This window comes from Rhipicephalus sanguineus, chromosome 10, assembly GCF_013339695.2.
Source record: "Rhipicephalus sanguineus isolate Rsan-2018 chromosome 10, BIME_Rsan_1.4, whole genome shotgun sequence".
NCBI classification, from domain to species: Eukaryota; Metazoa; Arthropoda; class Arachnida; order Ixodida; family Ixodidae; genus Rhipicephalus; species Rhipicephalus sanguineus.
The window spans coordinates 70168001-70240089 of NC_051185.1; positions in this window are offsets into that span (position 1 = coordinate 70168001).

Genomic DNA, 72089 nt, shown 5'->3' on the forward strand with positions numbered 1-72089 from the left:
TGTTTCTTAAGTAATTATGTGTTATAACTATTAGCAGATGTTAAAATAATCTTTTCGTACTAACGCGGCGGCTGCGGTCATTGCACGACGTGTCCTATAGAAATGCCCCTAGCGGTCGTGACTGTAAATGGCCCGAGAGCGAGAATAGCAGAGCAGTTTTTTGTGGCATAGTATGTTTTAATGCATAAAAATATCGCTGACAGCGAAAACCATAGTTCAAAAAATGCCACTAACTCGGCTTCGGATAGTAACGTATTTATTCTCGAGGTAATGCTACAGAGGCTAGACACACCGTCGCGGCGAAGTGAGTTTGGCAAAATCACTCGCCGGCAAGTGCGCTTTGCAGTGAGCGCCACTAAGCGTTCCCGTTTGACAGCGTGCAAATGACACTAGCGGCCAAGTACACTCCCTCGAAGTTCACCTAAATTGCCTCGTGTGACAGGGGTATGACTCGCGCTAGGCGGTTTCCGTCCTAACTGAAAGTATTTTTTTGCGGCGAATGTAAATAAGACGCACATTAACAACTAAAGGTGTTTCGTCCCTACTTAAAATATATTACGTTTCCTCAAGCAGTGATGCGGAGGCGTTGCTGAAATTTGGCCGGAAGGTCGACCTAAAACGGGCTACAAGAAATGTGTTTGTATGTGAGAGTGCCCTGCCTGAACTACACGTAATGTGCTGCTTGACGTCAAGAAAATGAGCAAGTCTGTTTGGATAGGCTGTTCTTTATTCGCACGTTCCGGGCTGGGTCAGGGAATAGAGAAAGGAGAAGAGCACGAGAGGCGGGGCCGCTCTGAACTCAACACAGAGCGGCTCCCAGCTCAGATCAATAAATGTATAATTTAACTTGTGCATTTATGAAGGACTTGAGTCTGCTACCAGTGTCTAGAACGCCATCGTTTAAATAAGGGCATCTATCTAAATTCTTTCAGCATGGCACAGTGATGCCTGTGGGTAGAGCTTACATTTACTCGTAGGTTGCAACTGCCTATAATGCAATACGTAAGGGGCTGAAGAACATGACAAACTTATCATGCTCGACCGCAAAATGCTGTCTGTACTAAGCACATTCTTACGAATAGCGATGAGTGAAACATACGCTTCCCGAGTGTGTTCCTTTAAATATCGTGTTTATAAAAACCGAAACTCACAGGGTCTCATATGGAAACGCCTATAACGACTCGAAGGCGAAAGCCATCTTTTTGTTCTTCTTAGTCGATATAGTGATCCTCCCCCAAACGCCTTCGAAAGCTTTCTGAAACTAACGTGGTTTTGCACTGCCTCCATGATCGGAAGCATTACAAGCTTTCTGCACCTCACATGATTTTTGCATAGCCTCCGTGATCCGCGCACCTTTTTCTGATCGGCGACAATTTTCTGAGACGACGTCATCATGACGTCACAAATTCCGACAATATGTGTCGTCGTGATGACGTCACAATGCGGTGTCATTTAAGGGGTCATGTTACAAGCGGTCATGCAACATTTGGTATGCCAACTGTAGACACGCCTTCACTTAAAGGGAACGACAACTGCCCAGAATATGAAATGAGTTGACTCCGCTGATGTAAAGATTGTCCGTCGCATTGATTCAAACCAAGCCTGTTTTTTTCGTGAGAGATGGATTTATATTTTTATTTCTTATCTGAAAGTCGCGAAAAATGACCTGTGGCGCCTGTGGCGGCAAAAACATGAATTATCCGATGAAGACGGCCACGTGACTGTTGATTGCTGTACGCGGTCGACGATCTTTTTGTTAGTATTGAAATATTGTTCGTTTCTTTATATTAAAAGGTTTTACTCCATAATAATGTACATATAGGCCAGCGTTAGTAGTATGCATTAAAGTGGCGCTGCTTTCGCCGCACGTAATGATCCCATGCTCGTCAGCGCGTCTTGAGCAACTTTTCAGCGTGCTCAGGCAACCGTGCACGCAGTTTCCAGGTCGCTATGATTTTGCAGCGACATAGTTTTGCTACCTACACTTCGTCTCAGAAATGACGCGCGCTGCTACTCGGTGTGGCCGTGCATATGCACACTTACGTTTTCGATTACTTGGCTTGGCTCGTGTATCGAGAGAGTAATGACGCCCGGACAAGCCATCCATGACACAGGCGCAGGCAACCTTGGGCGCAGGCTCACACAACGCTGTACAAATACCGGGAAGGTGTATAAAGCCACACATCTCATTTTAACAGCTTGCTATTTTCAAAAATGGTTGGAAAGCTCAAAATAAAGGTGGTTAAGCATAGTTACAGTAACTCCTGCGAAAGCAGAACAACGACAGCTTTCACAAGGGCTAGCGGCATCGCTATCGATTCTCAGCGTTGGTACAGCAAGCCTCCATGCGTGCTTGGAGCCTTTCAGATCGAAAAATACTGCTTATAAAATAACTACGTGCTTTTCGGATAAACCACTGCAGCTACAAACGCTACGAAGGGTGAGCTTCCTGTCGCGCCGTAAAAAACTGCGTCGAGAAAAATCAGTTGTCGGTCCCTTTAAGTATCACTTGACTTTTCACCATAGACGCTGACGGCCAATTTTCACGTTTGATCACTCATCTAAAGCTTCTGCCTTAAAATATGGAGACGATCGCAACACTCTACTGTTCAGAACGGTAACCAGTCCCTCGGTCCCCCTGTTCCACGACGCATCCGAGATTTCAACCGGTTTCACCGCTGCTTGAGCCGTGTCTCACCTGAGCAAAAACTCACTTTCTCCCTCAAAGCCACAATAATAACTCCGGCAAACATTGCAAGTATTTCACGAATATTTCTTGAAAGTCTGCTCAATCAGAAGCGCAGAGCTGGAATTTTGATTCTGTCCATAGTCTGCAAAAGGCCTTTACCGCAATTTACATCCATAATGTTTCCAAAGACATTTTTGAATTTTTTTCGAATTTATTCCGTCTACGCAGTAAACCTACTGTCTGCGCAAGTCGATTCACTGATGGGACGTCTTCCTACGACGACAAAATGTGGGTGATGGGAGACACCAGTGGAAGCAAACTTCAACATTTTAGGGGCGAAGCTCCTTAAGGCGGCACCCGTTCGTCCCTCGTAGTAGTGCGTAACCAGTCATAACGCTAGTACCAGATCTTGACCTCCAAGGTGGTGCCGGTGGGAGATTTTAAATGCGAAGCATTTCTTAGCGAACCTCTGGCACTTTGAGCGTTTCTATCTACGTATCTATCTATCTATCTATCTAGCCGCCTACATCTGGGTGCTCTCATGATCTCCTCCTTAAATTGGTGTAGACCAAAATTTGCACGGGCGGGTAAGAGGTTTTGACGAACATGACTGCCGGGTCATAACATGAATAACGTTAAAATTCTGTGGCGTACGTCGTCAACCCTTTCCACTAGACACGTGTGGCACATACCCGTTTACCACGGGCCGCGGTGTACGGGTATGCGCCACAGGTGATTGACAGTTTATATCTACCCAGGAACGGCGAGAACAAACATTGGTAACCTAAATGCTAGAGCGTTAAGGAAAACCAACATCGGCAGCGTTGACTCAACGAATGGAAAGAATGAAAATTACGGTCCCAGCAGGAATCGAACCCAAACATTCTGCGTGGCAATCAGGTATTCTACCACTGAGCCACGCCAGGTCTATAAATTGGTTTGGAAAAACAGCCTACGCAGGCGTAATATCAGTGCCACGTCAATTGTCGTTGCGGTGCTGGCTACTAATTTTACAAGAAAGCAATGAACACTACATGATACTCCTACGATGTGTACTCTACGATACAGGCGTCATATCAGATTAACGTCTGTGGTTCCAGTGTTGGCTCCGATTTTATAGCAGTCTAATAAACATTACGTTTGTATTCCTATGATTCAGCAAGCTATATTGAAGCATTGCGCAACCCCGGAGGAATACATTAACGAAAGTTACATATGATATCCACATCACCGCACCGTAAAGTGCACTTCGTCCACCAGAACGACGCAGCGTCCACTTCATTTCTTACGAGGCTGGGCGATGGCCTCATGCTGACCGAGGATGATGCCAGATTGATTTACAGCCACTTTGTAGACTAGGCTACGTATGCCACGTACGCCCAGGTAGTCTACGAATACGACAAACACCATCCACTGATGATGGTCTACGTAGCACTATCCAGGCCTACCAGCCTCGACGGCCTATACCTCACCAACGCGAAGGGTGGCTTCAGGTTCCGACATGTCGCCGGCTCTGCCGACAGACAATTTGTCGACGAAATGACCGAGGCATCCACGAATTCCAAAAGCTCTACTATATCACATACTTCACTACACATGGACCCCTCATCACCACAATCACGACCGGATCCTATAACAAGTCATGACAAGCTGCTGGTGCTCACTGATCACGGTGATGATGCCCTAGTTCAAGAACTGTCAAGAACGTCTTGCACACATGCACACGGATTCGTGAAACGTGCGTGCGTTCTCAGGACACGTGTAAGCACTACATATCAGCTTACCGCTTCTGGTGTTGGTAATACCCACGTTGCCATTGGCAGCGTTACCCAACCGTAACCAACTGGTTATATTACACATATGCGGCTCTGCAACATATATATGTGTGCGTCTAAAATTTATACAAATCTTTAGCGTCATTTTGTAACGTGTCGCTCAGTAAAAACACTTACGCCACAGTCATCTACCCGCCACATGCTTCGCATAACATCGACTCCCACCGTACGTGGGATCTGCCGAATTTTTTTTAGTAGCCATGATATGACAACGTGTAACGACGGGTTCGAAGAAGATGGAGGCGATGGTTCATGAATAACGCGATAGTGAATTTCAAATTGAAGTGCTTTTCTGAGACGTGGGGCCAACGTCCTTTTGACCACTATCGGAGGGACGTGCGTTGAGTTAGTCATTCCAAAACATGCTAGTCCTGAGCTAACAGATGTAGGCCGTGTGTCACAATGACCATAAGGCTCTCATATTGAAGTGTAAAAATCGTCGGGAATCTGCAGAAGCTATTTCAGTGACCCTCACTACATGATGCATGGGTGGGCCCTACTTGAGTCTGCAAAGCATTATGTCAACGCGACGTGGTATCGCCACTGGGAGGCACATCGAAGCACCGTTCAATAATAAAAAAAAAGATGGTTGATCGCTCCGTCATATGAATCGGAATAACAAAAAAGTAAAGCGTGCCCTTACAATAGTAACTGAGTGCTTACTGTACATTTTTATATGAGAGTTTGCACAATGTATATTGATGTCTGGCAGCTAATGGCACCGTTTAACGTGCATGCACCCACTTTGATGATTGGTGGTACGTCTCCATCGCGACGACTAACGTCCATGTTAAATGATTAAGCAAACCCTTGTGGTAGCTGTAGTAGTTAACGGTGAAAGCGTAATCAGAGAACGAGGTGTGATAGCCAGAAGAGCGTCGCATATTCGACGCAGAACTTGGTCGCCATCCCGCGGCATGTTAAAATGCGATTGAACACCACGGCCGTACTAGATACTAGAGGGAAACGCAAAGCGCGTCGTGTCTCCCCGGTAGCACGGCCGCGATTTTTCTCGGGGCGAGCGCGTGAGCGGGAACGCGGTGTTACAGCCAGGTGAGGCAGGCGCGCGTCGCAGAGCTGTTTTAGATGCGAAGCATCTTATGACGGAGCTCAAACTGGTGGTGGTAGTGGTGGTGTGCGGCGTGACCACCCTCACTGAGCATGCGCAAACCCTCTCCACACAGCTCCTCCTCACTCCCGCTCTCCACTTCCTCTCTCCCCCTTCCACCCTCTCCGCTTCTCTTCTCCACTACCCCTCTCCTCTCCCCCTTTCTACTCGCACTCTTTCCACTCCCACTGTCTCTCCACTCCCTGTCTGAAACGCGGGCTCGACATGCCGAAACGCTGCTTCGCATCGCATCATGGTCCCCTTTAGCGAGAGATGGTGTGCCCCTCTCCTGGGCAACGCCGCGATGAGCGCCAGCGCATGCGCGTCCCCTCCCGCTCTCTCTCCTCTCCTACGCTGCCTCCCTCTCGCGCACCTGACGACCGCGTTCCCCGTTCGCCCCGTGAGAATTAACGGCAGGGCTATAGTGAAGACACGACGCGCGTAGCATTCCTCTTCGCGTTCCACGACGCGAGGTCGGTAGCATGCCCAACGAATGCCAGTGGAACGCGATCGTGCAAGTGCTCTGGCGTCGCATCGCCTCATGGTCCCCTTTAGCTGGAGATGGTGTAATTTTTTTGTTTGGATTAGCGTGATGCTATGAGCGAGGCCGACGCTTTTACAAATCTTTATACAAATCTTTAGCGTCATTTTGTTACGTGTCTCTCAGTAAAAACACTTACGCCACAGTCATCTACCCGCCACATGCTTCGCATAACATCGACTCCCACGGTACGTGGGATCTGCCGTATTTTTCCTGTGCGTTGTTGAACAATAAGAAATTCGCAGCGTGCGCGTTAACTAAAAGCCGAATTCTTCTGTCTCTCATTCCCCATTAGCAGCCATTGGCATGTTCCAGTAGGAAACGTTAGTAGAAGTGTAAGTGTTAGCTAAAAGCCGACTTCTTCTGTCTCTCATTCCCATTAGCAGCCATTGTTTACCTCCAAGGTAGTGCCTGGTGAGATTTCTCCTGTGCGTGATTAAACAATAAAAATTTTGTTCAAAACGCCGCTGACAATTGATGAAATAAACCAACGAAAGACGCCAGATGTTTTCTAAAAGCAAAACGAAAGAACGCCAGATGTTTCTAAAGCAAAACGAAAAGGCGCCAGCTGCTTAACGAAAGACACCAGATGTTTTCTAAAGCAATGGTTTTCTAAACAATGAAAATTCACAGCGTACATGTAAAATTAAAGTGAGCTGCAAGTCGTCATAACTCATCGAACCTTTAGTATAAACGCGCCCGATCTCACGTCGGTGATGTAGTACTGGGCCGAATTCACGGAAGATTCACGGTTTACCGATGAACCTCCGCAGCTTCGCCCACTCATCATCATTCACTCCGTGGATATGCTGTGATTTTTTTTTAGATGTGAAGCATCTTATACCGGAGTTCAATCCGCTGGTGGTGTGCGGCGTGACCACCCTTACTGCGCATGCGCAAACCTTCTCCAGTTTCCCTATCCACCACTCCCTCTCTCCACTTCTTCTCTCCTCCTCTCCTCTCTATCCACTTCCCTTCTCCCCTCCCCTTTCCTCCTCTCTTCCCCCCTCTCCACTTCCCCACCCCCCTCTGAAACGCGGGCTTTACATGCTGAAACACTGCTTCGCATCGCCTCATGGTCCCCTTTTTTAAAAACGATAGTCTTCCCTGGGGAACTTAAACGCAGAAATTTTGGTGTGACTGTCTGCCTTTCTGTTTGTCTGTCTGTCACACGATTCAGCCACCCGGCCAAAGTTTAAGTACTTGCGGAACGCCCAGCCGTCTTGAACTGGTACCGCCGTTCATACTTGTGAACATTGTCGATCAAAAAACAAATGTTACGCATATCTGAGGCGCAACATCAATACATAAGTATTAGGTGGTATGCTCCTTTACTAGAAAATACATAGATACGTAATTCTAAAGATCCTAGTGTTTCTTAGGCTGCGTGGAAAATGCTAGTGTCTTTTGGGCTGCGCTGCAAATGCGACGCTATGAGCCAGATGCGGCGATTCAACATAGAGGAAGAGGACTCATGTAGTACGGCCGGCAGACGACCATTGTCTTTCGACGACATTTGCAGCGAAGCACGCAGATACGCGGTCAATTTTTTTTCTTGAATAAATGAACGAATGAATAAGCTCTAATTATGGTTTGTCCGATAGTTTCTATTGGGGGGGATTAACCCCTCTGCCGTCAACAAGTAATGTTATAAATCTTTCTCAGCCTGTAGGGATTGGGCGCTGTTAATAAATGCGTCATCCGGAATATTTTTACTTAGAACCCCTCGACGATAAGCTTACGAATACGCATCGACGAAAGCCATTTTTCTTGAAATTTTGTCACCCGATGTGTGCACTATTTCATGCTATATTCCCCCAGAACTGTTTTTCCCTCACAGTAAAGTTTCATGACAAGTGACAGTTAAAATATATAGTGTTTCAGTGAAAGTTATGTTTCTACAAAAAATGTAACATAATGGACAATATTTCTCATGTTTATGTCAGTCAAGGTTCTTTATTGGGAAAGGAGTGTCCTAGCCTAGTTTAGTAAGAACAGATTCTACGACAAGGCTTCTTCCGAGCCATAGTTTTGAGATCTAAAAATAAACAACCTCACATGCGGCTTACGGTGCTTAAAAGTTTCTCGCAGAAGATATCTTAAGGAAAGATATCTTGCTTTAGACATGTAATCCTCAATTTTCTTTTGAAGAAATCGCAGATGGTTGAGTGCTCATGGTGGGACAGCAGGCGTGGAATGACCCAGAAAACGTTATACGGTTGCGACCTTCCACGGAACGTTGTTCACCAGGTTTACCGGTAGAGCTTCTTTCATCGTCTGTCTAGGGTTCATGACCGTCAACGGCCCAAGGCGAGGTGCATCCCGCGACCATCTGAACGCGTGTTTGGCGTTAGAGGGGTAATAAAGGGGAAAAAACGAATGTCCTGGTGTTAGTTAATACAACCTCACAATAGCAATAGCACCACTCTTACAGCGACAAGATACTTGTTAAGAGAGGAAATGCGCAAAAAGATAACACAGTTGGCGACGCCACCTCGAAGTTTTCGCACCAGCTCGCCGTGATGTCGTAGAGTTCAACGGCGTCTGCTAAGGCCAGCGTAATCGTTAATCGGTAAAAATTTTACTTCGTATTCTTAGGAATCCAAACTTTTAACATAGCGAGTTCTCGAAAACTTCATAGAACGCCAGTTTTGGGTGCGAAATTCAATAACGATACCTTGTTCTCCATTTGTTATTCTGCGAATAGTCCGATTATGGAGAAATTACCCACATGATAGTTCTCAAAGAATAATTTACAGCTATCAGCTGATTCCGAGTAGGCAATTACCTCATGTGTACAATTTCCATGTCGGCTTTACATGTAGCGCTAGAGGCGGATTTTACTCTACCACCAGGGCATCTTTGAACAATGGCACCACAGAAAGTGTTCTTCTTGTGCAATTATTTTATCGCCGGTACAATACGGCAACGATAGTGACATATGCAAAGGACTGAGCGCCAAATGCGTCACACCTTTCACAGAAATGTACAAGTTTACAGCGCATCGCTGGCACATGCTAGTACTGAATAACACAACTACACAGTCCACATAAACGAATTGTCCGAATATGTACACGATTTTGTGAACACACAAGCACACGAAGACTGCGTACAATTGACGTTATGTCGCAGACAACTTATGAAATTGTACTCTATAGTGATAGCGTGAAATATACATAGACAAGAACCCTCATTCTTGCGGAGAAATTCTCGCACAGAAATCATAAGCACATTGTCATGTTTGCCGTGCGTTTGCCGTGGAGCACGGCATATGGTGACACCGCCCCGCCGAATGCGCCAAAGGTGCAGTTCGTGGAGTGTGCGAATTGAAATAGCGTCAATAGGTCACCGGAGTCTGTGTTGGCTGTTCGCTCGCTCTCGCCCCCCTCTAAAACGGGGGAACACAAAAATGCCAATGTCGACGATGGATACGCGTTGAGCTGTTTGGGAGCTGTTTCTAGTGCCGCTGCGGCCATGGGCGGTGTCCCTGTACTGCGGTACTACCTGGCGTCGGTAACTTTCAGCGGTTCGACGCGCCGACGAGCTGAGAAGAAAACTGGGAGCGAACTGTACAGTATTTTATTAACAACGACGTGCCGGATGACAAACAATGAGCTGTCTTGCTCACGTGTTGTGGCCCGGCCACATACATCCTGCTTCGGAAACTGGTGGCGCGCGTGAAGCGATGCGAGGCAAGTTCGACGTCCATTTCTGATGTTCTCGGTGACCACTCCTCAACAAAACCATCGGAAGTCGTTGCTACACTCACGTTCAATTCAAGAACGCGACAAGCGGGCGAAACGGCTCCGGAATACTATCCACTTTTGAACAAAATTGCCGACGACTGCGGTTTTGGCACATTTCGCAACAGGATGCTGCGTGACAGCATCGTGGCGGGCATTAGTGACGAAGCTGTGTAGAGACGACTGTTCGAGCAGCCGGACATGACGCTAGACATGGCGAAGAAAACCGTCGTTGCATTGTAGGCGGCGAACAATGATTCGCGCGCGCTTTCGATGGCCCCCGCGGCTTTCGTCGCGCCGACCAACTCTGTGTCACGTGGTTCTTCGAAGCCGAGGCGAGAAGGAAATTCCATTGTGCGTTTCCGCTGCGGCGGCGAGCATCTGGCGACGCAGTGCCGTCAACTGAATAGTGTGTGCCACAACTTTAAGCTCAAGGGCCATCTTTCTCGTCCTCGGACTTCGACAAACACAGCAGACCCAGATAAACACAGACGAGCACAGATTTACACCTGAGTTGTATTCGCTTAAGCCGCGCTGCGTTCATCCCGCTTAAGCCGCGCTGAGTTCATCCGAGTATGTACCAACTTTCAAGGTGAACATCTTTCTCATGTGTGTGTGAGGGAAAAAAATGTTGCTAACACCAGTGAACAGGCGCCACCGTCTGCGAAGGAGAAATCTGTGCACGCCATGGACGACACCGGGTTTGACGGAACTGAAAACCGGCTTGATGCACGCCGAGAGTACGAAATGTGGAAACTGCAAGGAACGGAGGACACTAAGCCTTTCGAGTGGAAGTGTCCGTGAATGGAATTTCGCTGCGGATAGAGCTTGACACGGGTGCGCGACACGGGTGACACGCCTGGAACCATCAACGGTCCTGTTGAGAAGCTGTTCTGCTGAGCTGACTCCGGTCCATGGAACCCTGGCTGTATCCGTGCGGCTTGTCAGCCACGAGTGCGATGATCTACTATACGTCGGCTTCGGCTTCTCACCATCCCTCATGAGGCGGGGCTGGATGAAGAGACCGGGGATAGACCTATGCATCATGACGTGTGTGGACGCAGTTTCGACACTTTATGATGTTATTGCTGACTACCGCTGTGGTTTAGACGAAGAGCTGGGCACATTCAAGGGCGTTGCTGCAATAATCACCCTGCAGGATAATGCCAAACCAATGGTTTTAAAACCTAGTCCTGTTCCATTCGCGGTGCTCGATCGTGTCAATGAAGAGCTGCTCTGCATGGAACGCGCAGGTGTGCTGGGACCTGTAAAGACCTCTCAGTGTGCTCCATCGATTTTGCCCATAATGAAACGCAACGGGCAGATTCATATGTGCGGGGAATTCAAGGTCACAGTGAATCCTGTGAGTGTACCAGAAAATTACCCAATACTCAGGGCTGAGGATTTGTTCGCTAAGCTAAGCGGTGGCGCGAACTTCAGCAAACTCAACCTGTAGGATGTCTGTCTATAAGTTCAGCTTTCTGGAGAGTCAAGTAAGCTGCTAACGATCAACACACCGAGAGGCTTGTATCAGTACATCCGCTTACCATTCGGTATAACCCATGTGTAGAGTAGCAAACCGGTTGTCCTATACTGGTTAACCTCCCTGCCTTTCCTTCTCTATTTCTTCTCTCTCAGCACACTCGAATTTCGGAAAGAAATGGACAACATTCTGCAAGGGCTAAGAGTCGCTGTTGTGTATTTCAATGACGTTTTGTTGAAGGGGCGTGATGACCTGGACCACCTTGAAAAGCATGTGATCCAGGTGCCCTCAAAATTGCCTTCCTTCATTCATTCATAGCGAGGGTCTTCATTCATAGCGAGACTTGACGTCGTCAGGTAGTATGCGAGAGCTTATTGGTCAGCTGTCCGCTCGTTAAAGGATCATGTGCTACATGACGCCAGCTGGCAAAGAAAGTGTTCCGCACTCCCCGTCGTGTCTGCGAGCGGCGCTAACACTCCCAGGTATGCAAGCACAGAAATACCCGAGAAAGCGAATGAGGGGATTACCGCTGCCGTAGCTCAGTTGGTAAGAGCACTGGGAGCGTAATCCGAAGGTTGTAGGTTAGGTCGCTGCCGGCGGAAAGTTTTTCTTTTCGTCCACTTCACTTTATACACATCTATATCACACTTACTACAAAACACCTAAATGAGTGCAATTAACGTCTCCTATACCTTCCCTGGCTTCATTATCTGCTGGTTTTCATTAACGTTTTGTCAACCAAAAGAAATGAGCGCTGAAATTTTCCTTCCTTCATTAACTCCGTACTCTAGTTAGACCTATGTGCCGCCTCCACCACCTGTCTTGCTCTCGCCGCTCTGCGCCACCGCCGAAGTCACAAGGCTGATCACGACACCGACGCCGCCGCGCGATAATTGCAGAGCGCCGTCGTTTATCTTTACTCTTAATCTGAACGAGGGATCTGAATATAATAATACATCACTTTACCTGAAGCTCTCGAAACTTCCTCTCCCCCAGAAGTGTCACGAGTATTTCGTGCGAGACATATCACTGGAAAAATCTGGTACCGGAGAACGTGACGCGCTAGGCAGGATGTTCGACGGTGTCGTTTACTTCAGGAGGATCGATGCGCGATGAAAAATTTTAGAATACCACCTGGGCTGCAGGTTTGATTAAGTGGGGAGTATGCGGTATGACTACGCTTCTAATCACTATGGCATCGGTCTCTGCATAATTTTTCCGGAAAAGGGCGGCCCAAGCGCCCGACTAGGCGCTCTAAAGTTTGATTCGGACCGTATATTTGATACTGGCCAGCACTCCTTGTGATATAGTCTGCCTGTACTGAGCAACACTTGAATGGAATGTCCTCGCGCTCAGCTGGCTGCACAATCTCAGGCACTCAATGTTTGCATTGGTTTGCCAAAATGTGTGTCCAAGGAAGGCAGAAGCAGGATAGAGAGGAAAGGCAGAGGTGTTAACCAGTCTCGAAAGACCAGTATGCTACCCTACACTAGGGGAAGGGATGGCGGAGCTTTAAAGAGAGAGAGGGAAGGAGAGCACGCACGCACAAAGTAACAGACATCACACAGTCATGATAACGCCGTTAGTATATGAGCGCTGGTGCATTCTGATGTCTGCAAGCAGCCCGTAGTGCTACCAGTTCAGAGGCTGCCGATAAAGTACTGTGACTAATAGTGGCAGAGATGGTAACATTGGCACATGAATCCAGACACCAATTGCAGACGATGTAGGTGTAACAGAGCCATCAGTGTAAATGTGATGGTGAGCCCTGCAGTTGCTTTTAATTACATCGTAGACGAGACAGCTAAGCCATGGGTCATCTTCACCAACTAAAGAGTGGCGCTGCAGTGTCTGAAGTCTCCACGCACGCAGGGCCAACTCGTCATGGACAGCAAACGTCTCTGAAAGAAAGCCTGTGACCTCCATCACCGCTTTGCTCTGCAGTGGATACCTGCCCACTGTGGAATACAAGGCAACATCCAGGTTGATGACACTGTCAAAGCTGGAAATGGCGCCTCGGGAGCAATCATCAAGATACATTTCTCGAGAAAAGATGCGGCGACACTCGTATCGGCACACTCTTGGAACCTTCAGCGATCCCTCCGGACAGATGCTAATCACCAGTATGGACCTCTTAACAAGATCGATTCATCGTGTGGCTTCGATATGCCGCGAGACCTAAACATACAATAGAAAACGTGCTTGCACTGCATCAGACTAGCATCGCATACACCAACTACTTTAAAAGCAACATTAAGCTGTCGCACTCACCAATGTACGTACAATATAACGTAACAGAAGACTTGAATCATGTTCTTTGTGAATGAAAGTGATACGAACCAGAGAGACAGTCTCTGAAGGCGGCCTTACATCTTCAACGGGGCTCGTGCTTGGAGTTGCGACATGTCCTGGGCCCACGGAAAAAACGGCACCTGTGCGCTACGTGCTACGAAAACGCTGTTGACTTTCTTGCGGGCCACGAGCCTGGACGAAGCATTGTAAACGGTGTCGTCTATGTGTGCGTGGCTTTATGTGTTATGCGTTTCTCAGTGTAATTCATAATTGTCACCCAGCACCTGGAGTTGCATGTCAGGCAAAGAGCCAGGTAAACATCTCCAGCTTTTGAATAAAATGTTAGTCTCCCTAGCTCCCTGCCTTCTCCTTTTCTGTTGTCCTTCCTTCCTTCCGTTCTCTCTCTGATGTCTTCAAGAGGTTGAGCACTGCCTTCATCGCCTTCAATCGCGATGACCTCTCAGGACGGCATTCTAGAATGGTTTCTGCCGTCATCAGTCTGGCATCTATACGTGCAGGATCGACTGCGAGTGATTTTCTCTGTACAGTGTAGATAGGGGCAGAAGATGTGCTGTAGTGTCTCCTCGCAACCACAGTTGTCACAAAACGGTTTCTCAGCCATTTCGATTCGAAAGGAGAATGACTTCGTGGAAGCCACTCTTAGCCATAAACGGCAAAGGAGAGTGGCATCATTTCGGTGTAGTCCAGTAGGTGCCTGAAAACGTAAAGCGGTCGGGCAAAGTTGGTGGTGGTTGTGCAGTCTGCTGCTGTATTCCAAGTGGATGAAGTGATTTCTTGTGAGGCCACTCGAAGTTGGCTAGCAGCATTGGTGCTTAATAGTGGTACTCACTCGAGCCTGCCGCCTTCAAGAGCTGATCGAGCAGCATTGTCGGCGTGTTCATTGCCTATCACGCCGCAGTGGCTTAGCAGCCACTGAGTGTCACGTGGTGTCCTTCCTCTATCGAAGTATGGAGGAAATACCTAACCTCGAAGACCAACTGCTCGTATGGTCCGTGCCGCAGGGATGACAGCAAAGATTGAAGGGTGCCTTCGAATCGCTGAAGACTGACCATATTTGAGATTGTTTGCGGTTAACTACACAGCAGAGCAAAGAGCGGCAAGTGCTGCTACCGTCGATGTCGTTGGGTGGTCTGTCTTGAAAATGACGATAATAGCTTTCGATGGGAGGACCGCTGCTCCGGAAGAAGTCTGGAGGGTAGTTGATCCGTAAGTGCAAACGTGCATGTGATCAGCGTACTTCTCGTGCAAAAGAATCAGAGATAGCTCTTTCAGCACTGGTTATGAGAGCTCAAATTTTTTTCTAATTCCCGGTACGCTGAGGTGCACTTCAGGTAGAATAAAGTACCGAGGAGGTATAGCTGTCTTAGATGCGGGGCTGAAGCCTGATGGAAGGTGGGCGGAACGGTTTGCAGTCGTTGCACAATACGATGTCCGTGGCTTTTCTGAACGCAATGTTGCAAGGTGGTGGCAATGGGCCCAGGAAAAATGCCTGATATGAGCTCTCAAGCCTTCCACCGCAGTGTACATTTGCATAGGTTGGTCCCACTCAGTGGAAATAGTCGCTTCAGTCGACGCGCATTTTGGCAAGTCAAGGAAAAGTCTGAGAGCCTGAGCTTGCACAGCCTCCAGAGTGCGAATATTTTTCTTGCATGTATTAGTCAGTACGGGCAGACTATATGTCAAGAAAACGAGAGACGACTATTGCAATATCCCAGGACAAATCAATGCAAATGTTCATTGCGTGGAAGTCTTGAGAGCTGACCACACACATTTTTCGCTGCCATGCAAGTGCGCCGTCGGAGAGGCCACGAGAATCATTTTGCGCAACGATCTCTACCTTTCACCCGAACCTTTTGTGAGGCTACACCCGCTCATCTAGGCAATTGATTCCTCCTTGGCGTTGCATTCATTCTGCGTCGCACCTCGCTGAACCGAGATTCAGAGAGAAAAATCTCCACTGCCATGAAGTCTCATCAAAGAGCCATTTCTCCTTCTAATGCACGAGAGGTATCCAACCGAGTACATACATACGCTCATGGTTCAAGAACCATCCCGTGTTCGTCTGGAGTAGATAATCCCAGCGAGCGGTATGACTGTCAGCGTCAAGACAGACCATACACAACGACATCGACGGCTTCGGTGCTTGCAGGTCCTCGCGCTGCGCTGTGTGTTGTCAATCGCGAACAAAATCATCGTGTAATGACGTCACCATATAACGACGTCATGACGTCACAGGTTGGCAAAATTTGTGACTTCTTTCTGAGATTATCAATGCGCCAATGAAATATCAAGGACATCGACAACTCGGCTACTTCGTTGAAATGCATGGTTTTAACTGACATTAGCGCACACAAACGAAAACTAAAAAGGAAGGACAACAGGACAAGCGCTTGTCCTGTTGTCCATACTTTTTTTTTCTTCGTTTGTATGCGCTTAGTTCAGTTAAAGCCATGCAATAAAATACCACAAACTTACGCCATCAAATAACACCGTTTCTTCGTCGAAGGTGGGCTGACCCCGGAAGCACTGCATTATCACAAAACGTGCATAATGCATCCACTACATGCGATCTTGGAGACACTTTATTAAAGTTTCGATGGAAGAGCGGGGGTCTATATCAACAATTGGAAAGAAAATGAAGATGGTTTTTGTCTTAGGGTCGTCTTCTGCAAAGGCACAAGGAACCGTGTGACTGTTCCATCAAGAGTGATTGGGCGCTCTTGCTCAATCAAACTGAGAGCAGCGGCATGATCGCCAGTGCCAAGGCTATTCACTTAGTCAAAGCGCTTAGCCGCATTGCCGAAATTGCTTGCTCAGAAAAGTGCACACTGTTCTCAAACTATTAGCACAAATATGAAGACAGCTTAAAGAGGTGCTAAAGGCAAAGTATGTCCCAACAAGACCACTTGTTATCAATCAAAGCCGCAATAATTTCTCTGTTGATGCTTGCGAGAATCAGTGAAATGCTTCATGAAGGTCTGACCAACCAGAAAAGCGCAACTGGGGTATCGATTCTATCCGAAATATACCAAAGTCCTTTAGCTCAATTTGCATCGTCGGGGTTTCCAAAGCAGGTCTGCAATTTATTACGTGATTGCATATTTGCAAATTATTTCCCCAATATGTCATGTCGTAAAGCAAGGAAACAAGTGAAAAATTACGGGATATGATAATAACTTTCTAAGTACACCTACAACTCGGTCTAACGAAACTCGATTTTACGAGCATTACGAAACAGAAATGTAGGTTTCGCCGTAGCATTCACGAGAATCTCTTTTGGAGGTTGCTTAATTATACCTACGGCTATTAGCCTAGCGTTTACATTTCGGGGCACCTCGGTCCATCTCGGAGCGTTCGAAGGGGCTCTCAACTCCGACCTCACATCCTTAATGACGTACTCTGACCTGTCCAAGCTGTGATCACGTGTCTCCTTCTGGTCTCGTGTTGGCAATGCGCCAGCCACGGCTGCATGCGCGGAGCGTCCGGGGTGCGGTGAGCCTGCGAGCTTTGTTTGTTTGTAACGAAAGATGCGGTGACAAGCATCTTCTTTCGGCCTCCAACAGCTCTGGCGCAGCCGTGTTCTGTTCCTCGGTGAAAGTGAATAAATATCATGAAGTTCTTTTTACATTCTTAGTGACTTGGAATGGTGTTTCGGGGACTCAGAAGGGTTTTCATAAGATGCCTAAACATGCAGGCAAACTTTGTTGAATATTATTGGCTCATGAATACTCTTCTCGATAGGTTACTTTCGACGGGAGCACCGATCTCATGCCTTATAGTTAGCCTAGCGTTTACATTATCACAGCTAAACCTCTTTATCTCTAACCAAGCACCACACGAAAAGAGCATGTTTCCGAGACAAACCATGGGCAAATCGTGGCTTTACTATTGCTGTAATGCGTTGCGATGTATCCCACAATGGGATTTTTTTTACATCCTCCTTGTCCTGACTGCGCCCACTTAGGGGCAAACGTCTCTCCCACGTTTCTCCAATTAACCCGGTACTGTGCTTGTTGCGGCGACGTTATCCACGCGAAATTTTTATCTCATGTAGAGTTATTATTATTTTATTCTTTGCTTGAGAATCAATCACCATTGAATGACAATTGTCAACCTTATACTATACCTCGTAAAACGCACAGCTAATTCTTTACGTGAACTGTCACATGAAGTTCTGCGCCTACAACGTGATGTCGTTTTCTAACCTGTTCACTTTTACTCATGGTAGGGGACGTTGCCGCATGTATTTGGGAGAGTGAACGGCGTGAGTGGGAGGGCGGCGCGTCGAGCGAGGAGAAACTACCGCTTGCCATCGCGTGATTTGGACCATGATTCCGCGTCGTGCGGCATCGCTGTTCGCTCCTCGGATCCTTTTAACGGGATAGTGTTAAAGAGCGCGTTTTGCAGAGATTCCGGCGTCGGTGTCGGCGCGGTTGGTTCGTAGCGCAAAATCTTCATTTTCCGTGACCGAATAATCGAATGACATGCAAATAAATAAAGAAACCTTAGTCCCAGGCCTTCTGCGTGGCAAGCAGGTGTTCAGCCACAAAGCCGCCCCCGTGCTCAAAGTTGCCTAAAAAAACACTATATGAATGTTGAATAGGTCCACGAGTGTCATTAACACATGTAATATGATGTTGCAGAAGCGTGGAATTTCACCAGGCGTCAAAACGTAGGAGTTGCGCATCGAGTCGGTGGTTTGAAGATCTACCCACAACAAAGCACTCAGGCATAATTGATCATCATCAGCAGCAACAGCATCAACAGAGTGGGCAGATGCGCAGGTTAGCGTGTTGCCTTAAGGACGCGTAGTGCGCGCTTTGCGAATTGTAAAAAGGAAGGCTTGCCGCGTAGTAGGCACTCGCAACTGTACTTGCAGTAGGCATTCTAGGATAGTTTGAAAGAGTCTGTGTTACACACAAAAGTGTTCATTTTCTTGCGGCACGGCTGAGGTGTCCACCGAGAAGCGAAGCCTGCACTAGCTGTTGAGAAGGCTATGCGAGCGGGGCCCGGTTACGCTGTCGCGGTTTACTCTTGAAGGCGAAGCTCTGTAGAGTCCCCCAATTTTTTAGTTGAGGCAATGGCTGCCGTAAAATAGAAGAACGCGCCTGCTCTCCGCAAGGCTCGCAGTAATCAACAGAGTAGAAGGCAGAGAAAAGCCGTCTCACGTCGCCGCTAGGTACAGCATCCCAAGTAGCACGCGGAGTATGATATAAACAAAATAAGGCAGCTTCGCGCTGGTGGTACCAAGCCTCATGTAAGAACTGAGCTGGGCGGCAGTCCTTGTTTCGGTTTATTTTCCCCTTTCTCTCTTCGTCTTTTTCTTTCTCTTTCTTCTTTTATCTCTTTTTCGCATCAGTCACTATTTCTTTCTTTCTCACTGTCTTGCTCTGCATGTTTCTCTGTTTTTTTTTGTTTCTTCCTCGCTCGCTCTCCGTGTTTTTCTGTCTTTTTATTTTGATGTCCTTATTTCCTTTATCTCTCTCTATTTTTTCTCTTCACCAATAATAAAAATTTACGAAGGTTTTTACACTGTGGTGCGGAGCCAACTTATACCCCTGTCACACGGACAGCCTTAACCGCGGTTAAGCTAACTACGGTTACGGTTAACCGCGGTTAGTGGTAGCTACACGGCAGACGTAACCGTAGTTAGTCTCCTAACCGTAGTTATCGCAAACCGGGCTAGGCAAGCACGGTTTACCCTCACAAACCGAGAAGCTGACAAGATGGCGGAGCTGTGAGTGCACCAGCCGTGAACTGGCGCACGTTATTCGGCAGCTTCCCGGAGGATTTTGACAGAACGCGTCTCCAGTCGGCAAACAATAGCCAAGCAAAACTCGTTGAAAATGAGTTTTGCTTGGCGAAACGAGGCTCGCCGTGGAAAGGCCAACAACAAAGATTATTCTGTCCACGGCGGGTTTGCGAGAGGGTACAGTATTATCGCCACAGGTTTCTTGAGGGAAAGTGCTTTTTGCATTGTTCGTGTCTAGCCGCCTCACAGAGCTGCAAACACTGAATATGTAGTCGAAGGTGCAACGATTCAATACACTGTCGTGGGGGTTAGCGGAGGTGTATCGTACCACGAAACTTGCCGAGGGTGTGCCCAATCTTCTTGCTGACCACATGAGCAGCACGTGATTTTGTCGGCTTGCTCAACTGAGCTAACTGAGCGCGTGCACCAATGGCAAACCCGCATTCGCGTTAACTGCGGTTAATCGTGTAACCACGGTTAAGCATAATCGCAGTTAAAGCTTCCCGTGGGTCAGAGGTATTATACATTTCAAATTTTTCACGAATCCGCTGATGGCGATCGCAAACCAATGAGGACGAAGTTGCAGCAGTTTATGAGGACCTACGGAGGCACGTGTGCGACTTCAAGAAGCGTTTGCAGCATCGCATTGATGTAAAAGGACGCCATCTCCCAGATGTAGTCTTCAAGAAGAGATCCTGAAATTGGTGGTAAATGAATGAAATACTATGTCCTATTTATAGAAAACTATTTTTTCCTGCACCAGTTTGTAATATATGACCACCTGGAATAGAACTTTAATGGAAACGAACAGATAATGAAGCCAAGGAAGGTACATGGCGCGTTAATTGTTCGGTTTTAACTGTGCTGTACTAATTGCGATATAAACGTGAAGAAAGTAAGGCGGGCAAATGAATCAATGAATAAACTTTATTTAACATTAGTCAGGCAGTGTTCTACGGAAATAAGTTTTTCAACTGTCTTTTCGCTCATTTTACTTTTTTTACATTGATATCACAATTCCTACAATACAGTTACAGCAGTACACTTGAAATCCCCTATACCTGCCGTGGCTCCATTATCTGTTTTCATTAAGGTTGTGTCAAGCAAGGAAACGAGCCCTTAAAATTTCCTACTCGAGCCTTAATAATGAGCAGTAACAGACAATAATGCCAATGAAAGTATAGGGGACGTTATTAGTAGTAAATGTAAGGTAAATGTGAAGAAGGAAAAGTGGACGAAAAGATAACTTGCCGTGGGCAGGGAACGAACCTGCGAACCTGCGACCTTCGAATAACGCGTCCGATGCTCTACCAACTGAGCTACCGCGGCGACCATCCCCCCGTCCACTTTATAGGGTATATATGTACATTTAAACGTGGGAGCGTCAGTCAGCGCCGCCAGTAGCCATGACGGCGAGTATGGAACACTCTTTTTTGTGACTGTTGGCGTCACGTGGCACGTGAACGTATTACGAGCTTGCAGCTGACCAATAATCCCTCGCATACTACCTGAAAGCATCAAGTCTGCCAGAACGAGACCCTCGCTATGAATGAAGGAAAGAAGGGTAATTTTAAGGGCTCGTTTATTCTTTGTTAGTCACAATTACAATGAGCACTAACAGACAATAATGCCAAGGAAAGTATACGGGATGTTATTAGTAGTAAATGCAAGGTAAATGTGAAGAAAGAAAAGTGGACGAAAAGATAACTTGCCGAGGGCAGGGACCGAACCTGCGACCTTCGAATAACGCGTCCGATGCTCTACCAACTGAGCTATACCAGGCCCCGGAAAGTTTCAAGTTCCAGCGATCGCCGCAGAGGGCGAAAAAATCAACCGCGGCGAGTTCCATCGATATGCGCGGCGAGTGGAGCTACTGACTCCTCTTTTAGCGGTCGGATAAGTTAGTTCGCATTTTCCGTGTTAGGGGCGCTCAACGCGGCCAAAAATTTTATTTCAGAATGTATTAGAAGATTGTTAAAAGCTTAGTTACCGTGTCATTTTGCATACAGCTAGTAGGGACCAGTTTTTATGTTACTTCTAGAGTTAATACAAGAGCTTGATTGTTTGAGGACAAGTATTGAGATTACATTGACGCTCGAAAAGCAGCAGCCCATTGGCATCGATTGCGCTTCGGTCGGTTATTTCATTCAAATTGTACCGCGGTCGTTTGCTTTGATCGGCGTTACGCAGCTCCGTTTTAAATCAGTTTTGATATAGCAATGCGTTTGTGCGCCAAATTTTACATGCCGCTGCCACAAAGCGAACGTGTCTAAAGCCTGTGAATCACGTCAGCTGCGGCGCTTCACCGGCTGCCAGCGTGAAAATTCAATGCCAGCAAGGAGCTCGGAGACTACCTACGAAAACGGAATAACCATGCACCATGTGGGTGTGCGCACCGGTGAGTGAAAATGCACTGCTTTGCATTTGAACATGGCTTTTTTTTTTTGCATGCGCTACGGTTTTTGTCATTTGAAAAGGTTTTACGATTCGTCCAGCTGATCAGATGCACCGCTTGTGGATTACAATGACATTTTCTAAGATTATTTACTTCGTTCTCACTTTTGCAAATATATCTTTACTGCTAAACTTTGTAACACAGATCACAGCATAAGTTTTACCTATTTCTGCACAAATTAGTCTTCTGAGATAAATGCTCATAAGTCCAATGCATGGTAGAGCCAAGTGAACTTATAGTAGTATATGCATTTATACATTTTCGTAAGTTTACAATCATACATATTACATTTGCACATACCATGTAGTTTATAGAGTTGGGAAATTAACTAACTTAGTATCCTCTAATTGAGGCTTGGTCAGACACGGTCCACTGAAGGTCACCACTAAAACAAATTCAAAAACAAAGCAATGTTATGTGCACACTATTTTTCTCATGCAGTGCTCTCATATACATTCCTCTCAGACATGAATCACAATCTACTCACGCTTCTACCATAGTAATCATTATTTTTTCCTCTTCCAACCCAACCACAGCCTCCAAGAAACTGCTCATATCAGCACACGCTCGGATGCTTTATCTCTGAACCTACCTCAAGTCAGCAGAGGATGTTCGACTACTGAAAGTAAATTCGTCGTCCCAAATCCTCACAAGGTATGGTTGTGGACACTTCACTTATTGAACCAATTTTTTTTCTTTCATCATTTCTTTCTTGCTTTTTCTCATGACTCAATTTTTTTCTTCTCAGAAAACTGGACAAAAGAGAGATCATTGGTTTCCAGGCTACCCACACCAAGTCGTAAGAAGCTCAAGAGTCGCCTATCCACCACCAACGTTTACCAGGCGGACAAATGCAAGCCTTATACTGAAAAGCAGTGATAGTGTACGGTATGTTGAAGCAGTACAAAATTGGGTCCACAAGTTATTGCTTCTTGCTTCATGAATTATTCAGTTTAGAGGAAATGTGCTGGCTTCAAATTTCTTGGATAGTGCATGTGATGGGGCGCACATACTGTACTTTAATCTACGTGTGAAACTTTGCATAGAGTGTCACATGTAACTTGGTAGCAAGTGGGCCAGTAGTAGTGCATATTTAGCAGCACTTGTTTTTCCTAGTGAATATAGTTTGCTGCAATTGTGAAGGCTGTTGCAAAGCAATGGCAGGGAAAGCTACAGTAGTGTTGAAACAAAGAGTTATGTGTACCGATTTCTTGTAGGGAGGGACATTGTGAAGGTTCTAAAATAGAAAACTGCGTGCAAACACTCGTGCCTTCATTAAACAAGGCATTTCGTGTAATGGTCACCTGGAGGATAGTTTCCGGGTCGCTACTCTGGAATAAATAACGTTTGATGATGGGAGTAGGAGAATAGAAGCATGTCCATAAGGACATTTTGGGCAGTGTTCTATGAAACAGGCTGTTGAATTTGTAAAGCATTTGAAAATTTAGTCTTTAGTTTTATTCAATGAACTTCGCCAATACATTAATGGGATGATATGTAAACAGACACATCCAGAAAAGAGGGTACAGCGCCGTTGCATTTGTGCAAGCAATTTGTTTTGTATGTGAAGTGGAACCACAGACAAGTAGCAAATAATATTTGTTCTAGATAACAGACCCGACACATGACACGGAGTTTTTAAAAGTATGTTTATTTTTAACAGAAAAATAAATGAGTGCACTCAATAGATACAATCAGAGTTCAATAGAGTTGGCCAGTGTTTGTGCATGTTAAAGATTTGAATGTGTAATAACTGCTATTTCTTTGATATTGGCGTGAGCTATATATCCAAAAAAGGCTAGTTTTGTGTTCATGCTTGTGATGCGCTGCAGGTAGACACGGACCAGAAAAAAACGAGAACAGCACAGGGTGATGCACAACACCTTCTGCTGTCCTCGTTTTTTCTCTTCCGTGTCTACCTGCAGCGCATCACACACATGAAGACATGCCATCTAGCCCCTATTGCCGCCTTATTAGTTTTGTGTGACACCCGTGTTAAGAGCGAGGCAGACAGTTAGGAGGTAGTGAAGAATGAAAATGTAAATTCAGCTTCTGCAATCGTCCATCGTTTAAGCAGTGTCTTTCACGACTATGCACCATTGGCACCAGAAAAAAGGGACTAATTTATTTATTTTTCAGTGCGAAACATAGCACCTAAACAAAGAAGCTAATTATACACATTTGACAGAAATGAGTACTCACTGCCTATTTTTCCAACAGTGCTACTATTACTTCCAGCACTTCCTAGCTGTCTAGCATACTACTGTTCCAAATGTCTCTATTGTGCGCGCACACATCATGTGCAGTCTATTGTCGGTGCTGTCCACTGGTACATCATTCTTTTTTTATTTATAAATGAGTGCTTTCAGGAACACGCGCAGGCATCCGCTATCACATACGTCAGTTGATAAACAGTGGGCGAGCAAGGGTAGCTCACTTCTCGAAACTTGTCTTCCGTGACAACGTTTACAGGAATGTTCACTTGCTGAAATGTTGGATTCAGGCTAAGGCTTTCCATATTCGCCCACAGTTATTCAACTGAAGTGTTTGTCACTGCAACCTCTTTTGAAACATGAACCAAGTTTCCTTTTCAACGTGATACCGTAAATGGTGTTTTCCCAGAACACACGAGCCTAGCTGAACTGAAAGTTGGGCTAAATGGTCGGAATTCATCGTAAAAAGATCGGCGCGCAGGCACGAGCACAAGGATATTAAGCACATTAACGAGAACACGTTATGTACAGGAATAGCTAGCACAACAGTGGGGTTTCAATTTTTTTTTTTTCAGCGCCGAGTGGCTCTCGCCAATGTGTTGTCAAAATAGTACGTCGGGCTGAAGCTAATCTTACTGGTACTGCATCTTTTGCAAGCTTTGATGCTGTTTGTTTATTATCGCTCAAATCGTCAAACGCGCATGTGTAAGTGAGAAAGAGGACGGGCAGCACTGTACGCAAGTACTGTGCAAGGGTCACCCATCGTAAATAGTATCGTCTGACGCTTCGTTCTGCGTACTATAAGAGTTATGCTGAACGAGCCAAGAGACATAGAGTTGCTCAGTTTCAGCTGGCAATTTTATTAAGCAGATGGATATTTCTGTTTCTTGTATGTATTGTTCAACTCTGTAACTGACAGTGCTGCTTGTTTACATGTATACTGCTACATTCACGATTGCCAATAAACCATGTAAGCTTACTTGCTTGGCGTGTTTTTTGCCAGTTGAGGCCTTTCGGTCACCTGGCGACGTAACGGAAATATTTGTAGTAACGATAGGATGACGCGCGCGCGAATACAACCCCCGGACAGGAGTCAATAAACGCCCAGAACCAGCGGGCGCGCACCGCGACCACCCGCACCCGCCAGCAATGCGGCAGCCATATTGTCCTAACGCAATGATGATGATAGTTTTCGCAGCGCCATCTCTTGGTCGGATACTTTAGTTCACAACGCCACCGCTACCCTTATTTCCGTTGCACTGTCAAAGGTACAGTTTCCCTTCTGTAAATGGTAGTATAAGTGTTCTGTGGCTTTACCGCGGCGGTCATCCCCCCCCCCCCCCCGTACACTTTATATGTACATTGTCGTCCACTCTTGCTACGAACGCGGCGCCGCGTGCCTGCGCTCCGCGGGGCGCCAGCGCAAGAGGTGCGGGCACGCATCGAAGCTAATCGGCGCAGGCGCACAAGAGCTTGGAGGCGGGGCTTCGTTTCGATTAAAAAGCGCGGGAGCGCGCCGTGCGTGTTTTGCCGTGAAGCAAGCTTAAAATGCCTGAGAAAGCACGACGCGTGGCAGGAAAGCGCGCTTCACTCAGCGCAATGTGTTCTGTAGTTACGGTATTTGTAAATTTAGCGTTCCCCCTGTTTCAATACCATAATACCATTTTAATGTATACATAGACGCACGGATGGACAGGCGGACGGATCGACGCACGCACGGACGGATGGTCGGACGGATGACAGACAAATGCGCGGACGGTCGGACGGACAGATAGACGGACCTAGTACGGTCTATTTTTAAATCATCCCTATCGGAAAAAAACAGCGTTTCCAGTGTCTCCCAGTGCCTTTCGGCGCACTGGGTGGCACTGGAAACGCTGTACAGTGTGTCCCAGTGTACTACAGCGCGCTGGGAGGCACTGGGACAGACTGTACAGCGTGGCCAGTGCCGCCCAGTGCGCTGAAAGACGCTGGGAATACTGTACCCAGTGGCCCAGTGTCTTACAGCGCACTGGGAGGCACTGGGCACGCTGTACAGTGTCTGCCCGCGCACTGGGAACACTGGCAGCACATTGGAAAAAAACTGGGCGCGCTTCCTTGGCATTATTGTCTGTTAGTGCTCATTATTATTGTGTATAACAAAGAAAAAACGAGCCCTTAAAATTAACACATCTTTCCTTCTGCTCGAGCCATGTCAGTTGACCCCGCGCAACCCTGTGTTCACGCTGCTGCCTATAATATATATCATAGAGAACGTACTAGCGAAGGGCGTGTACACATTTGTCCTACTTGTGTTGTGCGGTGATATATTGTCTATTTACGCAGTGCCGATGGGAATGCGTGGTAGCCATCAGAGGCGACACGGTTTTGTTGCATATATATTTTGTGCGAAACACCACAATCCCGTCTCCTAAGGCAAATGTAGTGAATCTGGCACCCTGTCCTGTCTTCTCTCGTTTTTCTTCCTCGTTATCAGTCGCGCCACTAATATTTCGTCGTGCAAAAAGCACTTCGCCAAGACCAGGACGACGTCGTCTGCTATTACATGCTCCCCATATCCCACAAGGCTGAGTAGACGCTGCCCCTTCGCAACACAGCGGCTACGAAAGGAGTCTTCAGTCGCGCGGATCTTCTTAGAACACCTCGCGAGCCATTAAACCCGCGAAAACACGTGCAGAGCGCGTGCAGCATGCGTGAAAAGCAACTGGTACTCAAGGCGGTGTGAAGGGAGAGGGGGTAGTGTGCAGTCAAGTTACGAGATTTCCCTCCACATTCATCGGCAGCTCCCGGCACCGAAGCACCCCTCCTCGGCGCGGGTCTTCCATGGCGGTTCAACAACTATCCGGTGCTCTTCCGGAGCAGATATTAACGCGATAGCGTTAAAAAGCTCGTATCGCAGAAATTCCGCCGTCGGCGTCGGGGCCGTTGGTTGTGAGCGAAAAATCATCATCTTGTCCGTGACCGAAAAATCGAAAAAGCTGCAAATAAAATAAATAATAAAAATGTTGGGTCCGAGTGAGAATCGAACCCAGGCCGTCTGCGTGGCAAGCAGGTGTTCTACCACACAGCCACGCCTCTGCTTTTTTTTTTTTTTCTTTCATGGTATTTATTACAAATGTGTGTAATTAGCATACATAGCGAACAAACTACTTAAAGCGGCCTCTACCAGCGTACAAGCGTTACACAGAAGTCCTAAAAGGGTATTAAAGCTATACATTTCATGAAGAGTGGATACCAGTCCGGTTGAAACTCTAATTGTTCGTAAAAGTCTTTTAGTTCTATATAATGCCATATTAGATATGTTGTTTCCTGCACCTTTGTACCGCTCACTATATGCTGGATTGCCTGGACACGACGTGCTTGTGCGTGTGAAGAAAATGCCTATTTCACCAACATCCAAGACATTCTTCTACAAAGTGCATACACAGACGCTGCCTGTGAAGACCTGGTTAAGCAGCAAAGGCATCTTTGTATCTTCAGTTAACTGTCGCCTCTGTGAAGTTCCGGAAACTATAGAACATTGCTTCATCAGCTGTAAAGACGCCATACTCTTCTGGGACGTTCTACAAAGGGCTTTTAAAAAACAACTCGATTTAAATTCGTATAGCATACGTTATCTCATGCCACCCAAAAGCCATTCTATGCCTGTTGACATGCTATTACTGATGGGTATGCACAGTTTATGGAAAACTCGCATGTTAGACAGGCATGCGGAACCCATGGTATCATCGCGGTTGCATCTCATTCAAATGGCTCTTCAACTAACAGCCACGCCTCTGCTCGGAGCTGCACTGTAGTAACTTTCATGCTTCCCAAAAATACGCGTCCTGTATACGGGTGCCACAGTACGAGATGTAATATCGCAGTAATATTGCGTGGTACAAGCGTACATTGCCATCGGGCGTCACACCATGCCAATATCATAACGACTTCGTGGTTTAAAGAGAGCCACCCATTACAAAAGGCACACACATTACTGCGCGTATTCCCTTAAGACCACGTAGTGGCTACATCTCAACTTCGAACTCGCGCATAATTGCTCCTGGTTTAAAGCATCCTACCCATTACATAAGGCACACACCTTAGTGCGCGCATTCTGTTAAACACTCGTATAGTGTTCGAACTGCGCACTAGGAACAGAATATCGCTATCGCGTTCAACTCTTAAAGGCGAAGCTTAAGCGTCCCCCAATTTTTTTTTGTCCCAGCGAAAGGTATAACCGTCAGCTTCAAAACAGACTACACAAAGACATCGATGGCTGCGGAGCTTGCAGCTCTTGGTGCGGCGCTGTGTGTTCTCAATGGCCAACGAAATCATCAGCTGATAATGTCACCATACAACGTCATAACATCAATCAATTGACTACGTATACAAACGACTGAGAAGAAACAATACAGCGCTAATTCAGCGGTCAATATAGCACTAATATAGTTCTTGTGTAGGTCTTAGTCTAGTTCTAAATCCCACGCCAAATCCGGCTTTATTGTCGTTCTTGGGTGTCTTGGTGTAGTTTTCAATCGCGCGCTTCAGCAGCTCCACTTCAGCGAACCCTGAGGAAGTGCGTAGCAGGGGCAACCCAGCGATTCTTTTCAATCGCGCACTTACAGGGGCGGTGGCGCCCTCTCTTGCGCGGCGTAGGTATCGGCTCGATTATTCAGAAGCGTTTTTCGCGATACAGGTAAGCTATTGCGATTCGTTATTTCTAGTTTATTTATCTTAGACATGGTTGGTTCATTCTGCACGGCCTTTAAGCATTGTTAGCCTTGTTGTAGGCCTGTATTCAGCACGGCGTGACCATGCGACATGAGAGAGTGGATGGACGACAAACCGCGGCCCCTAAAGTTCCAGGCACCTAAAAGAAGATGGTTTTCGCCTTAGGGTCGTCTTACGGAAAGGCATAGAGAATGGTGTGACCTTTTCATGAACGTAGACTCTCGCTCAGTTAAACCGACAGGATTGGCAAGGACGCACGAGGCAGTGGTGTTTACAAAGGGACAGTGTTAAGCCGCCGTGCGTTTAGAACAAATGTTACGCGACAAAGAGTACTCCGCAAAATACTTAGCGAAAGCTGTACGCATGTGTACCTACGCTTTCTCAAAACATGCGTTACCGTTTTACAAAGACAAATACTGAACTTCAGACCATGGGAAACACGGACGGGTGCTCGAGCCAAAGAGCACCAGAGTAAAGTCACTTGCTATCAAGCAAAGTTGCAGCAATCGTTCTGGCTAACGTTGCAAGAATCCGAGAAATACTTCTTCATTATCTTAACGGTCAGAATCGCAGAAATGGACTATTGATTCTCTCAATTTTCTGCAAACGCCTTTTAGCTCAATTTGATTCCGCAGAGCTTCAAAGGGAGCTCGGCGATTCATTAAATGTCTGCATCTTTGCAACACATTCACGAATCACGCTTATCGTGAAACAGGGCAAAATAAAAAAAAAATACGGGAGATGCTAAGAAGTTTTTCAGGGCAGTTAAAACTCATTCTAGCAAAATTCGATTTTACGAAGTTTAAGGAAGAAAACCTAGGCTTTTGCCTTAAAATACACGAGGACTTTGTTTGCGAGTAGTTTAAATATACATAGGGCGGGTTCTTTCGGCGCACGTCGGTCCATCTCAGAGAGCTCCTCGGCGCTCTCAACTCCGACCTTACAGCCTTTGAGACGTTCCCTGACGTGACCGAGATGCGATCATGTGGCTCCTCCAGACTTCGTGTTGCTATGACGTCCGCCACGGCAGCATTCGCGGTGAGCCAGCGCGCCGTTCATTGGCAACAGAAGATGTGGTGACGTGCATCCTCTGCCGACCTCTGATTTCTCTGGCGCGGCGTCGCTCTGTTCCTTTTGTTCTCACTGTGTCTCCACAGACACCATTCAATGCCATAAAGTTGGCTACATTGTCTTTGCCATGAAATGGTGTTTCGGCTAAGTAGAGTTCAACATCATAATCATCATCATCAGCCTGACTACGCCCACTGCAGGGCAAAGGCCTCTCCCACGATTCTTCAATGAACCCGGTCCCGTGCTTGGCTGCGGCCGCGTTATCTTCGCGAACTTCTTTATCTTATCTTCTTCTTCTCAGTTGGAGTTGTCACCATTTTATTCTTTCCTGTGAAATCGATCACCATGGCATGGCAATTTGCCATCCTCTTAAAATGCCTTGTAAGACCCTCAGCCACTTCCTTAGGTCAATTATCACATGGAGTTTTGCACCTACAACGTGGTGTTTTCTCATCTTCACATATGCTTCAAGCGCCCGCGCTAAACAATTATCTTTCACATTATGTACAGCTGCCTGCTGTGGTCGTGGCATGAAAATGACAATATCTTGCTTCACCCAAGAACATCACACCTTAGCAAGGTCATGTGCTGAAGGCTCGTCCCGCAAATAAGTCTGTGGTGAAGACTGCACCCTGTAAATCAACGTAGTAGGAACCACTGCCTTGACATATACTATGCCTGTACTGACAAATGCGATCACCGGTGCCTGCGTACGGCTCACAAAGGAGTTGGCTGGAGAGGATCCCATGGCACGTTGGTAACGTGATAACGCAGACGCTGCGTGGCGGCACAAGCGGCGCTTATGCAGCCCGACCGCGCTCGCCCGCTCCATAAAAAAAGAAAAAAGAAAGAACATAAACAAGAAACAGCTCAATTCGCTTAAAAAAGGTCGAAATAAGAGAACGCCTGCTTTCACTTATAGACAACAAAATATATTTTTTTCAGCGAAATTACAGGGTGTCGACGGACATACACCGACGTTCTTATCTGAACACACCCAGCAAATACGTAGCCAAGCTGCTATGACAAGCTAGGTGACCACCAGCTCCGCGGTGACTCAGTCCCGCGCCACTAGCGCAAGCTGCCGAGATATTTTTTTCAGAAGTTTATCGTGCTGGTTTCAAAGTTTTACCAACGCTGACCCTTCGCGTGGCCGCACCCGTGAAATCCATACGCCGGTGCGACAGCGCTCCCTCGAAATCTACTATATAAACAAATGGCACGTAAACGAAGCTACTGTGTCGAGAAAAAACGTTGGTTCATGCGTCAACGCATGCAGGCATTAGTGATCGGGACGTTATAAAGGAAGCGGCGTACTTACGATGAGCGCCACTTCGTAGGGAAGCATGTTGACGCTTGTCTGTGGCAAACACTTGGCGCTTATGATGACATTGTCGTCCAACACTGCTGTGACATTGGACACATGTCCACTATTATAAAGTGCGGCTCCTTTGCGCACACTATTGCCGCAAATGTAATTATCTGGGACGCGCACAAGCGGCAAATCGCACGCGCGCACTTCCGTCATGCTTGCAGTGAAATGAGGCGTCTGCTACGCGACCCACCAGCGTTTCCAACGGCTGCCGCTACGCGACTTTCAGTGACTTTCATTGGTATGCGCGACTTTCATTGGTATACACGACTTTCATTGGTATACGCGAAGGCTTGCCGGTGTTCGGGTTTCATTTGAAGCCGATAGTACATTGCAGCAGAAGTCCTCAGAGCTCATATTAGACATATTTCGCGAGCTGATTGTCACAACGTTGCAGTACTGCCTTCACAAAACACACTAGAATCATATTGTGCGACGATTTCGAACTATTCCGCGAACCTTTTGTGAGGCTTCACCCACGCATCCAGGCCATTGATTCCTCCTTGGTGTTGCATTCATTCCGCAGTGTGCCTAGCTGTTATGGAGTCGGAAAAAAATCTCGGCTGTCATCGGTTGTTCTGAAAATGCCGTCTCTCCTATTGCACGAGAGGTATTCCGACCATTCATGGTTCGACATTCATGAATCGAGAACTATCCGGTGTTCGTCCATGCCAGAGGTGTACGCGTAAGCTTCAAGGCTAACCACTCAATGACATCGACGGCTGCTGAGCTTGCAGCTGCTCGCGCATCGCTGTGTATTGTCAATATCGAATGAAGTCACCATGTCATGAAGTCACCATGAACGGCACAAGGAACGGTGTGACTTTTCATGAACGATCACTCTTGCTCAATGAAACCGAGATGAGTGGCGCGGAAGCGCGAAGCAGTGGCGTTTCCTAAATCAGAGCGTTAAGCCTGCTTGCGTTTAGAACTAATGGTAGACGATCCACACAACTCCGTACTCTAGGTGAACCTGTGCGTCACCGCCGCTTGTTTTGCTCTCGCCGCTCTGCGCTCCCGCTGAAGTCCCACGAGTGATTGCGACACCGCCGCCACCGCGTAATACTTGCAGAGGGCCGCCGTGTGTCTTTACTGTTATTGCGAAAGGGGAATCTGAAGATAAAATACATTATTTCACCGGATGCTTGGAGCCACTCGTACGAAGCAGCCTTATTTTAAATGCGAAGCATTTCTTAGCGAACTTCTGCGACTTTGAGCGAATCTATCTATCTATCTATCTATCTATCTATCTATCTATCTATCTATCTATCTATCTATCTATCTATCTATCTATCTATCTATCTATCTATCTATCTATCTATCTATCTATCTATCTATCTATCTATCTATCTATCTATCTATCTATCTATCTAGCCGCCTACGACTTTGTGCTCTCCTGGTCGCTTGGTTAATCGAATGTACACCAAGTTGGTATGGTGTAACATGACTGTATGACGAACATAAATGACAAGTCATAACATGAAAATCATGACACGCATGTCATGTACAGCATGATTTACATGCCACGCTCATGGTGCGCTGGCGGCCGTTTCGCTAGCTTGGTCTACCCCTAAATTGGTATTGCGCGACGTGACTGTGTGACGAACATAAATAACACGAGTTAACACGAAAATCATGACACGCATGTCATGTACAGCATGACTTACGTGCCACGCTCATGGGGCGCTGGCGGCCGTTTCGCTAGCTTTGTCTACCCCGAAATTGGTATTGCGCGACGTGACTGTGTGACGAACATAACACGAGTTAACACGAAAATCATGACACGCATGTCATGTACAGCATGACTTACGTGCCACGCTCATGGGGCGCTGGCGGCCGTTTCGCTAGCTTGGTCTACCCCGAAATTGGTATTGCGCGACGTGACTGTGTGACGAACATAAATAACACGAGTTAACACGAAAATCATGACACGCATGTCATGTACAGCATGACTTACGTGCCACGCTCATGGGGCGCTGGCGGCCGTTTCGCTAGCTTGATATACACCAAAATTGATATCTTGCGACGTGACTGTGTAACGAACATAAATAACACGAGTTAACGTGACAATCATGACACGCATGTCATGTACAGCATGACTTACGTGCCACGCTCATGGGGCGCTGGCGCCCGTTTCGCTAGCTTGATCTACCCCGAAATTGGTATTGCGCGACGTGACTGTGTGACGAAAATAAAAACACGAATTAACATGAAAATCATGACACGCATGTCATGTACAGCGTGACTTACGTGCCACGCTCATGGGGCGCTGGCGGCCGTTTCGCTAGCTTGATATACACCAAAATTGATATCTTGCGACGTGACTGTGTAACGAACATAAATAACACGAGTTAACGTGACAATCATGACACGCATGTCATGTACAGCATGACTTACGTGCCACGCTCATGGGGCGCTGGCGGCCGTTTCGCTAGCTTGATATACACCAAAATTGATATCTTGCGACGTGACTGTGTAACGAACATAACACGAGTTAACGTGACAATCATGACACGCATGTCATGTACAGCATGACTTACGTGCCACGCTCATGGGGCGCTGGCGCCCGTTTCGCTAGCTTGATCTACCCCGAAATTGGTATTGCGCGACGTGACTGTGTGACGAACATAAAAACACGAATTAACATGAAAATCATGACACGCATGTCATGTACAGCGTGACTTACGTGCCACGCTCATGGGGCGCTGGCGCCCGTTTCGCTAGCTTGATATACACCAAAATTGGTATCTTGCGACGTGACTGTGTGACGAACATAAGTAACACGAGTTAACATGAAAATCATGACACGCATGTCATGTACAGCATGACACGTGCCACGCTCATGGTGCGCTGGCGGCCGTTTCGCTAGCTCGATATACACCGAAATTGGTATCTTGCGACGTGACTGTGTGACGAACATAAATACCACGAGTTAACACAAAAGTCATGACACATGTCATGTACAGCATGACTTACGTGCCACGCTCATGGGGCGCTGGCGGCCGTTTCGCTAGCTTGATCTACCCCGAAAATGGTATTGCGCGACGTGACTGTGACAAACATAAAAACACGAGTTAACATGAAAATCATGACACGCATGTCATGTACAGCATGACTTACGTGCCACGCTCATGGGGCGCTGGCGCCCGTTTCGCTAGCTTGATATACACAAAATTGGTATCTTGCGACGTGACTGTGTGACGAACATAAGTAACACGAGTTAACATGAAAATCATGACACGCATGTCATGTACAGCATGACATGTGCCACGCTCATGGTGCGCTGGCGGCCGTTTCGCTAGCTCGATATACACCGAAATTGGTATCTTGCGACGTGACTGTGTGACGAACATAAAAACACGAGTTAACACAAAAGTCATGACACACATGTCATGTACAGCATGACTTACGTGCCAGGCTCATGGTGCGCTGGCGGCCGTTTCGCTAGCTTGATCGACCCCGAAGTTGGTATTGCGCGACATTACTGTGTGACGAACATAAATAATAGGAGTTAACATGAAAACCATGACACGCATTTTGCTAAACGACATACAAGACGATGTATGCAGCTCTTTGCTGGCTGCTTCGCATTACATCGATTCCCACAGTGCGTGGGATCTGCCGGCTTTTTTTTCTCTGCTTTTCTTGAGCGTCCGCTCTAAGACAGTCGAGTTGAAACGTGTAGCCGCCCTAATCACGATCCTATTTTATTTTGACGGCAGTGCACGCCGCATCCCAGCACGAGGCAAATCAACCTACATTCTGCAGCGCTCGTAGCTACCCGATGGTGCTATAGGGGCAGCGGTGCTTACTGTCCCTGAAAATGCTCTCACAGTAATGCCTCTGTAGTTGCTTTCGTTATTTCATTGTTTGCGTACAAGACGGCACAGATCCTATCCGAGCAAGTTTGTTGCTTGTCGGCCCGCTCGCAGAACCACTGCTATCATTCTCCTCGTCTTCGCACGTCGCATCCTGTCCTAGCTTGACGTGACCGTCTACCTGGTCTACATCACCCTGGCAAGGGCGGCTTATTGCCCGTGGACCGCCCTCGGGGACTTTTCACACCAGCATGCCTACGCTAGCGGTAAATACAATGCCTCGGTAGCTTTTGGGTGTCCCTACATTACGATTTTAGGTTTTTAAGCGCCAAAAAATACGTTTTCTCTGTTTACGAAGTTCCTGATTGAACGAAATTATTCGGGGGTGGTCATCACATCGTGAAATCGAGTTTCAACTGTACGCGAAGGCGAAAGCCTTGTTTGCTCTTCTGTTGACCACCTGTTGGTGATGTATACAGGGTGCGCGAGGGCACTGCGAGCGGGGTGTCGCCGTTTCTGAAACGCAGTCTACGGGCGCCACCGCTGAAATTTTGTTCCTCCTCCCCAGCGCCACTGTTACGTTTTTTTTTTTTCCAAATCTCGGACTATGCACCGTCGCCCGTTCTGAGAACGCTTCCACAGAATGCGCCCTCCCTTTTTGGGTACACCACAACGCGACGTTGAAACATGTGTATCTAGGCTTTCGTTTAAAAATACACGCAGATCTCCTGTGGGAGTTCCCTAATGATACAATCGGCTAGTCGTATTCAAGCGCTCCAGAGTGCTCTCCCAGCGTGCGTCACGTTCGGCTATTCGAAATGGAACGCCCTCAGTACATTCCGTTGGTTCTTTCGGCGCAGCACGGTTCATCTCATAGAGCTGTCAGGCGCCCTCACTGTGACGTCGGAGCGCGACCATTGTTCTCTGGCCGAACCGCGATTTGATCCCGTGACTTTTGCAGGTATCCTTGCATGACGTCAGCCACACCTCCATGTGCGGTACTCCCAGGGCCCGTATTCTCAAACGATCGCAAAAGGCGATAGTATCACGTCTGGAGACGTAGAATCTGATGCGTTCAATAACTGAAGAAAAACTTGCCTGTGGCGTCATTGTTGCACTGGCCGTTGGTATTACGAATATTTTACAACACAGGAGTGAGTGTGCCGTACGAGCGCAGAGCGACCTGAGCGCGGCGTTTTCGAGCGTATGCTGTCTTCTTCTGCGCAGTGGCCAGGCTTGGCAGTGGATACTTGAAATGTAGGACATGTTGAAAGTGCTTTCAACGTTTTTTGTGCAATTGTTTATTGTACAGTATAATATTTAAAGAATGTAACTTTGCATGAAATGTATTTTCCTTTAGAGTTTAGCACGGCGTACGCAGAGAGTTTAGCTGTAGTGTGCCGCCGTTGCGACATCGTCTCAACATCTCAACACGTTCTCGGCGCGCCATAAACCACGCGAGCAAAGCATGGTTCATGTTGCTGGAACGTTAAAACCACGAAAAAACACGTGCTGGCAAAAAACGAGTACTGAAAGCACCCCAATGTTAATGGTCGCTGAAAGCTTCAGCATAAAAAATACTGCGCACATCCACCGAGTATGGAATACTAGAAACTACCGTCCATGTCACTGAAATGCTACACTTCAGCACCAACCAGGGGGTTTAGCCGTGTTCGTTTATTCCAGACACGTCGGGAGCGCCTTAGAACACCGTCACATCAGCGGAAATACTAGATGGGGTCCTCACTTTTCCGGTTTTGCTCAACAGCAAATCAGCGCGCACCAAAGGCGCGCTGGTTGTCGCCTTTTCCGATCGTATAAGAATACGGCCTCAGTTTTACGCGCTGCGTTGTGTGTTGTCAATCATGAACAAAATCATCATGGGATGACGTCACCATAGACGACATCGCGACGTGACAGATCGGCAAAATTTGTGGCGTCATTATGACATTATTAAGGCGTCAATAAAATGTCACAACATGACGTCATCACATAGCATTGTCGCTTCGTCGAGAGTGGGATGGCAGGCACTACGCAATCCCGAGAGGTGCAGAATACTTCCACTGTCTCCGATCCCGGAGGCCGTTCAATGTGTTTGCGGCCGACCAGGGGGCGGGGGGTCTGTACCGCGATTGAAAAGGAAATGAAGACTGTTTTCGCCTTAGGGTCGTCTTCTGCAAAAACAGAAGGAACGGTGTGATTGTTTCATCAAGGAGCACCTCCGCTGAATCAGAACGAGGGCAGCGGCATGGACGCGCGAGTCGTTGGTACTCACTATACACAGCGATTAGCTGCGTTGCTGACCTTGTGTGCGTTGCTGACCTTGTGTGAACGACTAGAATCTGGTGGCGATCTACTAGCGTTATCCACATGTGCTATACGAAGTGCTTACCGGCGTTGTCTTTTGTTATTTTGCAATGCCACAAGAACCGCACTGGGAAAAGCTGCAAGTGTCTTTCAAATACTTCTTGAAGGTCTAACCAACCAAAATCACAGAGCTAGGATTTTCATTCTGTCCATATTGCACAGAAGGCTTTTAGCTAAATTTATATCGCTAGAGTTTTTATAAGAGCTCTGCAATTTATTACGTGCTTGCATCTTTGGAAAGTATTGCCCCAATCACCTCTGCCTTAAAATAGGAAACAAGTGAAAAATTATGGCGGATGCTAAGAAGGAGCAGAGTAACTTTGATTGAGGGAAAGGGTAGGGGTTCAGAAGCCAAATCGGCGGTGCCCCATGTCCAGGGCTCCAATGGCTTGTGCCGCCAGCCGGTCGTGGCCCAGAAGTACTACACTCCGTTTCGTAGATCAGGTGCAACGCTGTGGAGGCAATCAAGATTTCTTGCAGTAGATGCGTTCGCACTAATAGTTCTGTGATTTCGCCAACCGTAACGTGATTGGTCGGTTGTTTTTTTTAGGATGAGCAATCAATGGAGATACTTTGTGCCTTAGAAGCAAGCAAACCTAGTTTTACAGTTGTCCGTACGTTGTTCTGCGTCGCACAGCGTCTTTTTCTTTTCGTTTCCTGGTGTTTGATCTCCAACCCTTCGAAGTGCCCTACGCGCACGCTCTTGCTCGTCTCGCACAAGCGTTTATAAAGTCGAAAGGCAAGTGCGAGATGCGCGGACTTACACATTTTGCTGACCGAACTTCTCGCAATAGCTTCCACAACGTCGCACATTATGTATGAAATGGAGCATAGCTGCACCTCCTGGTCCGAACTAGCGAGGAGTGGTTCCCACTGCTCCGAAGTGTTTTCTGTTCTATACTTTGGCTGGAAGCAATGAAGACTATTTGGCCTTTTACTGCAACCCCATGAGATGTGGTATAGGGTCGGTGGCGAGTCGCGATGCGATGAACAATCGCGCCCCTACAATGTTGCAAACACTTTGTGTTATGAGAATTTTCTAAGTAGAGTTAAATTTCGATGTAGGAGAACTCTATTTTACGATGTTTACGAAACAAAATTGCAGACTTTGACCATAAGATACACGCGCTTCTGCTTTGGGAGTTGTTTATTTGTGCATACGGCTTGTTCTTAGCAGTGTGTCGGAACAAAGAAAAAAAGAAAAACCATATTTTTCATCGGGACGGAAACGTGACCGAAAGGTTATCTCTTATTTCGTTCCGAAGTAAAATCGAAAATTTTAAAATCGTTTTTCGGTTCACGAGAAAACTTGGCAATCCGGAATAACTGAGGTCATGCATTGTGAGCAGAGACGCATATCGCAGGGTACAGTATTAGCGCGTACCTCAGGCAGGAATTCCAAAACAAAAATAAGTTGAAATTATGCGAAAAAAAAAACAGTGGCCTTTGCGCGCCTGTCACGCAGGCCACCGTGGAGAGAGCGTTGTCGGCGCTGAATTTTGTTACAGCGAAAGTTGTTATGGAGATCTCAATAGCCTATTTTGGCGCCACAGTTGTCCGCCGCCGCCGGTGTCCGTAACCGCTATCGCGTAAAATCAGAAAAAAATTCGGCATATCGCACGCCTTGTGGGAATCGATTTCATGCGAAGCAATGGACGAGAAAACCTGGGGCAAGGGGAGCGGTCGCGCCTCTTTGATAAGCGCCCCCTATTTCGGCAATCTCGTTATGTGATCGCGCACGGCGCTCCGCCAGAGGATTGTTTACATTGCGGCTGCGTGCGTTCTGTGTCGCTGCACCGGCGCGCGTGGTTTCTCTCTCTCCCTCTCTTGTTTTCTGCTCGCACTACGCGTTCGCTCTCCAAGGCGCTCGCGCACGCGTTCTCCTCTCGCGCCTTGCTGAGCAGCAGCGCGCGTGCTCTGCTCGCGGTGCTCATGTGAGCGTGGTTGCGTGTTAACCTCGCGCTGCGCTTGCTCTAGCGTTATATTGAACTGCGGGTCGTGGTCTCGCGGGGCCGGTGGAGGTAGTGTAGAGAACGTTTGTCAAGAGACTGGCCAAGGAAGCCACCTTTTTGGCGACGGTAATGTCCAGATGGTCGAGGAAATGAAAGGTTGAAAACAAATTAGTGCGCCATGCTTTTAAAATGGTGAACAGAAATGGCACCATGGTCGCGCTGAACATTTACGACGAGAACTTTTGCGACTTCGTTATGAAAATAAACGCCCTCCCCCCCCCACAAAAAAAAAGAAGTCGAATTTGTCACCCTGCTTCAAAACGTATGTGAATATGAAAGAGGTGTTCATAAATGAAACAACCAACATGGACTAATTCATGCCAACCCGAGTTTGGCATGGAAACCATCCGAAAACGGGCGTGTCCCCCCTAAGACGGACCTTAAGCTGGGCTTCTTGGTAAAAGATTTTTGGGGTGAACTGCACGAGGGCAGAGGATGAAACACCACGACGAGAACAATGTCAAGAAGGTAACGAAGACGACAAGACAAGAGTTCCGTTCCTATGTTGTCCTTGCTCTCGTCGCGCTGTTTTATTCTCTGCTCTCATTACGAACCGACTAGCCCTCATCTAGCTGTTACCTATGCGCAAAGGGGAAACGTTCGCCTTTGCTATCTTCACTGTTCCCTTCTTGCTAGTAAGTTCTGCAAGAACACACGCATACAGCACACACGCATACACGCGCACACGCATACACACATACACACACACACTGCTTCGGCTAGCAGCACTTGAGCGAATGGTAATATTTGTGCTGCTTTGCCTCAGAAACAAGGGCGACATTTTTTTAACCAATTACAATGGCTTTGCACGCAGTAGTCAATGTCTAGAATGAACGGAATACCGCAATATCCTTTGCACCAATATGGCCTCGTTAAGCGTTTAAAATAAAAAGGAAAAGTTGAGTAGCTGGAGCGCCCGCTTTTCCTAGGTACAAACATGTTTGTCATCATATAGTGGATGAACGACATATAGAAAACGATCAGAAGTGGTCTTTGTATTGGTGAAGATTGCGTACAAAAATGATAGAAGGACTTTAAAAGGCTTATCAGAATAAGCTAATCGAGTAATTAATGATAAAAAATACAATCGCCATTAGTGCATTTATGTGATGAATGTACAATACAGAACCCGTTCTGTCACGCGGCTGCCTCACGGACTCGCAGGCCGCAAGTAGGAATATCGGAGAGCACCAGTGCAGATAGGCAATCGCCATCATTCTGTTAAATATTTCGCGGTATGCGCAGTAGCACAACCGGTTTTCATATAAGGGGGTGTTGCAGTGTGCTCTTCCCTGAAGGTACCGAGTGGGCGTGATGATATGGTAGAAGTCGACTAAGCTTTCTTGCTGTATGCGTAAGGACTTCTCGGCCTGTCGTACGACAATAATCAAAATAAGGCGCGCAAAATAAATGACGATTTGAATCTGCGTACAGCTTGGCGCTTGCTTTGCCTGTGCATTTCCCTTGAATATGCAATTTCACAGTTCAATTCACTGCTTATAATCTTCTCAAGGCTGATGGGGCACTGCGCGGCATAAGAACGGTGCATACTGACTTGTGGAATGACGTGGCTTTCTTTGCAACTCTGAAACGCAGTCACCGCCGGCACGCGCTCTGCCGAAAACGCGCGCGGCAGCACGCAATCGCCTCCGCGGACGAGCCGACGACCTTCGAGGTTTTCAGCGACCCACCAGGGGAGCATTCGGCGCTGGCGTCACGCGCGCAAACTTTAGGTTGCCTCGTCTATGAAAGAGTAGTTCTCTATGCTGCATTTTTTTGGCTTTCATCCAAGCGTTGCGAGATAGATATTTTGTGAGCGTAGTAGTTGTCTGCACATTGTGGCCTTACCAGGCACGTAAACTACAGTGGCGTTTAAAAGGTAACTTAAGGAACACAGACGTCAGTATTATCAAAACGAAGGGCACATTATGGTGCGGTGATGTGAATATCATACGTCACTTTCGTTAGCGCATTCCTCCGACGTCGAGCAACGCTTGAGTATAGCTTGCTGAATCATAGGAATGCAAATGTAATGTTTATTAGATTTCTATGAAATCGGAGCCAACACTGGAACCACAGTTTACGTTAACCCGGTACTATGCCCGTATCATAGGAGTACATATGTAATGTATATTGCTTTTTTATAAATATAGATAGCCAGCACTGCAATCATATTGACGCTGCTCCGACATTACGCCTGCATAGGGTCTTTTTCAAGAGCTGTTTCAAGTCGTGGCGTGGCTCTGTGGTAAAATACCTGACTGCCACTCAGAATGCTTCGGTTCGACTCCTGCTGGAATCTCCGTCTCACCACCTGTGGCGCATACTCGCTTACCGTTGCCCGTGGTATACGTTATGTGCCACACTTGTCTGGAGGAAGGGGCTTGACGACGTATGCTACAGAAGTTGCACGTTAGTCATGTCATGACCAGACAGTCTTATTCACCAAACCCTCTTACCCTCCCATGCCGATTTTGGTCTACACCAAGCTAAGGAGGCGATCACGATCGAGAGCAGCCAGACGTAAGCGGCTAGATAGATAGATAGATAGATAGATAGATAGATAGATAGATAGATAGATAGATAGATAGATAGATAGATAGATAGATAGATAGATAGATAGATAGATAGATAGATAGATAGATAGATAGAAACGCTCAAACTGCCTTGGGTTCGTTAAGAAATGCTCCGCAGTTAAAATGAAATGAGAAACAAGTTTCTAGGATCAGATGGGATTTTAACCCGCGCCCTCTGCGTGGCAGTCGAGTATTCCGCTACAGTGCCACACTGGTGCTTGTAACTTCTTCTCAAAATTGCTATATGCAGGCGTCATGTCAGGCAAGGAATCGTGTTAACATATGTAACATAGAGCGGCAGAAGAATAAAATAACAACCTGGCGTCACAATGCGAATTGCTCAACGAGTCAGTCGTTTAATGCTTCCAACCCGTTACAAAGGGCTCAGCCATAATTCTTCATGGTCATCAGTCACAGCACAAAGTGCACATGATGCCTTACAGATGTGTAGCAGGTACCACGATTCTCCGAAGAAGGACGAAAAATGGCATAGTGGCTCCTTCGCTACTTCAGAAAAATTACGGTGATTTATGGCGTAGTGGGTACCTTGCATATGTGCTTGTATTATTTGCCCCAAGACAGTCCCCGAAGGGCTCTAGAAAGGCCGCCTTTCCAGTTTTCGCTGAGACTGTGCTGCGTGTTCCGCGCAGGCCTGGCGATTTTTGGGGGCGAAGCTCCTTAAAGCGGCACCCGTTCGTCTTGTATTATTTGCCCCAAGACAGTCCCCGAAGGGCTCTAGAAAGGCCGCCTTTCCAGTTTTCGCTGAGACTGTGCTGCGTGTACCGCGCAGGCCTGGCGATTTTTGGGGGCGAAGCTCCTTAAAGCGGCACCCGTTCGTCCCCGTCGTAGTGCGTAACCAGTCTTAACGCTAGTACCGGATCTTGACCTCCAAGGTGGTGCCGGTGGGAGATTTCTCCTGTGCGTTGTTGAACAATAAAAAATTCGCAGCGTGCGCGTTAACTAAAAGCCGAATTCTTCTGTCTCTCATTCCCCATTAGCAGCCATTGGCATATTCCAGTAGGAAACGTTAGTAGAAGTAGAAGTGTAAGTGTTAGCTAAAAGCCGACTTCTTCGGTCTCTCACTCCCATTAGCAGCCATTGTTTACCTCCAAGGTAGTGCCTGGTGAGATTTCTCCTGTGCGTGATTAAAGAATAAAAATTTTGTTCAAAACGCCGTTGATTCATGAAATAAACCAACGAAAGACGCCAGATGTTTTCTAAAAGCAAAATGAAAAGACGCCAGATGTTTCTAAAGCAAAACGAAAAGACGCCAGACACGAAAGACAGCGGGCACATATCGCGTCAGACGCCCCTCTGTTCAGACGAGGCGTCTGACGAGGCGTCAGACGCTCGTCAGACGCCGCAGTTAAAAAAAAAGAGAAATATATAGGAGCGTCAGAATCTCCATTGGCGACGCTTTCAGCGCGTGCTCAAGAACAAGGACGTAACAACTAACAACTGTGACAGTTGTTAGTTCACGCATGTCCTGTGTATGCATGTGCGTTCTTTTCAAGCGTCCTTCTTTGTGCTTCAGCGGTGCGCTGCAATTGTATCAAACTCCCTCTCCTTCTTCGTGTGAGATTCAATTTCTATCGCATTAATTCCTGCGCCCTTGCGGCGAAGCTGTGACTTTGTCGTTGTACAAACCTACTCTATGGAATGCACGACACGATCTTAATTCTATCCGTATTGTTGCAAGTGCCAATGTGGTACGCGCGCATGGGTCAATAAATTTTCTTTCAATTTATACACATTCTATTTAGGTAGGGTAGCGACGCCCTTGCGTCTACACCCCGTACGCCACCTGTGCCCTTTGCGAATATATTCAATGAACCTTTCCGGAAACAGCCGTGCCGCGCTAGCATAAGGCGGACGTCTAGGCACGGCGGGAGAAAACAGCGCGGCCGCGCGGGAGAAGAGCGAGCCGCCCTTCGTAAAACGTTGTTCCGAACGCGTGCTAGCGTAATTTTGTGTATACACTCGTGCATTTTCTTTAGTTATTGTGCCACATGATGACTACAGGCTCTTCCGAGCGACACGATGCCGTCAAGACGAGGAGGTAGACTGACTCGCTGTGTTCCAGGTTGTGAGGAGAACACGATGAAGCATGCACAGATTTCGTTCCACCGTTTCCATAGAAACGAGACGAAGCGGGTGTGTATTGCGGATACACCGTCAAGAACTAGGAGGCCGGTTTGGACTTCGGCAGCGCTCGGCGCACAATAGATTGTCCGCTTTGAAAATTCTCTAGCCTGATATGGCACGTTTGGTTGCACCATGCCTGGTTTCGGGGGGTAGTAACCCTGGCCTCGTGGAATGACGTCGAAAAATTTGTCAACAGCTTTGTGCAGGGACCCTTTGGAAGAAAGCAGTGATGGTACTTTTCGAGATGCGACGTCGGTGTCATGACTGTCCTCTGCGAGAGCTGCCGAGCTCGTAGCGATGTGCTCAGTGCGTAAGTCGAACCGCAGGCCTATGCACTTAAGGAGCGGAGAGCCGAGGCAGAGCAAGACTGCTCATGAGGAAACTTCCAAAAAGTTTATTTACATCTTCAATGGCGAGAGAATCCCGGAGGCTTGTTATAAATCAGTTGGTATCTCTAGTTGGGGAAATGCCTTAATTAAAATGGTCCAACCACTGCACGAGCATCCGTTTGAAGGGATCGTTCCTCCAACGCCCAAGGTCAGCGCCTCCAAAAGGGTGTCCACTTCACCCTCCTCCATGTCCTCCTCGAGTGCAAGGTGGCTGTCTCTTCTTGAAGTTGACAAGTTATGACGAACAATGGGATTAGTGCACACCTGCAGACCACTCTTCGCAAACCCAGGTTCCATGAAGTGGCCCTGGCGGAAGCAGTGAATTGATTATCATCCTTTCGCATAAAACTGACGCGTTCACATTTTAAAGAAGACGCAGGGTCATTTGGCGTCGGAGAGAGAGAGAGACGTGTCTCCTACTGCACTGCTCGCATATAAATAATAGTGCAGAATCTGCCCAGTCAATATGGCCGACTTCCGGCTTCACTGGGGCTTCACAGAGAATGACGTCAGGGCCCCTTCCTCAGTTTGTCTTTCCGCCATGATTAGCCACATGTAGCGGACATTGTGATTCTCAATGCAAGAGAGGTCCGCCTCTCGCTGTAATCCATAGTTCTGACCAAGATGGACGAAAAGGTTACTTTCAGAAGATCTAGAAAGGCACTTTGCTAAAAAAGGCAATGCATTGCTGGAAAGATTTTTTTTTAATCCATTAAGGATTTCGCGTTTTAACCATATATAAACGGTGTAGTTAGCGGGAAGCCGCGTGTCTGAATTGTGAAACAAGAGCGGTGCAAGATAATAAGGATTAACTGTTTCTTGTTAAGTGGCTCCAATGACAGTCCGTGTGCAGCCTGCGTGGACAGTGATTGTGAAGGACAGCTGCAAACATCTGTCCCATAATACAGTACACAGCATTGCAAAGCGTTATTCACACATTGCTCTAAACAGAGGCACAGTTGCTGAGTGCTCAGCAACCCCATGCTGCGCAGCACTGTGAGGGCAAGGAGGGCTGCATACAGCGGTTGCGTGGTACATGATGTAGTAGTGTAAGTCATGCACCTCTTCTATGCGAAGGCACGGCTATCTTCCCATTTGTTCATGCGGCCGCTTCCCCATTGAAGTTCCGCATTGCCGTCAAAGAGGAACATCAAAAATTATTTGCTTCATTAAATCGAAAACTGTAAAGAAAAGCTTCCCATGTAAGAAGAAGTACTCATTTGCTTTCGATTGAAGCATAATGCTTAATTTTACTCAGAGCAGCACGTAGTGAAAATTTCGTCTCAATGAGGACCAAAATGAAGAATATCTCAGGTTTGTGATTTATCGTAAGATATACAATCTTAAGTGGTCTGAATATATTTTTAGCGCGAAATATACCTTCCGTAGAGTAGGTATTGTTTACTGAAATATTCATACATAGCGCAATAATTCAAGAGAAAAAATGCAAACAGATAATTTTGGCAAGACTTCTGAAGGCGCATTTTGAAAAAGTATTGTAGTAATATTAACCAGCTTCAAACACCTTACACAAGCGCCTTTGTTTAATACGTAAACAAAATTCGATATTGAAACAATAAACAGTATTCGCAGAAGAAATTTTCTGAAGAATATCACAGACGGTGTGCGAAATTCAAAGGGCTCCCACGTGACTAAAATTTTTTTTCTCTCCGAAACTTTGTAGCTATTCACTGCTTCCAATGCAACAAATAAGCACGATTTTTTTCTCGAATACAATTCAGATGGTCGGCAATATGGCTGGACGTTTGGCGTGGAATGACCCAGCAATGAGTTCGGGCTGTTTTTTGTATTATAATGAATGAATTAATGAATGAATAAGTAAAATTGCGCTGGGAATTTATATCGTCGTTCGAACCAAATATATGCCCCAGTCATGTATCAGGAATTTCTGAGTAACCTTAATTGCAACGCCCAAACATCTTCAATTGCCAAGAGGATATCGTTAGTTTTTCAACATTGTGTTCGGTAGGTGAAACAAGCATGAACGCACCCACAAAACGCACACGTGTGGCGTTAACGCAGCGCATAGTAACAATGGATAAACATGACCATAAGTGATATAATAGTTAACAAATGGGCCTATACACGCCGGCTCCAATCCAGGGGTCTCAAACACGAGGCCCGCGGGCCGCGTGTTTCGCAAGAGCATCGCGGCCTGGCTCGCACATGAACGTTTTTGTCCTATCTATCTATCTATCTATCTATCTATCTATCTATCTATCTATCTATCTATCTATCTATCTATCTATATATATATATATATATATATATATATATATATATATATATATATATATATATAATTTTCCTAACTAGTATGTTATGAGCTACACATGTGTGACCGGTGTCATATATTTTTCTCGTGAGGCACCCCATGCGCTTACCATGTGTGAACAGATAACCGCAAAGAAAAACTCTATTTCGGAGTCTGCATCCTTCTTTTATTCATTATGGAAATCAATATCGATAGGTTGCTCGAAATGACGGCAAACTACTTTTAGGAAAGAGCCATATGTGCTATATGGGAAATGCCTCCTTTCAAATGGCAACATTAGCTGATATTTGTTCCAACACCCCCGTCCATCGCCTCTGCTCCAACATTCTTCGCTAACCCGGCACTTGAGGGAGACTAAATTTCGTGACGACGGCCACCTAGCTGAGGCGAGTTTGAGACCCGCTGCTCTAACCATGACGCCACTGGTGGAAGCTTCATCAGAACAAAGAAATGCTCGGCAGCATGTCGCACGCTCTGTAAAGCTTGAAAGCGAAGGCCTCCCTTGCACATGGTAATGCATTAGCTTATGCAATCGCTGACCAGCCTTCCTTCGATGCATACCGAGATGTGGCGTGTAAGAGACACGCATTAGATTACGGTGAAGTTCTCGGTCGAGGAAATCATGACTGATATCAGCCTTTTAAATAAATACCCATGAACAGGTTTAACCAAGCCTAGGTTGCAATTGTGTTGTTTCTTTTGTTTTGTTTATATCGAGAGTGCTGCATGTAATAAATGCAGGATTTGATGTTGTATGCATGCGTACTGATGTGCGTGCCTGTGGGTTAATAAGGATTCTTTCAACCTATCAACATTCCGTTTAAGTGAGACGGCGACGCCCTTTCCTCTGCACATTCCTGTGCGTTGTCGGTGACTCTTGCGAAGCTATTTAATTAGCCGCCTGCAGCGGACATTGTGATTCTCAATGCGAGTGGGGCCCGCCTCTTGCTGTAATCCATAGTTCTGTGCGAGAAATATCGAAGACAAATTTGCATTGTGGGGAACCAACAGAGACACTTTGCTAAAAGAGGCAATGAGTTGCCTGAAAGACGATTCATCCTTCATAGTTCACGCGTTTGAGACAAATACCAGCGGATATAGTTAGCGGCATGCCGCATGATCGAGTGGAGAAACCACGGCGGTACAACAGGATAAGGGTTATTGCAGAGTTTGTTACACGGTGTAAGAAAAATAATTTAGGTGTGGACACTCTCCGCCCGCCGCGAAGGAGAGCGCGTCCAGATAATGTTCGCCTTTAATACATGCGCCGGCCGCAGTTTCGTGGGGGGCGCTGCGACATGGGGGCTTATAGCGTGTCTCGATGTGTGGGGCTTAAGAAACCTATTGCGATGAGGCGAACGCGCGTTTTTCTTCATTTTTTTTCACCTCATTGCATTTTTTTTAACCGTGCACGCTAGCAACGAGAGCAAGGAACGCATACCGCGTTTCTCGCGACCGTGCTCGCGACCGAAAAATGCGACGTGCGGCGAACGCCGGAATTGGCTGCACGGCGTTGGAAAAAAAAGGATGCCGAAAAGAAAGTACATAATTGTTCTTATTGTTTAGACCGCTGCTGCTGTAATTTACGCACAGCGGAGGAGGATAGAGCAACTGAACGGCGAGTTTTCATACGGCCACGGTGTAAACGGCGCACAGCGTTGCGAACAGCGTTGCGTACGTAAAAGCGCGGCGTCTTGCTTAGAGCGCGTGGCAGTCTTTCTGATCAAATGAAACCCAAACAGCGGCAAGCCTTCGCATGGTATAGTGCGTGGTCCAGTTATCACATTTGACAGGCGCGCATCCGGTTTGACCGCACTGCGCATATGCGCGCCTGTCCATGGCGATAAGTGGACGGCGCGCACTATGCCATGCGAAGGCTTGCCTCTGTTCGGGTTTCATTTGACGAGTACTGTACGTGAGCACCGCATATGGGGAACCCCACGCAAAGATGGCATCAACAAGCACATAATAAAGACTGAGTGATACTCGATATGCACTCAGCGTCGTGAAATGCGAAGAGAGACGCTACGTGCGTCGTGTCTTCCATCTACCCTGCCCGTTACTTCTCACAGGGTGAGCGGGGCAGGCGGTGCGACAGCCAGGCGAGCGTCGGAGAGCTATTTTTCGATATGGATGGATGCTATGAGCGAGCTTAGGGCTAAAGCTGCCACCTCACGGTGTGGTAAAGCGTTGACGAAATTAATGTATTGGAAACGTGCCGAATGGGACGGTCGTAGCAACGGCGCGTTTTTTTAGCCTTGCGGCACAGATGTCACCGCCCCGTTATAAAGGGGACGCTCATAGTATCCATTCATCCATCCATCCAAGAGCACTGCGAGAGGATAGTGTGAAACATAAAGTTTCATACAATACCCTAGAGAGGAAACTGGCGCTGCGATCGTTCAACCACCATGGGAATGATGGGCAGTACAGGCTTCGGATTGGATGGCTTTAGCTAGCGAACTGTCTACGGATCTTTTTCTACAGTTTTAGTTTCGTTCTTCGCGAGGGATGGGTAGTGGGGTGCGTTTCAAAGCACTCAAGCAGCGCCTTTGTTGTTCAAAGAGGCTGAAGACCGCTAGATCTCTTGGTTTGCTGCGACGCTGCAGCTTTACAGGTTGTATTTGACAGTTTTAGCAAAGCGTCGTGCACTCACCGCTGCGCAGAGATGTAGCGTCCCATGTCAATGCAGCAAACTGCGTCGAGTTCACGTTTGCTTGATAAGCGCATCTTACCAAAACTCGTTCAAATCAGCTGCAAAACGACGGCGAAGCTAAGTAGACGCACCGTCGCGCTCCCCTGACTTGACTTCACAACAAAACGAGAGATGCGTTGGAGGCAGACCACTTGAACAGACGCACCTGGCATCGCAGCAGACGATACGTTAAGTGTTTCTCACTCAATACAGTACTGTTATTTCCACAAATAGATAATGCGTACTTTCGAGGGAAAAACAAGCGTGCTTCTTTTCAAGTGCTGTACAAAAATAATTTATTATTTGGTGATGCCAAATCTGGAGCACAAGTGCAGAGCAATGCATACCCTGGTGGTTGAATTTGTCCAGATTTCAGTTCCATCTCACGGTCACGCAAACTTTTTGCAATAAGTTTTACGTACAAAAGAATGAAGCAAGTTTTAATTGGAATTAACTTCATATCACTTTGTTTTACACTTGGCAAACAAGCGTTGCGAATCTCAAGAACCCAATCCATCCGAAGCAGATCCGAAGCCTGTACTTCCCATCATTCCCATGGTGGTTGAAGCACTGCTCAAGGAGCCCGCATAGACACTAGCGCCAGATTCCCCTCTAGGTATTATTGTAAGAAACTCTATGATGTGAAAGATAAAAGGCGCGCTCATGTAGCCTCCGGAATGGTTTGGCGGTAGCTCAGTAGGCTAAACGCCCGCCAGCCATCATCGCGGACCGAGAGGTCATGGGTTCAACAACTCCTTCTTCGGAACTTTTTCTTATAGTTTTTTTCTTTGCCATGTGATGTGATGGCGTTCAATTTGCTGACGTATTTCCGTGACCGAAATACATCATGAAAATCTTGGTGGACCCCGGCGCAAAATTTTCGTGTTAAAAATATCCGACCGAGAGATGGCGCCGCAAAAACTACCATCATCATTGCTCTGGAGTAATATCGCTACCGCATTGCTGGCGGGTGCTGGTGGTCGTGATGCGCGCCCGTTGGTTTTGGACATTTATTCACTGCTGTGCCGGGGTAGTATTAGCGCGCGCAGTAGCCTAACCATACTATAAATATTTCCGTTATGTCGCCAGGTGACCGCGTTGCCTCAAATCACAATAAACACGCCAAGCAAGTAAGCTTACATTGTTTATTGGCAATCGTGAATGTAGCAGAATACATGTAAACAACCAACACTGGCAGTGAAAGAGTTGAACAATACACACAACAAACAGAAATAGCAATCTGTTTAATAAATTTACCAGCTGAAATTGAGCAACTCTATGTCTCCTGGCTCGTTCTGCATACATGTTATAGTGCGAAGAACGAAGCTTCGGACAACAATATTTACGATGAGTGACTCTTGCACAGTACTTACGTACGGTGCTCGCCGGCGTCTTTCTCACTATACATGCGCGTTTGGCGATTTGAGCTGTAATAAACAAACAGTATCAAACCTTCTCTCAAATGACGTAGTGTCAGCAAGTTTGGCCTGAGCCGAAATGTGCTATTTTGACAACACATTGGCCAGAGCCACACGGCATTGATAAAAAGTCACAGTTTTGCTTCAAGGGCAAAGCAATGAATGCGATAGAAAGAAATTGGAATGTCACACGAAGAACTTGCTGCGCGCTGTTCAAGCCTGAAGGACGCACGAGAAAAACACACACAGGGCGAGTGCGAATAACGATTGTCAAAGCTCGACACTTGCAGTACGCTGCTCAAACACAAAGAACGACGCACGAAAACAACGCAAAGTATACACAGGATCAGCTTGAACTGCCACAGTTGTCACTTCAACTAGACCCTACTTTGGCTCTTGTAGCTAGCAACTCACTCATTTCGCAAACGCGGCCACTGTAGCGAGCAAAGTGACCTTCGTGCTGTCTATAGCTTGAAAGCAAACTTTGCTCTGAAAGCACAAGATGTAGAACCCTCGCCTTCAAGAGATAAGCGTGCGAGCACGGGCGACTATGCCCTGTATGTCAAAGCACAAGTGGGAGTTGAACATCCCAACTCTGGCGAAACACTAGAGAATTTTAGAATTGGGAACCCAAGGAGCTTGTGGACCCAAGAAATTTGCGAGCCGCCAGGGCGCATGCGCAGACTGCAGACCACTCTCGGACTGTTGCACTCGCGTTGTCCCAATACATTATGTCCCAAGACCCTGCAGCGCCCTCCTCTGGGCGGTTAACAAAACCGGAGAGCGCCCGACCTCAACAGAAGAAAAGAAAGACGGCGCTTGGCATTGGCACGTGAAGCCATGGCTCGCGTTCCCTGCTGACGTCGATTCTGGTCACTGACACATCTATCTGATATACACTGATTCTCGTTCAGCCGTCTCATTCTTTCCCTCCTGTGGCATAAGTACATAAGAGCCAAAGCCTTCCCACTAGCTCGCGCCACCACGAGCAACGTGGCGCTCGTTTTCCCTGGCCGACCGGCCACTAGTGTCGCCGCACTACAACCCGAAACATCAAGGCAGCTTTGCACTAGTGGTGCCAAGCGTGAAGGAAGTGCGGAGCTGGGCAGCCTTCTTTGTTTCTCTTCGTCTTTCTCTTTCTTTCCTCCTCTCTTTTTTTCTTGTGTTCTTTTTGCGTTTTTTTCTGTCTTTTTTCCGCTTATTTCTATTTCTATTTTTCTTCCTGTTGTTTTCCTTTCTTTCTGTTTTTATTTATCACTTGCTCCTCTTTTTTTTCGTTTTTATACGTGGTATTGCCTGCTTTACACCAACCACGACCGCATACGATGGCCCGGTCCCCTAAAGTGCTCCGCACCTAATATCATCACCAAGGCGCTGGAAGAACAAGAGGAAAAAGACTTCTTCCTGGCGCGAGAGCGCACTCACAGTATGCTACAGATGGCTATGCTATACGTGGTTTTGCCTGCGTTACGCCGGCCAAGCGATGACAGCATACGACGGCATACCACAACCCCGGCCCTTTAAGTGCTCCGCACTTGAAATCGAAAACTAGCGTGGGTCGCCAGCGATACGACGCAAAAGCAACGCGGGCAACGATGCAGCATGGCTCGCGTCTCGCATAACTTTAATTTCTCCACGTGTGGCGTTCCGTGCGTTTGATCCAACACCGCGTGGGTTTGTGTTCTGCCGCTAGTATCCTGCTTAACGAATGGCGCATGGAGTAATTGTCTAAGGCAGCGCACTGCAGAGTGAGGAGTTGCAGGTTCGTATCCCCAGTGGCGAGGTTCAAAAAGTTTTCTTAATTTTTTCATTTGTGGTTTTAATATATATATATATATATATATATATATATATATATATATATATATACGGGACATGGCGGTGACGGAAAAAAATCGCCGACAGTGTCCATACAATTGCAATCTCAATAAAAGTGAAACCACGCTGTTATTCTAGATATTACTGTACAAACCGTGTTCTCGTAATTGTACTCAATATCCTTGTGTCCATGCCTGCGCGCCGATCTTTTTACGATACGTCCCCACGAACTAGCTCAACTTTCAGTTCAGCTAAGCTCGTGTATTGTGGGAAAATACCAGTTATGCTATCAAGTTGAAAAGAGAACTTGGTTTATCTTTCAAAAGATGGTGCAGTGACAATCACTTCAATTGAATAACAGCTCGCGAATAACGAAAGCCTTAGCCTGAATTCAAGATTTTAGCAGATGAACATTCCTGTGAAGGTTGTCACGGAAAACAAGTTTCGAGAATTCAGCTACCCTTGCTCGCCTTGTTCATCAACTGACACAGGCGATAGAGGATGCCTGCGCGTGTTCCTAAAAGCCCCCATTTTTATATAAAATGATGTACCAGTGGACAGCACCGACAATACACTGCACATGATGAGTGTGCACACAGTAGATACTTTTGGAACAGTAGTATAATAGACAGCTAGGAAGTCATAGAAGTCATTGCAGCAATCTTCGAAAAATGGGCAGTGAGTGATCATTTATGTCAAATCTGTATAATAGCTTTTTTATTTGTTATGCTTTGCACTGAAAAATAAATGACTGAGTCCATTTTTTCGGTGCCAACGGTGCGTAATCGTGAAAGGCACTGCTTAAACGATGGAAGATTGCAGAAGCTGAATGTACATTTTCATTCTTCACTACCTCCTCACTCTTAACGTGGTTCAAATATCGCAGCAAGCAACAGCACGCGCGCTTTCCGCTCTTGGCGCCTTAAGAGTCACGATGGCTTCTTTTCGTGGTCATCCAGTGAACCATGAGCCTATAGCTTCCTGCAACAGTAAACTCACTTGCTACCTTTATCAGCGCCTCGCGTTTCAAGTGAAACTGCGCGATTTTATAGCGACTACGAATTATACGTTTTCCGGGATACGTTTTTTTTTTCGTTTTCTTTGCCTGGAACATGCAAATGCGGTTGTGCTATAATCGTGCAAAACAGTTTAAAGTGTCTTCGTGCTGCGGGTTTCGAACTAAGGGCACCACGCTCAGAAGGCGAGTGCCTTGCCGACTGGACTAAACACGCCTTCTTTCTTCTTGGTTGCCAGTGTTTGGTCTAATATGTGTTAGGTGTCTGCCAAGCTACAAACACATTAAAGACGAAATTTCTGGAACCCGTCACTACGGCGTTCCTCATATTCATAGGACAGTTTTGGGATATAAACCCCCACAATTATTATATTACAAACACATAACAAGGTAGATAAAATAAAAACGGACAATACGTTATCGCCACTACGTCGTAAGAAGATAAGGAAGAAAAATGAAGGGTGTATCCGTCATGCTAGCGTGGCGTTTCATAGCCAGATTTTAGACCCTGTGAAGCCACTGAGAAATACGCTGCCGTGCTTTAAGTTCTTCAGTATTCCGTGACATACGCGGGCGAAAGTACATGCGTGCTGGCTGGGCATTCGGGTCGCAATGGTAGCCCACCATTCTGGAGCGCCGCAAGCAGTGAAAGCCGATGCTTGCAGACTGTGAACATATCTGGACCGTACGAATTCGCTGTAGTGATGATGAAAAAGAATACGTAAAGGGAGAACACTTTCTGGGAAAGGTATTGTTGAAATACTTTGTGATGGTGGAAGTAAATACCTCTCTAGGACAACATGTAAAACCGACATGAATCATTGTACACGTTAGTAAATTTGCGACATTGCCAAAGTTTAAGTACAACCACTCATTTCGATGATCGCGGGGTTGGCCTTTCGTTGGACCGTTCCGGACTGAAGAACGCTAGAAACGAAAAAAATTCGGCAGATCCCACGCGTTGTGGGAATCGGTTTCATGCGAAGCAGTCAACTTTATAGCTTTGAGCCAAGCGTTAAGAGGGATTCGACGTGTTTTTTTAAGTGTAGTAGCTGGGTGCACATCGTAGGCTTACCGGGCACGTCGACAACACTGGCGTTTAAAGGGTAACTTATGGTCTGACGTAACGTCAGCCCTCAAGTTGGAGTCCATACGTCAGTGTTATCGAAACTAAGTGCACTCTATGGTTCAATCATCCTAATATTAGACGTAACTTTCGTTAATGTATTCCTCCGGGGTCGAGCAATGCTTAAATACAGATTGCTGCACCACAACCACAATGGACGTTGCACCGACATTACTCCTGCATAGCTTGTTTTTCCAAACCAGTTTATAGACCTGGTGTGGCTCTGTGGTAGTATACATGATTGCCACGCAGAAAGCTTGGGTTCGATTCCGTTTGCCGGGTCAACGCTGCCAATGTCGATTTTTCTTAACGCTCTCGCTCTTAAATTACCAATGTCTGTTCTCACCGTACACCGCGGCCCGTGGTAAACGGGTGTGTGCCGCACGTGTGTGGAGGAAAGGGTTTGACGACGTGCTCGACAGGATTTTCACGCTATTCATGTCATGACCCGACAGTCATATTCTTGAAGTTCTCTTACCCTCCCATGCCAATTTTTGTCTACACCAAGCTAACGAGACGATTATGAGCCCCCAGACGTAGGCGGATAGATAGATAGATAGATAGATAGATAGATAGATAGATAGATAGATAGATAGATAGATAGATAGATAGATAGATAGATAGATAGATAGATAGATAGATAGATAGATAGATAGATAGATAGATAGATAGATAGATAGATAGATAGATAGATAGATAGATAGATACGTATAAAGAAACGCTCAAAGGGACAAACGTTCGCTAAGAAATGCTTCGCATTTAAAAGACGTCTTGCCGATGCCGTCCTTAAAGGGACACTCGGAAAAGAATCGGTTTAGATTGAGACATTGTTTTCTGAAAACTCTAATGGCGTTAGTTTCACCGTCATTCGTTTACTAATAGAGGAGAAAATCAAGGTCAAAGTTTCCTTTTTAAATTTGCCGCCTAAATCTCCGCGCGTGACGTCACCGATTTCAAAGTCGTTTTTTCGTGTTTTGGCGACAGTGGCTGAACGGAATCTCCTGAAATCCGGTATGTTAAGTCTATGGCCTCATCAGAAGACAACGCGCTTAATGTTCACTGATGAGGAACTACGTATGACCTAGTAGACGCTTGTCAAAATCTATCACGTCAAAGCGTTTGGTGCGGGAATTTCAAAGTGGCGTCGCCACCCGCATGTCCTTTTCGCGCGTTTTCTCGCTTACGAAGCGTCATCTCGCGGTCAGAGTGGTGTTTCCGGTATTGTAAAATTGTAATTTACTTATACGCAAAGAAATGTTTTTCTCTTTAGTGTCCATTTAAGAACGTTGCCGTCAAGGGCGCAATCATGGACCTTCCGAAGGTTAAACTCGACATCTACGCATCAAGCAACCCCCGCACAAGGTTCTGCGTGGATTTTTAACAGGTGAGCTGTCTAAGCCGGGTGTAACGTGTCTGCTGAATCCAAAAACTATCATCATCATGAACCAGCACGCATGCTCTTCCAGAGCGCGGTTGGCGTTTTAGAGGTTAGCTAGCCAGAGACGGAGCTCTAGGACGCTCGCCAACGCGAGTCATAGTTCAACCTTAGCTTAGATTGCACAACAGTTCTCCGGAATCCCGCAAGATAGCTTTGGTAGCTTTGGCTCATGCTTCATGGTCCATGTGCTCAGGTGCGGTCTTGTCCTCGGAACTCCACTCGGACGTGTCTGGTCTAGGAAGCAGAAGAGAAGGCGTCGCCGGTGAACTACGCTTCACAGAGCTCCTTGAACAGCTACGGCGTCGGGAGCGTCACTTGATGCTTACAAAACGACCGATCCAATTTTGGGGGGCAACCTACATGCTGCCTGGCAGTTTTTGCTGATGTTCTTCTTGTCTTTCCTCCTCTCTTTCTCATTTCATATGCACAGAGAGCCGCGTGCTGCCATGAGATAGTCATGTTTTAAATACTTCCTTGCATCTCCTCCCTTCATGCAATGCATTCAGCCCTTGTGTATTATGCGCGCGGCGTAGTGTTGTTACGCGTAGAAATCATCCGTTGCAGTCATATTTTGATGTCATTGGTTGAAGTGATGCAATATGAACACGTAGAAAAGCAATCACGTGACGGAGGAAAGCACCAGCTTCGCTGCTTGGTCTGCCTTCACGAATTGGGGCAGCAGCAATTTTTTTCTCAGTCGATGGTATTGAACATCCGCCCACCCCTCCTGAAAGCTTTCTGCACCTACTGTGCTTGTATCGCGACACCTGTGAAAGAGGAATCGGCTGCGGCGAGGAAGTGAGGGCACCGAAAACAGTTCTACGCGCCGTTTTTTCCGCCTACGCGATCCACCAGAATCTATAGCCGGATACAACTTTAGCAGTCCGCGGCATTTCTATTTCAAATTCGGATGCACACCAATTCGGATGCACCAATACGCGCGCACTCCAGACTGACGTTATGAGTCTGACGACCGGTGACACCGCCTTTGAGATACATTGCCGAGTGCATCATTGGGGCTACTACTTTAGCCGCAGAGGTGATCGGTCCGCAACAGTGGTTGTCCCAGCGAGAGGTATAACATTCAGATTCAATGCAGGTCACGTAACGACTACTGCGCAACTTACAGTTCGTCGCGCTGAGCTTTGCGTTGTCTATCATAAACAACCACAACGGGAGTCAATATTCAGTGATTCCAATGCCGCCCTCCAATATTCGTTATCATCCCGGCGGCATGGGCCGTACGAACAACCAGTATGCGAGATAAGGCACATAATTCATACTTCACTTCAGAAAGAACGCATGTGACATTTCAGTGGAAGGCGAGGCACTGCGACGTGATAGGTAACGAGCGTGCCGATAATTCTGCTGAGTCAGCTCTTCAAGGCGATAAGGAAGAGTCCATGTCCCTTTAAAGCATGATACTGCCAGCAAGCTTCGAGTGAGTGCAAAACTTCGCGTGTGACCGGCCAGACCGGCGCACCTTCGAGGGCCGCATTTACGCTCCAAATGGAATAGCCTGACGGAAGCCTTGTGGAGTAGTTGGATATGGTTGCGAAATATGATTTTCGTGTCCTTCATGAAGGCAGTATTGTAACTTTGTGAAATGGGCTCCGGAAAATTTCTAATATTAGCTTTGAAGACTTCCACCACAATGAACGTTAGTATCCATTGTCCACCGCGGTAGATCAGTGGTTACCGTTCTCGGCTCCTGAACCGAAGGTCGCAAGTTCGGTCCCGGCCGCGCTTCGGGGCACGAGAAATGGTACAGGCCCGTGTATTGTGCGATGTCAGTACACGTGAAAGGAATACAAGATGGTCGGAATTTCCAGAGCCCTCCACTACAGAGTGCCTCATAATCGTATGATGGGTTTGCCACGCAATACAATAAATATTATTATTAGTAGTATCGAGTGGTCCTGGGCGATGGCAATAGTCGCCCCTGAGGACGCACATTTTGGCAAAAAAGGCAGAATCGGAGTTTTTGAACCTGCGCCCCCTACAGAGCACGAAGACTTCTTGCAAGTGTTGGTCTGTGCAGGCAGGCTTTATCACATGACAGCGGTTCCCACTATGCTGTATTGTAGGATGAACGCTTCATGATAGACTTCGCGCTGCATGTCGTGTACTTTGGATAGACCCCAATACAGGACATGGTTTGAGGTGTGGCGCTCTTGTGTGGAGCACAATATTGTCAATTTGATGCCCCCAGCACAGCACTCAGCCGCATTAATCTGTAAGCTAATAGCTTAGCTCAGACGCTTAAAACGTATGAGAGGATAAACAACATTGGGGCAGCTATGCACTATTGGTAGCAGGCGCTGCCTGCGTCGGCGTTGTCTCTCGCGAGCGAGGGCGCGTTGTCGTTCCTTGCGAGCTTGGTAGTTCACCTTTCATCGCAGAAAGAGCGTTTGCACAGTCAACGCGCGCTGTTAGCTCTCTCTCGCCACACAACGAGCGCTGAGGCAATGGCGCCCTTTTTGCGCTCAAGCAAATGGACTGTCGCGGACAGTTTTTCTTTTGGAGATCCGAGCACTGGGGATAGCCACATGTGTAGCATACGGCCCCTGGGTCTGTGGCCTTGGAACACTGAAAGGGCGCAGGACTGAATGGACCATAAAACGGGGGGACAAGTCCACACGTGTCGGTGGTTGTTTGTGTGTGTGTGTGTGTGTGTGTGTGTGTGTGTGTGTGTGTGTGTTTGTGTGGTGCGAGGAGGAGAGCCCAGCGGAGGCGGGACTGAGGATCAGTCGCCAGCGAAACACTTGAGCTGCGTGGACGTTTCTTATTTTGGTGTAGCAATAAATCAGTTCGTTTTGTTTTTAATCGCCGGCTGTGTTTCACCTTTGGATGTTTCTCGACCAGATCTAACGAGTCGTAGAGACACTACATGGACCATCCCAAGAGCAGACAACGATGCACGCCGACACGCAAAGACCGCAAGGTGTTTCGCCCCTAAAATACTCCGAATAGCGCATTTATTACCATCGTCCATCCTCTACAGGCTGGGAAAGCTTTATTGAACTAATTTTTTTAATGAAGTTGGTTTGCACTGGTCTCTCTAAATGCACATATTTTCTCTTCGTAGGAAAGCATCCCACTTGCAATAATGGCTTGCGCGGACGGGAAGATTTCTGCATCGACGAAAGAAAGTCGAAAGAAATCAGAAACTCTTTCAAAACAGTACGATGCAAACTGTGCTAAAGACCTTATGCAGACGACGGAGAGAATCAATATAGCACTTCTCCGCTTCTAATTAATCAGAGTTTCCGGAAATATTTTTGAGATACTTGCAACGTTTTCCAGAGTTATTCATGCGGGTTTGCTCGACAAAGACAGTTCTTGCTCAAACGAAACTTGGCTCCAACGGCGCCTCCAGTATACCAGCCTTCGAGCTCAGTGCTCTGTGACAGTAGAGTATACATGATGCTCTAAATCGTCAACCATTTTTCCAAACACAGCCTGAGGATCAGCTTAACGCGCTCCCAGAGTAGAGTTCTGTACACTGTAGTTTGTCTCCATGTTTTATAAAGACATGACATATAGAGGTGAACAATCTGGAACACCGTGAGTATCACCACGGCCGCTACATAAAAAAATGCCCCCACCTCCCCGAAGCGAATCGTGTGGAAATGCGAATGCATTTCTTGCGCCGAGAGAGGGTACCGTTGCCGTCAGATATTTGCCTTCACCGACTTCTGCCATCGCCTTGAGAGGCGCCCAGCCAGCGAACGGTCGAGAGTGGGGCGCGAGCGGACGGGAGAGTGTGGCGTCAGCGTTCTGGGCTCGGCGTTGGCGTTTCACAGCGGCGTCTCGAGCACACATTTCCGGATGTTCTTGAGAGGCGCCCAGCCAGCGAACGGTCGAGAGTGAGGCGCGAGCGGACGGGAGAGTGGGGTGCAGGGAGGAGAGAGAGCGAACGCCGAGAGAAGGAGCGGCGAAGCACTGCACCTACCCTCTCCTACACTCTCTCGCACCACATGCTCCGGTTGCTAGGGGCGAGAATAAGCGCACGCGCCCGCTGCTCTTGCTATGGGAGAGGGCGCTGCGGACAACGCCGGATGCCTCACATAGCCCGACTAAGAAATGCATTCGCATTTAAAAAAGAACAAACAGGTGCGGCCTGCTGCGTGGCAACGAAACGGCGTCTGGGACCTAGTTCTCCTTGCGCCCGCTCTGGCGCCACCACACCGGTCATCTGTTCACGGAGAACCATCTCGACAGTCGCGTTCGTACGCGCGACACTTACTCCAATCAGGCCGTAGATAACGCGTTTTATAGTTGTACATTACAGGTTGAATATTGAAGTCGTTATTAGAAGTGCCGATTACCTCACATATGTGAACAGTTTGCCCTAGGAGTACAAATGTTTTGTAGAGTGGGCCTCAATACTCTCCATGAATGCTGCCCGTTTGACTCACCTGAAATGAAAAGTGTCACTCAATCCCTGATCCCGTTAATCGGGAGGCATTCGCCGAGCATTTTCCAAGGGCTGACTTATCGGCCCACCAAAACGCACCCCGTTAACCGCGCACAGTTTAAATGTAGGGCCTTTTAGTGCGCCAACGAATGCCGGTTGTGGTCCGAAGACCGAGTTAGAGACAAGAGTTGATAACAGAAACAAAATGTATTCACAGTTAAGGCAATACAAGCATCACACAAACTTGAACACTCGTCAGGTATCAATTACAACTGGCAACATCACTTAGATGGTGTTTAAAAAAAGTCACAGTTTCGCCGCGACGGCGAAGCAATGAATGCGATAGCAATAAATTATAATGTAACGTGAAGAACGGAAAGCAGCTCGAAATTGCCAGCGCGTCGCTCGAGCCCAAAGGACGCACGAAAAGAACGCACACAGGACGAGCGCGAACTAATGCGTCACAGCTCGACACTTGAAGCGCACTGCTCAAACATAAAGCAGGACGCACGAAACGAACGAACAGGTACACACAAGACGAGCGCGAACTAATTGTCACAGTTGTTACTTATTTCTGTTTGAACAGCGCGCTCCTTTCGCAAACGCGGCCGCTGCAGCGGCGGCGTTTGCGAAAGAAATCTACAATATCGTGATTTCCGCAGGAGCCCCTTACCTCAATAAGCTGATGTGATGAGGGCTTGCCCTGTAAAGAACTGCATTCTGAAGCGTGCGCCTTAGGATACAGCATAGTAGGAACAACTGTCTCGAGATATAGTCTGCCTGTAGTGAAGAACACATGCAAGAAAAGTCTTAGCGCTCTGCAGGCTGCATCAACTCAGGACTCAGATTTTGCCTCAGTTTGCCAAAATGTACGTCCACAAAGGCGACTATCGCCAACGCCCAGGACCAACCGTTACAAACGTACATTGCGGTTTAATTCATGAGAGCTCACATCCGACATTTTTCCCGTGCCCATTGTCACAATCTTCACAGAGAACACGAGAATCGTACTCGCGCGACGATCTCTATCTGTTCCGCAAACCTTCCGCAGGTTTGAACCGCTCATCTAAACCACTGATTCCTCCTTAGTGTTGCATTCATCGTGCAGTTGATGTTGAAAACGAAATTCCGAGAAGAGGCAGAAGAGGGCAGAAAGTTTGTATACGGTCCCCAGCCCGGAGAAAAAGGTCCCTTTTACGGCCTCTCGGGCGAGCTCGGAACGCGCCCCCCTGGCTGTAACCTGACACCGCCGGGCAGCTGCGGGTGAAGAGAACGAGGGCACCGGACAGCGCTGTGACCACCGGGAGAGAAGGGAAGACGAAGACGACGCGGTGACGGGCAGTCGCAAATCGCCCTCCGTGCCGAGAAGAAGCATTCAACTCATTGTGTATTCGCGCCGCGTTTTTTCGTGTTATAATTAAACAGTTATTTGTTACCGAACGGACGCATCAGTCTTTCATTTCTTATTTTCAACGAACGTGAACGACAAACTTTCTGGTGCCGAAACCCGGGACTCATCCTGCCGTGGACATTACAGTGTGCTCCAACGATTCCACGCCGGAACGTCTCTGTGATGATCGCCTGATGCCGTCCTTCCGGTGAGCTTACCAACGAACTGTTTATGCTGTGAACATGGAACGCGGGCGCAAAAAACGCATGGTCCTCCGGGCACAAGCCACACGTCTCATCAACGAATGTGAGCAGGGCAGGCAAGTTAGCCTCACACCGAACGAAGCAGGAGTGCTGCATGCCCGGTTGACATCCATACGGACAGAGCTCAACGCTGTCAACAACGAGATTGAGGCCTTGGTTTCTGAAGACGACCTGGAGGAAGAATTCACGCAAGTGATAGAATATAACGACCGTATCGTGCAATGCTTGGCACGGCTGGAGCAGCAAAGGAACGGCGGCTCAAAAGAAATCTCTCCAGCTCCAGCTGCCCAGACTCGATCAGCTCAACAGGTTAGCGGTGACGTAATCGAAACAACGACGTCACAAAAGCTGAACGTGAAATTGCCAAGGCTTGAGCTGATCAAGTTTAGTGGGCGACGGCATGAGTGGCAGCCCTTCTGGGAGTTGTTCGAACAGGTGGTGGACAACAACGATCAACTTTCCACACTGGATAAGTTCCACTACCTGAGGGCATCTCTCACAGGCGATGCAGCTGCGGTGCTTACCGGCCTACCCCCAACGTCCCGGTGCTACAACGACGCGAAGCAGCTTCTGAAAAAACGCTTCGGAAACGAAGAGCTTCTAATCCAGGAGCACATGAAGAAGCTCATCGACGTTACACCTGTGCGCGCTTCAGACGATGTGCGCGGACTTCGGCGTCTCTACGACACTGTGTCAGCGCATATCAGGGGACTCGAGACTCTCGGCCGGAAGCTCGACAGCTTCAGCTCCATGCTGCTGCCCATCGTGCAACGAGCGATGCCGAAAGAGATCCTGTTGGACTTCAGCCGTAAGTGCGTAGTGGAGACAGGCGGCCCAACTGACGATCATCAGGCTACCACAGACGGTTCATCGCTAACCACGGAGGAAGGAGACAGAGGTACTGTAAACACCTTCACGAGACTCTTGTCCTTTCTCCGAGTGGAAGTTGAAAGCCGTGAAAACCTGGCTGCCCTACAAAGCATGGACGTAAAGCAATCGCCGAAATACAGTCCCAAAGAAGGCCCCTCATTGCACGCAAGAAAAGAAAAGCATGCTCCATCTGCTGCAATGCTGCACCAAAATGCCACTCAGGAAAATTGCTTCTTTTGTGACGCTAGCAGCCACACAACACAGAACTGTGACGAAAAGAGAACGATAGCGGAAAAGAAGACACTTTACAATCTAATGGGAGGTGCTTCAGGTGCACGAAGAGAGGCCATCCGGCTCGAGAATGCCGATCTAACATACGATGCGCGAAGTGCGATAAAAGGCACGCCAGCACGATGTGTGACCCGACGTATGCAAAAACGAACGCACGACAACCGAACGACCCCGTCGCAAACGCGCACATTACTCTGGAAGCTACCGTCACAGGCAGCGGAACCGCCACAAAGAAGTCAGTTTTGCTGCAAACGGCGAAAGCTTGGTGTTGCGGAGAGACCTCCAGAGCTCGGGTGCGAATATTGTTCGACGGCGGCAGCCAACGCTCGTACATCACATCGGCTACGTCAAAGAGATTAGGATGCAAACTCATCGGCAGCGAAAGGCTGACAGTTGGATTCTTCGGAGGTCATCAAAAAGAAAGGCTGTTCAACAGAGTGTCTGTCAAACTAAAAACGAGAGATAAACGGGAATTCGAGATAGATGTTCTGGAGACAGACATTATTTGTGACCAAATTATCCCTTCACCACCGAAAATATGGACCGACCGCCTTGCTGCACTCGGTTACGAAGTTGCCGACTTCAAAAACGACGGTGACCCTCACTCTACCGAGCTGCTAATCGGGTCGGATCACTTTTGGCAGCTCACAACTGGCCGCACCACTAGGCTTGAAGGAAAACTGAGGGCTGTTGAAACGGTGGTCGGTTGGACTGTTCAAGGGCCTGTGGAGGGGAGTAACGAATCGTCCCAGTGCACACAAACAGTGGCGCTTCGAACGTCTGTCATAGAAAGAAATGCGGCTGACGTACTTACCAAATTCTGGACACTGGAATCTATTGGAGTAAACGACATCGAGGAAAACGAAAGAACCAAATCCTACCCTGGAATTTTTCGAAGAAACCATCAAGCGAGTGGATGGTCGTTACGAGGTGGCCCTTCCTTGGAAGCCCGTAACATCGCTGCACCACAATAAGGAGATCGCCATGAAGCGTCTACATCACTTGACAAGGCGCCTTCAAAACTATCCAGACTTGTGTCAAGATTACGACTCAGTGATCAGACACTACGATCAACTGGGGATAGCGGAACTCGTAGATGACAGCATCAGTGAAGCCGACACTCTCTATTATATGCCACACCAGGCGGTGATACGCGACTCCCATAAGCTTCGAGTGGTTTTCGATGCCTCTTCACACGGTAACTCAGCAAAGTCACTCAACGACAACTTGGAGAGTGGACCGAACTTGACAGCAGATTTAGTCGGTTTACTCCTCAACTTTCGCCGACACCGAGTGGCGCTGGTTGCTGACATCGAACAAGCGTTTTTGCAGGTTGGTGTGAGACCTGCGGACCGAGATGCGTTGCGTTTTTTGTGGTTTCAGGTAACACCTAAACCTGGCGAACCACTCCCACCGATTGCAACTTGGCGCATGACTCGGGTTCCTTTCGGAACGACGGCTAGCCCATTTCTGCTCTCCGCAACGCTCCAACACCACTTGAGGAAATGCGAAGAGCAATACCCTCAAACCGCAAGTCGGCTCAAGAACAGTCTTTACCTGGACGACTTGCTAACGGGGGCTGAAAGCGAAGAAGCAGCATTGAGGCTGTACAACGAGGCAACCGAAATATTTGAAGCTGCGGAAATGAAACTGCACAAATGGTCATCTAACAGCGAAACGCTACGCCAGCAATTCGAGAGAGACTCCCGTGGCGCCATACATCTCGGCTATTTGTCGGGAGTGCTGAAGGTTTTGGGACTGACGTGGGATCCATGTGCTGACCGCTTAACGTTCTCTCCGTGCACGGATCGCATTCAGGATGTCGAACACCCCACAAAAAGGTCCATGCTGCAAACAACGGCGCGGATATATGACCCACTGGGGTGGCTGTCTCCCTTTATCGTACGCGCCAAAGTCCTCTTTCAACAGCTGTGGCGCAGAAATATCGACTGGGACGACATTCTACCTGACGACATCGCGGCAGCCTGGAAAGAGTGGCTAGACGGAATCCTTCATCTGCACGATGTTCAAGTACCCCGGTATTACGGGTCACAAACGAACGGAGGGATGACGACCTGCCTTCACATTTTTGCCGATGCAAGTCCAGTGGCATACGGAGCGGTCGCCTACCTCACTCTGAAGGGTGACAACGGGACAAGTTCGACCATACTGATGAGCAAATCAAGGGTTGCGCCAGTCAAGGAAATTACTCTGGCGAGATTGGAACTAATGGCATGCCTGCTTGCGGCTCGATTATGTCGCTACATTTTGGATACCCTCGAAGAGCAGCCCCCGAACATCTGCCTGTGGACGGATTCAACAATCGCGCTCTATTGGATCCTGGGAAATGCCGACCGCTGGCAGCAGTTCGTGCGCAACCGCGTCACTGAAATTCAGCATCTCACGGACGGGTTCGCTTGGAGACATTGCCCCGGAAAAGAAAACCCAGCGGATCTTCTGACACGCGGAATACCAGCTGCGCAGCTGGCGACAAACGAGCTCTGGTGGAACGGAGCGCCATGGATTTGCCAGGGAGAGATGGATTGGCCCCGATTGATTCCAGAGGCGACATTTAACGAAGCTGAGCTAGAGCAACGAAAGGAAACAAGTGCACTGCCGGCTACGACATCGCCGCCTGCTGGTTCGGCCATAATCGACCTGAAACAATACGGTAAACTCTCAAAGCTGATTAGAGTGACAGCGTGGATTTTTCGGTTCATCGCAAGAACGAAACGCCAAAGCCGAGAATTGGGATCCCTCACATCGGACGAGCTGAATAAAGCGGAACAATATTGGATACTTCAGGAACAGAGAGAGGGATTTCCAAGAGAAGTTGCGTGTGTCGCCAACGGAACGCGAATTCCACCTGACTCACCTTTGAGAAATGTTTCACTGATTATTGACAGGGATGGAGTTTTAAGAGTTGACGGAAGGCTGCAGCGTAGCCAACTCGACTACAACGAGAAGCATCCCGCTGTGTTACCTAAGAAGAGCAACCTGGCCGAGCTTCTCGTCTTGCAGTGTCACCGACAGGTGTTGCACGGAGGAATACGGGACACACTGACGCAACTGAGGGAGCGGTTTTGGGTGATCGGGGCGAGGCAGCTGGTAAAGAGAGCCTTAAAGGCGTGCGTAACGTGCCAGCGTTTCCATTCAAGGCCAACGAGCCAAGTGACCGCTCCTCTTCCAAGCGATCGCATCACCCAGGCTTCTCCTTTCGAAGTGACCGGTGTCGACTTTGCTGGCCCTCTTCTCGTCAAGGGGGCAACGACGACGAAGTCGTACATTGCTCTCTTCACATGTGGTGTCACCCGGGCAATACACCTCGAGTTGGTGAGTGACATGTCGGCTGCTTCATTTTTGCTTGCTTTCCGCCGATTCATATCTCGACGAGGACTACCGAGCACTATTTATAGTGACAACGCGCTCACGTTCAAGAAGACAAGTAGGGATCTGGCCACACTCTGGACAGTTATCAGAAACGAAGAGGTTAAGAACTTCGTCGCCAACTCTCGCATACAATGGAAGTTCATTGTGGAGCGCGCGCCGTGGTGGGGCGGATTTTATGAGCGCTTGGTTGGACTCACTAAACAGGCTCTGAGGAAAACGCTGGGAACGAGCAGTCTCGGATTTGAAGAGCTCAGCACAACGCTAAGTGAAGTGGAGGCCATGTTAAATTCGCGCCCCCTAACACATGTCTATACCGAACCCAACGAGCCAGAACCGCTTTGTCCAGCCCTATTTTTGACGGGAAGACGGCTGACGTCGCTGCCTAATCTACAACGCCAGGAGATCGCAGCCCTTTCCTCTTCCCACCTTCAAGAAATTTTGTCCAATCGAAGTAAACTGCTGAACCAGTTCTGGAAAAGATGGACAAATGAATACTTGAAAGAGCTACGGAGCTATCAGCTAAAAGGAAAAACGTCAAGGGAGCTGAAAGCTGGCGACTTGGTACTGCTCAGTGAATCGATGCTACCAAGGCAGATGTGGAAGATGGGAGCCGTTGAATCAACATTTCCTGGCCGCGACGGCAAGATTAGGTCGTGCCATGTACGAATGCCCGGAGGAACAGTGCTTCGACGACCCGTTCAACTACTGCACCCGGTTGAGCTATATAGCTAAAGGCAAATGACGGCGTCATTTCGGGGGGGAATGTGTTGAAAACGAAATTCCGAGAAGAGGCAGAAGAGGGCAGAAAGTTTGTATACGGTCCCCAGCCCGGAGAAAAAGGTCCCTTTTACGGCCTCTCGGGCGAGCTCGGAACGCGCCCCCCTGGCTGTAACCTGACACCGCCGGGCAGCTGCGGGTGAAGAGAACGAGGGCACCGGACAGCGCTGTGACCACCGGGAGAGAAGGGAAGACGAAGACGACGCGGTGACGGGCAGTCGCAAATCGCCCTCCGTGCCGAGAAGAAGCATTCAACTCATTGTGTATTCGCGCCGCGTTTTTTCGTGTTATAATTAAACAGTTATTTGTTACCGAACGGACGCATCAGTCTTTCATTTCTTATTTTCAACGAACGTGAACGACAGTTGACCTGGAATAAGAAAAAGCTCTCAGCTATCATCGCCTGTCGTTAAACAGCTATATCTCCTCCTATTGCAGGAATACGTGCCGACTATGTATAGTCCGGTCCACTGTTAAAGCGAACACTCGTATGAGCACGTTTCACATTGCTGGCCCCGTGACTCCAAGTGAATGTGAAATCATTGCTCGTGCATGTCACTAGTCTGTCAAAATGAGTCAGAGCTATCAAGCACCAGAAGTCTTATGAAAATCTAAGGCACTATTATTTTCCAAGAGAGCGCAACCCGGACATTCTCTGCACGTAAGTGTTCCCTCTAACAATGGACCCCCCTGTACATATTCACACTGATGGTTCAAGAACTGTCTGGTGTTCTTCTGGAGATGAGATTGTCGCAGCGAGATGAATAGCCGTCAGCTGCAAGACCGACCACCCAGTGACATCTGCAGCTGCGGAGCTTGCAGTTTTTCGCGCTGCGCTGTTTGTTCTCATTCGCGAACAACTGCAGCGATGCTCAATTTTCAGCGACACCAAGGCAGCCCTACAATCTTTGCTGCCCTGCAGCTTGCAGCGTACGAACAACTGATATTAGACATCAGATGCCTACTTCATGCTTCATTTTGCGAAAGGACACAGAGTGACATTTAAGTGGCCGCCAAGTCGCTGCAGTGTGACACGTAACAAAAATTCCGATAATTCTGCTTGGTCAGCTCTTCAAGGCGACAAGGAAGAGGCTATATCCACGTCAAGCTTCGAGTGAGTGCACAAGACATTACACACCCCATAACGGAGGCAGAGGTGTGCGCAGCATTACATCAGCTGCGCACCACCTCAGCGCCCGGCCCTGATCGCGTCACTAACAAATCCTTACGCAATCTGGACGCAGACTCAATTAAGGTCCTAACTGAGTATTTTAACCAGCACTGGAACCAAGGCACATTGCCTCCCCAGTGGAAACATGCAAAGGTTACATTCATCACAAAGCCAGGCAAACCGCTCGACCTAGCTAATTTGTGCCCAATATCCCCTACTTCGTGTGCAGGCAAACTCATGGAGCACGTAATCCTCTATCGTCTAAACAGATTCATGGAGGAAAATCACCTCTTCCCTCCAACCATGTTTGGATTCAGGGCAGGGCTGTCCACCCAAGATGTAATGCTCCAACTCAAAGAGGAGGTACTAAATCGCGACTTCCCACATCTTACAAAAGCACTATTGACACTCGACTTGACTAAAGCATTCGACAATGTACGATACGCAGCTATTCTCCAAAATCTAAGTCAGCTAAACGTGGGTTCGCGCACTTATCAATATGTTACAGCCTTTTTATCGAACAGAACCGTGGAGATTCACCTAGGCTCGGTTAAATCCTCGACCTTCACCCTCGGCAGTAGGGGCACTCCTCAAGGGGCCGTCCTCTCCCCTTTCCTTTTTAATATAACTCTAATCCCCCTCGCGCAAAAATTATCGACCATACCGGCCCTACAACACTCACTGTACGCCGATGACATCACCCTTTGGACCACCACGGGCAACTGTGGCACAATCGGATACACTCTCCAAAGAGCAACAAAAACGGTACAAGAACACGCGCGGAGCATCGGCCTCAGCTGCTCAGCTCCTAAATCAGAACTTCTTCTCATTCGGCCTAAAGGCCCTTTTCGTCCGGCAATATCAATATATCTGGATGATCAACTCATCCCTCAGGTAAACAACATCAGAGTTCTAGGCCTCCACAATTCCAATAACGGTTCCAATTCCATAGCTATAGGTGCGATACGGAGGCCGGTGCAGAATATATCCGCCCTCATAAAGAGGATTTCTAATCGCCACAGAGGCATGCGTGAAGCAGACACGCGCCGCCTTGTACAAGCATTCTGCCTCTGTAAAATGACTTATTCCCTCCCTTGTCTGCACCTTTCATCTCTCGAGAGAGATCAGGTAGATCGCCTCATCCGCACAGCATATAAAACTGCTATGCACCTTCCTAAGAGTACCGCCACGAGCAAACTGCTCCAGTTGGGTGTGCATAACACGATTGATGAATTAGTCGAAGCACACCTCATTAGCCATTATACTCGTCTTTCCCAGTCCGAAACAGGAAGACTGCTCCTTCAGCGCCTCAAAATCAACCTCATAGGATGCACCACGAATTCACCCCCCGAGCGCGTTAGCGACAGTCTCTTCATCCCACCATTACCCAAAAATACCCATCCAACCCGTAATCACGACCGGAGAATAGCCAGGGCTAGGTCGCTTCATAAGCGCTACGCATCTTCGACCCCGGTCGCTCATGTAGATGCCGCCGAATACTCCCATCGTTCTGCCTTCGCAGTGGCGGTCTCCGATAATGCCCACAAGCTACTCTGTTGCGCCACTTTCGACCGAGTCGTTCAACCAATCGAGGCGGAAGAAGCTGAAATTGCTTTAGCTATTGCTCACACCTAGGCGGAGTATATATTCTCAGACTCAAAAACGGCTATTCGTAACTTTGCTATGCGTCGAATTCATGCACCTGCCTACCGTATCCTACAATTCGTTCCACCTCCTAAACGAATAATCACTATTTTGTGGGTTCCAGCGCATTGTGGACATCCCGGTAATACAGCCGCCCATGAGCAAGCCCGAGCTCTCGTCAACCGCGCAGTGCACGGTCTGCCTTCCTTTCGCAGCGCGCGGGAATTCCTACTCACCTATCATGAAATTACTTTACATTACCGCAATTCCCGTATGATCTATCCACCAGCCCATAAATCGCTGTCCCAGGCTGAGCAAATCGTTTGGCGCCGACTCCAAACGGGCACTTTAATATCGCACTTCATCAATTCCCAAATTCATCAGGGTGACGCCTTACCCCATTGTCGTCTCTGCTCGAGCCCGCGAGCCGACTTTAATCACATGTATCGCCATTGTCCAAACAAGCCAAATCCCCCCTTTGAGGGGGATGAGAGACAGGAGCGATGGGAGGCTGCTTTGCGCAGCTCACGACTGGACGACCAACTCCGGATAGTGTGCTGGGCCATGGGGGTCGCCTAAGCTCAAGGACTTTCGGCCACCTAAAGCGGCCCAAGGGCCCATCGGCTGCCTTTTCCCTGCACCCATCCCCCCCCCCCTCACCTGACCCATTTCGTGGCGTCAATAAAGTTGTGTCCTCCTCCTCCTCCTCCTCCACATGAAATACATCAAGCAGCCAAAACAACCGGCAGAAGCACTTTTAAATTTTGAGGGGCGAAGCTCCTTAAAGTCGAGGCTTACAGCCACTAGTAAGTGAGCGCGCGCTCGCGCCAAGGAGCAGTTTTCTTCCTCTTGTTCTTCGAAACCCTTGATGATGATAAGTGAGCGCCCGCTCGCGCCAAACAGAAGTGTACAATGAAACCAAAAACATCTGTCAAGAAAGGTTACAAAAAGGTGAACAATCGCAAAAATAAAATGACAAAACACTAAAAACAATACATCTAAAGAGTAACAAAAGGTGAACAAGCACAATCATCTAAAGAGTAACAAAAGGTGAGGAATAACAAGAATGAAATGACAATACACCGTACAAACGTGCTTGCTTTCGTTGGATAGGAGACCGTTAGAGGGCCACAAATATAAAGCGCGTTCGCTCTCCGCGCGCTTCCTCTCTTTTTCGACAGTCGTCAGTCTGGGCGCTTCGATAATAATAATAGGAACGAAGAAGACAAGGCGGCGGAGCGGAGGGCTCGCAAGGCGGCTGCAGCGCGGGCTCGCCGTCAAGACCCGGAGGTGAGATCTCGAGATGCCGAAGCGGCAGCGGCTCGTCGTCAACAACAACGAGCCACCACCGATCCAGAGGCGGCGAGGACTAGCGCAGCCAAAGTGGCACGGGCGCGTCGTCAAGCCGACACGATGATCCAATGCCGATGGTCGAGTGGGGAATGTACGGAGGTTTCATGGTTTACCAGATT